Raw genomic sequence first — 72089 nt, 5'->3', positions numbered from 1 at the left:
ACACCTTCCTACTTCTTCCTCTATCTCTAGAACCTCTCTCTAGCCCCCGAAACCCCCCGAAAAGCCTAGGGAACCTCCCTAGCACGAGGCGGAAGCCCCGGAGCCCCCGACGGCTCCGAGAAGAAGAGCCTTTCGGCTCGGGAATGCTGCTCCAGCGGAGCCCGGTTTTGAGAAAAAATCCGCTGTAAGTGAGCTACGCCTAACCTATCTTTAGTATAACTTATGTTTCAATATAGTAACATTATTATGACCTTAAAATAATTATTTGGGCTATTATTATGAGTTATATAAGAGTGTTGCTTAACGCTTATATAATAGTAATAATGGCTAGACTATTAATTAATCTCGGTAAATATTAGACTAAACTCTAGTGGTAATGGTACTAGGTTTTGTCGAAGGAAATTGTTTTAAGAGTAACGAAGTGCTGTCCGAGTGCCGAGTCACCACCATATCAAGTGAGTGCATAGTTACTTTCATCTTACACATAGATATGAAGTATTTAATATAAATTACGTGCTATGTGTGCATATTGTCTGTATACTTGCTGTCTATGCTGGGTGAAAGATTTTTATACATGCTTTAAATGATGTAAACTGTATATATATATTTTATATCTACAAAATATGTTTGGTAAAACATGGGTAGATGAAATATGAGTCGGATGATGAGGTGAGAGGTGAAATAGACCATGAGGTGAGGGTGAGAGGTGGACGATGTAAGAAGCCTTGTACCCAAATGTTGGCCCCGTCATCTAGCAGAGTATAGATGACAACCACGGACCATTCTAGACAGTCCAGTGGAACACTAGCAGGCTCGCAACCTGTGGGTATTGTGAACGATGTGTTCACCGGTGTACTCTAAAAACCCATTGACATGTATTGCGAGTGGATTCTCGGAAACCATACCGTCGATAAACGAGATAACCCTGGCAGCTGCGCCTAAAGGACAATACCGGCAGATGCGCCTCGTAGAGAATGTCACAACTTTGGCAGATGCGCCTAAGTGATAGAACTAGCAGCTGTGCTTGATAGATGTGTCATTGACAACGATGAAATTCGTACCTATTCCTTAGGATAATCCTTAGGAATGAATGAACAAGAAATAGCTGATTCTTAGGGTAGATCCTTAAGAATAAAGAAGATAATGGGGATGGGTAATTGGGTTAACTGTTTGATGATTAAACATAATAATTATATTATTGTGGGTTGAAAACCCTATGTACTCACCAGGTTACCCAACCTGACCCACTCAGTTTATTTGTATCACAGGTGTCGATATGAAGTTACATTACACTGAGAGATTAAGGAGATATAAATCACTAGTGATAATGAATGTAAGTTCTGTTTATGCTTATGTTTCTGTATTGACGATGACATCCCAAATGTTTTAAAATGAATAAAAATACATTTCTTCAGAAATGCTTTGATAACGTATTTATCATGTTTTACTGGGAACAAATTCCGCAACATTTTTATTAAAAGAGGTACTCTGATTTTTATAAAGCATAAACAAAATCGGTCTTTTCTGGCTGTGAAAATGGGGATGTCACATATACAGACTTTCCTTCTTCGTGTTTGCTTGCCAATAGGGCTTGAGTGACCTTGAACTTTTCAAGTCTTCGAACATGTGGGTCAGGGAGAACTATTGGAGGAGGTGGAGGAAGTGAAATATGATTACCATTTCCACGATCCAAACGTGAAACATCATCTTCATGGGAAAAACTTTTTTCAAAAGATTCGGGAAGACCATAGTTGTCAGAACTAGACATCTACAAGGGGAGAAATTCAAGTGAGTTGATTTAATCCTTAATATAACACCCAAATGAAATATTAAGGCTAGGACCCTCCACAATAATTTACAATTAGGAAGAGGGATGCCGTAATCCAGTTGCAAATTATTTGAAGATAGGTAAATGACGATTTACCAATTCCACCATGAAAACGAAATTTTAAACGAATTAGTTTTTTTTAAATGAAACTTCTAGATCTTTTGAGATTCATTGAACTTTTCAATGGCATGTTTAATCTCGATTATGCCCTCTTAAGTTTGTGACTGGGATACCGAGGATCACAAACAATGTGTGAATAACCATGCAAATTAGTTTGGTACTCTCGAAGACATCTATCACCTAATCAATGTGCCGGTTAACCACACACGCTCCATTGATCTATGATAATCTCTGAGCTACCCATTTCCATCCTACATTAGTCCCAGATTAGTGTGTCGGTTAACCACACACGCTCCACTAACGACCAAATAAGGTGCAATGTGCAATTTCATGGGTTAGCATCAATTCACATTTTTCCTAAAGTAACTAAGATTGGGAATTTGTAAGACATTTAGTTACTTAAAATATTCATTATACTTTTAATGAGAATGGCCTATCTTACCCGTTCGGCTAACGACCATCCACTAGTCAAGAGTGTGGTGGGTAAGAATGTATACCCATTGGCGGTCATTTTACAGGTCGCTTCCTTAAACACTCCTTATAGACTAGCTTCGTGAATGATGCCTACTAACGGTAAGACTGACTTTTAACTTATATGTATATAATATATTATACTTTTAATTTTATATAGTATAAGGGTGTATTTTAAATATTTAAAGTACTAGGTGGTTTAATCTATTAATTAAACTAGACTTTTAATTTAATTAAACTCAAACCATATAATTATGGATTTATTAATACTCTTTTAATTAATCTTTTAATTAGTTATCAACAAAGCCATAATTAACACTTTTAAGTCTAAATTTAAGTTATGAAGCCAAAAGGTTTAGAATTTAATATTTCACAATTAAAACTTTTAATCAAATTTTAAATTCCAAAACTTGGGCAAGTTTTGAAACTCTTCAAAACCTTTTAGATTCCAAAACTTGATGGCAAGTTTTGTAACCTTTCAAGACTCTTGAATTCCATAACTTAAGGAGTTAATTTGTTTCATGAATGAGACTTTTCATATTTCATAACTTGAGGACAAGTTATGAAACTATTCAAGAAACATTTAGATCAACTTTAACTAACAAAATTATCATATATTTTATTATTTATCAAATTGATCTAATTTAACTCATAAAGCAAAATTATTTAAATTTTACAAATAACTAGTTTTTCACAAAATCAAGTAATTATCTTAAAATTTGACAATCATCATGTTATTGGATGGGGATAATCATTACCATACTAAGTTATAACCCGTGGACACCACTGATGAGAAAGAAAAAAAATATTTTTAATTAAATTATAACGTAATTATTGAGCAATGATAACTTTTTTTTAATAATTTATAAATATAGATGTTTTGTCAGTAAGTTCATATTATATAATGATTGCTTGAAACTATGAAAGTATAGTAATTTGAACATCCGATGGACAATTTGTATTTGTAGATATGTTAGAAAGTTATGATTTTATACAATGCATTATAAATTTGAATATATATTAAAAGAGAAACATAAACAATCATGTAAATGACGTTGTTATATGACATTTAAAAACTATTATAATATAAGAAAAATAAATAAACACAAAAAATTACGAATTAAAATGGTGAATTAATGGTAATTGAATTCATAAAACAATTGATATAAATAATAAAAGTATGCATTGTTTTTATAAATTTTTAAAAACTTCTTTATACACAATATCAAACTTCAAGATGGATAAAAATCCTTATACCTGTTAATAATTAAAGTGATCCAAATAGGCAATGGTCATCACAAGTTCATTCCTAGTTTTGTTTAACAACACAAGTAATGTGTTGGTTAAAATGAATAACTTGAGCAGTGGATATATGTTGAGAAAATGATGTGTTATAGTTTTTTCTTGGATTTTCGATTATCCAAGTATAACTTTCTATTTTATCTTCTCTCTCTAATGTGTGCCCTCTATGTTCTTGTTTGATAAATAATAAAAAATAATAAAGTAAAGTTAAAAATAAAATTAATAATTTTAGAGACAATTCACTAAAAGAAAAAGAAAATTATGTTTTAATGCAATGTTGGAATGAAAAGTAGGATTATTATATCCGGTGAAAGTGACTTTTTGGTTTAACTTTTTTAAGTTAATTCCCAAACTGCCCTTCAACTATTTTTCCCCTAATAATTCAGATTTAAATTTGGTCATCCTGTTCTCTTTTGTTTATGATAAACGTGATGTTGTTCTGTTGGATCATATGATTATACTTCTAATCTAAAACATCTTCTTCATATTAATTTTTTTCATACGAATTCCGTTAAAATGAAATATATATGTTGTGTTTACTTTCCCATTTAAATATTCATTTTTATCAAATGTTTGTAGGAATTGGTTGGTGTGTTAATACATGAGAGTGTAAATGATCATTCATGTTGATAAAGTACAAAAAGTCAATTGCCCAGAGCCCAGTTGTAGTAATAAATGTAAGTCTCTTTTTGTGAGTTGTAGTAATATAGTTGTAGCATACAACTTACTTACAACTATTTGCGTATTATAGCATCATAGTTTCGTACTTCTATATTACAAAGATTTGTTTTACTGTTTTTTCATTTAAGGCATTGTTTTAGTTAAGAAATCATTTTATAAAGTATAGGGCTATAATAGGAAATAATTTTATAAAGAATATGGCTCTAATAGGAAAAACTGAAAATGAAATAATAAAAAGTACTAAAAATTTATATATGACGTCACTAAGAAATAAGTAGAAATACCAAAACATGAAAACTTAGTAGGGGTAATATGGTCTTTTTTTAATTTAAAAATGTCAAAATTTGTATTAAATGTAATCATAATAACAAAACTACATTACATTTTTGGCCCTTTGAGTAAACAAATGGAAAAAATAAAAAAACAAATAGCATTTTAGTTGTATTGAATGGTGGAGTTTTGGTAACAACCATGAAAGGACCAAATTGCCCTATTTGCCCTTTGTTCTTTTAATTGTACCAAAAAATCCACTATTAGAGTAAAATAATAATTAATACCTAAATGATCCCTTCAAGTTGGGATGAATAACAGTCACATGAAGAAAAATTAAAGAATTAAAAGTAGGTTGCTATAATACGTGCTAAGTAAATTGTTAACAATTGTTGAGTACATATATATAGACACGCAGTAACATATATAAAATTTAACAAAATCAATGTAAATTGACACACGCTAACAGATGAACAGAAAAAAACACACAACTGTAAGCTAAGGGACATAAATGGTATTACTTGTAGAATGTTATTACATGCCAAGTTCATTGTTGTAATGGTTATTAAGTGCAAAAAGTAGCCGAAAAATAACATAAATTTTTTCCTGTAGCATAAATATTGTATTTTTTTTTGCTCTTCTTCATTCCACTATCATTGAATGCTTAGGTAGGACCTGGGTTTGTGACATTCTGATGTCCATACTATTTCTTTACATACAAGTGAAAATATCTAAGAAACGAAGGAATATACATGAAATCGATGATAGTTTTCTCTATTCTTGCTGCATTATCACTTCCGAAGGCAAAACATGAAAATATATCTTTACTTCACGTATTCATTTTTTCCCCATTTTTTCACTTATTATGTAAAAAAATTATTTATTTTAATTTACATCATTTTGTTATTTTCATTGATGGATGTTTTGCTGGTAAGAATTGGGTTGTAGAAGACAACCATAATAAAAAAAAGGTTTAAAAATTATGAGAATCAGTACAAGGACTGATCTATATATATCTATAGGTAGATGCTAATAGACTTGGAAGTGGAACTCAAAGATTAGGTTTCCCAAAAGTGTTAGTAGGTTGTTAACAAATATTAGGTTGTTTAGAAAAGGGACAGAAACATAAGTGTAAATGATCATAAACTGACATTATACCTTTTGTTTACCACATAAATAATCAAAGGAAGGTATCAGAAACACAAGGAGAAGAAGAAAAAAGATTGTACATCACATAAACTAACATCAGTGAACAATTTTTTGTTTTATACTAACCTGATGGATTCAAATGTATGAATGCAAATGGTAGTTTGCAGAGATGCATAAGAAGTATCGATAGCTCTGAAAATGCCAATAAAGAAAACTAATTTAGGGGATTGATTGCATTCCTATTATGTTGGAGTTATTTTTGGTAAAAGATAATGCGATTGAATTATCAATAGCTGATATCATATCTTTATTTTTATTATATGTACAAAATTCAAACGTAAATTAAATGCTTTCAATGATAGAATGTTGGAGTATTAAAACTGATTTGCTGATTAATTAATAGGAGATAAAAATGTCGATGTTTGACTACAAGAAATAGGCGGGAAAAGCAGGCAGAACATAGGTGTGGTAGTGACACGTGGCAAGAAGGTGGAGTAAAATGGTGACACGTGGCGTTTAAGGGAGGTTTTTATTAAGCATGGAGATCAGTAAAATCAAATTTTATGAGCCAAAACAGTTTGTGGTAATGATCCTAATCCAAAACAGGCCAAAATCCGAAAATTCTACCAACACATGATCCAACTCGCCGAATCAGGGCATGGACTCGCCGAGTTCATGACCAAATGACTCAACTCGTCGAGTCCACTCATGGGACTCTTCGAGTCTAGCAGTCTAACATCATTTTTCCAATTTTTTCAACTTTGAACAATAAACAAATGCATCAATACAATAGAAAACACTCATGGCTTTGATACCACTGTTGGGTTTTAAGTACTATAACACTCCTATGGTGCACATACAACCCTAATGCCTTAGATCTAAGTTTTCTCTAATTATACATGCATTTTCATATATATCCAAAGCATAAAGCCTAATAGCATACAATTGATATTTGAAACATAAAAAACTAGTTACAATATTACCTCTTGTTGTAGCTCGTTGAACTTGGCCTTTCAAGAGCTTAGCACCTCAAGTGTGATGCCTCAAAAAAGTCATAAACACCATGAACAAGTGGAGAATAATGAGAGAGAGGTTTAGGAGCTCAAAATCAGCTAGGCATTAACCTTGGAGTACTAGTGGCCGATTTTGCAAGCTTAGGGACCCAATTTATAGTTTGGAATCTTTAGGGTTTCATACATAAAACCCTAAAACCTTTGGTAATCCAATGATCCATATGATAGGCCCTTTGGACTAACTCTTCATGAACTTTCACATAGAATTAGCCCATCACTCATCAACATGCATCATTAGCCCAAACTATAAATATTACTGATTTACTTAATCAGTCCCTGCAAATTGAATTAGTTCTCTTTTGATCACTAAATTAATTCCAAATTAATTCTTGACCAATACTAATTAAATAATATGATTTCTCAATTAATATTTTATTCTTATAATATATTAATAAATCACAAATAACCTCTTTCTCAAATATCTATCCTATCAAATTGTTCTGATGAAGGCAACCCGAAATGGACCATGCTACTATCGGGTCAAGTACATACCAATTATAGTTATGAGCTTAGACACCTAATCCAACAATGTGAAGTTAGAAACTGAATGTCAAGGGTAGAATAGAACCTGGACATATAATGTTTTGATGATGCAATTGGACTGAGGTAATTGATGCATGGTAGAATCCATGAACTATTCAATTGATGCAACTTGTGAGTGTTAGGTTCATGCTAGAAGTGAGGACTTTTGTGTGGTTGTATTGTGATGTTATGAATGCAATATTTTCTATTTTGTCATTCTTTAATGAATCTAGGAAATGCATGATAGATGTTGGGTGATTGAAAGGTGTATCTTATTATATGCCATGATACACTGTTATGTATACCTTGTGTTTGATATTCCTTGTGTTGTGTGTTGGATAGATGTAGTATGCCATGGATTAATATTATTAGTTCACCTGCATGATTACATAATTATATTGGTGAGTTGTGTGTTTTGCCCATGTGAGAGAAAGTTAATTAATTACCAATGAATTAAATTAAAGGGGAAATACACGTAGTGGGATTAAAGGTTAGAAACCTAACTTAGGTACGTGCCCTGACAAGTTGTCGCGACGGAATATTATCAATGAAGGGAAAGAGCTTAAGCGAAATCGATGTCAAATGGTTTTCTAGATGACTGTATCAAGGTATATTGGTACAATTATGTATCGGGACTGGAGTGATGTTGGCTATTGATGAGGCCGGATCAAGCATCACATTTAGGTGTAGGCATGAAAGCAATGTTCTACTTAGGGATGGCAATGGGTACGGGTATACCGGGTTTCGTGTTCCCCATCCCCATACCCGAATCCCCATCCCCATCCCCATACCCGACCCCATCCCCATCGGGGATTAAAAATCTATCCCCATCCCCATCCCCAATAGGTATCGGGGATCCCCAATGGGTAATCGGGGATTTTTCTCCGTTACAAAGTTTTGAACTTTTATGAAAAATAACTCATAATTATATATTAACTAACAAAACAAAAACTAACAGAACTAATATAAAACACTATAATCACTGAATGTCTTCAAACACGAACAATAACATTCAAGGTTACAAATAAAATCATTTTTTGCAAAAAAAGACATAAAAATTCTTCCCAAAACTATACGTTTGATTGTTAAAAAACCTTACTTTGTCTACTGAAAATTTGCTTATGCATTATTAAAAATAAAAACATAAGTAATACTATATATATATATATATATATATATATATATATATATATATATATATATATATATATATATATATATATATATATATATCGGGTACCCATCGGGGCCGGTTTCGGGTACGGGTATGGGTACCCTACAGGTAGAACCATCCCCATCCCCATCCCCGCTTTTTATATTCGGGTAATACCCATCCCCGTCCCCGTCCCCGGTCAACTCGGGTTAGGGTTTCGGGTACCCATCGGGTATGGGTTTTTTTGCCATCTCTAGTTCTACTAAAACACCCTCAAAAGAAAACACATTGTCTTCTATGTGCATGGTCGAAGTAGTGAACAATCGAACCATGGATAGTGTTATGGTGGGAGTCGCACCCCATTTGGTGCACTGGGTCGCCAGTTCACGCTATTAGCGAACAGGGTCTTTATTTGTAGAGTGTTAGCGATGAATAGACCTTACTTAGCAAGGGACATAAATAGTAATGAATTCGAAGCAAATAAATAAATAACTATTGCGAGGAAAGAATGTACAGATTAATGTATATACGTATATGTTAATATTTATCGATGAACAATGTATGGATCGATGTGTTACATGGTTTGACATGATGTATGTGTAAATTTTGTTTCCATGCTTATGTGCTTGAGATTGACTCACTGTTTTGATGCTACCACCACCATGAGAAGTAGAGTTCCAAATTGTTCTCTTTCCTGGCGCAACTCCAATAGCCAAGGCGCCATATCGGCTAGCTCCATCAGAGATGAAGAAGATGTTGACTTAGCTTCAGGAGTTATTAGAGCGAGGGTTCATCAGACCAAGTTCCTCACCCTGGAGAGCATTTGTACTCTTTGTGAAGAAGAAGGACATTTCCATGCGGATGTCTATTGATTATAGGGAACTGCATAAAGTGACTGTGAAGAATAAGTACCCACTCCCGAGGATTGATGATCTCTTTAATCAGTTGCAGGGGGGCTAGTCACTTTTTGAAGATAGATTTGCGATCGGGGTATCATCAGGTGTAAGTATGTGAGCAGGATGTTTCCAAAATCGCTTTCAGGACCCGTAATGGGCATTATGAGTTTCTGGTAATGCCTTTTGGTTTGACGAATGCACCTACGGTATTTACGGACCTGGTGAATCGAGTATGTCGACCGTTCCTAGATAAATTGGTGATAATATTTATTAAGGACATTTTAGTGTACTCTCCCAGTGCTGAGGATCTTCAGAGGCATTTGTGAGAGGTTTTGGAGACGCTTCACAGGGAGAAACTTAACGCAAAGTTCTCCAAATGCGAATTCTGGTTGAGGGAGGTCCAATTTCTTGGACACATTGTTAGGGAGGATGGAATCAAAGTAGAACCAACCAAAATAATGGCAGTCAAAGATTTCTCCAAGGTAGCTGGCTCACTGACTAAAGTGACGAAGACGTTGGAGCCGTTTGTTAGGAAAAATAAGCAGGAAGATGCATTTCAGATGTTGAAGAAGCTTTTTTGTGAATCTCCTGTTCTATCTCTTCCCGAGGGGAATGAGGATTTTGTGGTTTTTAGTGACATGTCATATTCAGGATTTGGTTGTGTACTGATGCAGCAGGGGAAAGTGATTGATTATGCTTCCCGATAGCTGAAGGATGCTAAGCGAAATTACGCAGTACATGATTTAGAGTTGTTGATGGGTTTTGAGCATTATAACATTCCTACGTGCACATGCAAACCCTAATGCTTGGATCTAGTTTTTCTAATTGTGCATGCATGATTTGTCTAAGACTTGCAAACCCTAATCTAGTATAACACAAAAATTGAAATCAAGGGTAAGAATGTTACCTTTCAATTATTGCTTGAAGATCTTGAGCTTTTGAGAATCCTAGCACCCCAAATGTTGTGCCTCTGATGAATCACAAACACCAAAGCAATGGAGAATACTTAGAGAGAGAGGGGAAGGCTATTTTCAGCTCCTAGAACTCTTAGGGTTATGTGTAGGCCGAAAATCAATAGCCAAAGGGTCTTTATATAGGTGAGGAGTTAGGGTTTCAGTCAAACACTTATCCGGTTGCTTAGGCTCTAAGCAGCCCACAAGAGTTATCCATAACCCTACCTTGGACGAATATTATGGGCTATCCATAAGGATTTCGTCCACCTCCCTACTTTAGGGATTCCTCAGCCCACTATGCAATTATCTAATAATTACAATATCAGTCCCTCTAGTTTAATTAATCTTTTTTGACCACAAAATTAATTCTAGATTAATTCTTGACCAATATTAATTAAACAATATGATTTATCCTTTAATATATTATTCACATAATATATTAATAAATCATAATTACCTCTTTCTTTATTATTCATCCAGTCAAGTTGCTCCGGTGAAGGCAACCCAAAAGGACCATGCTACTATTGGGTCAAGTACATACCAATTATAGTTATGGGCTTAGACACATAATCCAACAGTCTCCCACTTGGATAAGTCTAATAACTATAAGTGCAAGTATGCCTTCAAAATCCGATTAGCAATCGTAGCTTTCAAAAGCCTCTGTCAACTCTGACCTAGTCAAATGATACGTCCTATAGATAAGGGATCGTATAGTCTTCCGTTCTCAAGATATCGTGTGGACAATCACATGGAACATAGTCATACTTATTGTCCAGCAGTTTGTTTCTCTATTTTTCGATTTGTTTGACACAGAACTTAGTCGAACACATCAACTTAGTTCTGACCGGGACCGACACATAAGTCAAACCAAATAATCGAGGGGCTCAAGATATCTCTCTTATCCTTGTGGGATAAAAGGAACAGATAAACTTTGACTCATATGCTTGTACTATTTGCTTATTAAATCGTACACAACAATGCGTTTTATAACATCAAGCCACTGATGCGTTTACGCATCATCAATGCACAACCAAATCGCAAACAACAACTCATGTATCTAGGTTTAAAGACTATATTATATTATCGTCTTACAATCACTCGTGATTAATTCCATGAAGTGATTCAAGTAAGCGTAGGTTTAATCCAATACTCAAATCTTATTTCATAAGCACTCATGAATGTTGCAGCAAACTTTTGCTATGTCTAAACGCTTTAGACAATCTACAAGCCAATTCATGACAGTCTTCTTTCATACCTACTTCCAATGTATGATCGACTGTGGATGGTTCGAATAATCTTATTATTCATGAAGTCAAAACATGCAAAGTGAAACAATAGTAAATAATTAACACTGGACAGTAACTTTACTAATAAATAAAACACCTTTATTTAATCATCGAATGTTAATTACAATTTATCTATTACAAGTTTCTAAAATCTATCTAATCATTAAAACTAATATCGTCCTTCAGCCCAATGCTCCTAGCGTGCTGCAAGTGCTTAACCCTACTCAGTCCCTTCGTAAGGGGATCTGTTGGGTTCTCCTATGACGATACCCTCTTCACTATGAGAAGTCCATCTTCCACCCGATGTCTAATAAAGTGATATTTCCTGTCGATATGTCTGGATCTGCCATGATCCCTTGGTTCCTTGGTTAAGGCAACCGCACCTTCGTTATCGCAGAAAATCTCCATAGGCTCCTTTATGGCAGGTACTCCGAGGTCCTTCGTTATCGCAAAAAATCCCTTGGTTCCTTGGTTAAGTCCTATTAGTCTCTTACTCCTATTTCTCAAAATCCTTATACCGAGAATATAAGCAGCTTCTCCGAGGTCCTTCATAGCGAATCACTCCCTAAGCCAGTACTTAACCTCCTGCAATGTTGGGATCTCGTTTCCAATGAGTAGTATGTTATCCACATACAGAATGAGAAAGCTAACTATACTCCCACTAGCTTTGACATATACACAGGACTCATCATCGCTCCTTGCAAAGCCAAACTCTTTGAATTTTTCATCGAAACAAAGATTCCATCTACGAGACGCTTGTTTCAATCCATAAATGGATTCATCAAGCTTACACACTCTATTAGGATGCTAAACATCAACAAAACCCTCTGGCTGACTCATGTAAACATCCTCAGCCAACTTCACATTAAGGAAAGCGGTTTTGACATCCATCTGCCATATTTCATAATCATGAAACGTAGCTATGGCTAGCATCACCCTTATAGACTTTATCTTCACAACTGGTGAGACGGTCTCATCATAGTCAACTCCAGGAGTTTGAGTAAAGCCCTTTGCGACCAATCGCGCCTTATACGTGTGTACTTTCCCATACATGTCGGTCTTCTTCTTGAAGATCCACTTGCACCCGACTGTCTTACGACCTGGTACATTGTCAACCAAGTTCCAAACTTGATTGTCATACATGGACTGAATCTCGTTGTCCATCGCCTCTTTCCATTTAGCAGACTCCGGGCCCGCCATGGCTTCCTTATAGCTGTTAGGGTCATCCAAATTTACTAGTGTACTATCACTAATAAATGTATCACCCTCAGATGTTATATGGAACCCATACAACACAGGTGGAGCACTAACTCTACTGGAACATCTAAGAGGTAGGGACTCGTCAACGGGCTCAACAGGAGTTTCCTCCTCAGGTTGATCGCTAGTGTTGGAGGTTCCTTCATCGCTTGTCTCTTGAAGCTTTTCAAGATCAATTTGCCTCCCACTTTCCTCTTGGCATATGAGCTCTCTCTTTCGCGAAAGACTCCTCTCCTCGCAACGAAGACAACATTCTCACTCGTTCTATAGAAGAGATATCCAAAAGACTTATGTGGATAGTCGATGAAAATACAATGCTCACTACGAGGATCGAGCTTGTCGTGAGTCTCTCGTCTTACGAAAGCCTTGATGGGTTTTATGCATAAGAACAATCCTATGTGCTCATACAAACCCTAATGCTTGGATCTAGGTTTCTCTATTGTACATGCATTGAATCCAAGACTTGCAAACCCTAATCTAGCATACATAATTCGAAAATTAACTTAATACATCAGATCTAGATGTTTACCTCTTCAAAGATTGGCTTAGATCTTCTTTTCTTCTTCTCTTGAGCTTAGAGTCACAATTGTAACTCATCTAATGGATCACAAACACCTCAAGCAAGAAGGCAACTTTGAGAGAGGAGGGAGGATGCTAATTTTCGGCCCTAGGGTTTCTCTTGGAAGCAAGTGGCCGAAAATTGGAGCCTTGGGGTCTTATTTATAGTGCAAGCTGCTAGGGTTTCAGTCTAAACCCTAATGGATACCTTAGCCACCAAGTAGCCCAAGGAACCTTCTGGAATAACGCCCTTGGACGAAAATATGATGATCCTTCATCATAATTTCGTTTCCCCTTAGTCCATTAGGTTTCCCAGCCCAAAACTCAACTATCACACATTTGACATTTTATGCCCCTATATTTAATTAATCTCTTTTAGTCACCAAATTAATTCCTAATTAATTTATGACTAATACTAATTAAATAAATATGATTTCTCCTTTAATATATTATTCTTATAATATATTAATAAACCATAATATCCTCTCTCTCATATCAAATTACCTTGTCAAGTTGCTTTGGTGAAGGCAACCCAAAAGGACCATGCATAACTGGGTCAAGTACATACCAAATATAGTTACGGGCTTAAACACTAATCCAACAGTCTCCCACTTGGATAAGTCTAGTAACTATATCTCACATACGACTTCAGGATCTGGTTAGCAATCGTAGCTCTTATACGCTTCTGTCAACTCTGATCAAAATCCTGTCCTTCAGATAAATGATCGTATAATCCTCTGTTCTAGATATCATGCTGACAATACTTATTATCCAACATTTTGTTTCTCGATCTCTGATTTATTCGACATAGAATTTAGTTGAACACATCAACTTCATTCTGACCGGGCCCGACACATAAGTCAAACTAAATCATCGAGTGGCCAAGATATCGCTTTTATTTTCTTAGAATAAAAGGTACAGAAAAACTTCGAGTTATATGCTTTTATCATTTACTAGCTAAGTCACACACAATAATGCGTTTTATAACATCAAGTTACTGATGCGTTTTCGCATTATCAATGCATAATCAACTAGCAAACAACAACCATATCTCTAGGTTTAAAGATTATATGATATTATCATCTTGCGATCACTTATGATAACTTTTATGAAGTGATACTAGCAAGTGCGGGTTTATTCCAATGCTCAAAACAAATTTCATAAGCACTCATAAACTTCGTAGCAAACCTTTTCTATGTCTAAATCCTTTCAGACAATCTACAAACAAATTTATGACAATCTTCTTTTATATCTACTTCCAACATATGAGCGATTGTGGACTGTTCGAACAATCTTATTATTCAGGAAGTCAAAACATGCAAAATTGGAAATAACAGATAAATAATCAACACAAGATAGTAACTTTCTTACAAATAACACACCTTTATTTAATCATCAAAATGTTGAATACAAATTTATCCATTACAAATTTCCTATCTATCTAATCTAAACTAATATCGTCCTTTAGTCCAACGCTCCTAGCATGCTTCAAATGCTTAACCCTACTCAGTCCCTTCGTAAGGGGATCTGCTGGGTTATCTTCTGACGATACCCTCTTCACAACGAGGAGTCCCTCTTCTACCCGATGGCTAATAAAATGGTATTTCCTGTCGATATGTCGAGATCTGCCATGATCTCTTGGTTCCTTGGTCAAGGCAACCGCTCCTTCATTATCACGGAAAATTTCCATGGGCTCCTTTATGGATGGCACAACTCCAAGGTCTCCAATGAAGTTCTTCAACCATATAGCCTCCTTAGACGCCTCGCTTGCCGCAATGTACTCTGATTCGCACATTAAATCAGCAACGGTCTCTTGCTTGGAACTTTTCCAAGTCACTGCTCCTCCGTTCAGGGTAAAGACTCAGCCTGACTGCGATCGGTAATTATCCCGATCCGTCTGAAAACTAGCGTCACTGTACCCTCGCACCCTTAAGTCATCACTCCCACCGAGGACTTGAAACCATTCCTTGGTCCTTCGTAGGTACTTAAGAATATTCTTGACAGCAATCCAATGCGCCCTACCAGGGTTCCCTTGATATCTGCTGACCATGCTCAAAGCGAAGGCCACATCAGGGCGAGTACAGGTCATAGCGTACATAATCGAGCCAACTGCGGAAGCGTAAGGTACTCGGCTCATATCAGCTATCTCTGCCTCTGTACTTGGGCTCTGAGTCTTACTCAGTTTGGTATTGCATTGGATTGGTAACTCCCCTTTCTTGGAATTTTCCATACTAAAACGTTTTAGTACCTTTTCCAAGTATGTATCCTGACTGAGTCCTATCAGTCTCTTACGTCTGTCTCTCACTATCCTTATTCCCAGTATATATGCAACTTCTCCGAGGTCCTTCATAGAGAAACACTTCCCAAGCCAGGATTTGACCTCCTGCAAGGTTGGAATGTCGTTTCCTATGAGTAGTATGTCATCGACATACAATACGAGGAAGCTCACTATACTCCAACTGGTCTTGACATACACACATGACTCATCTTCGTTTCGCAGAAAACCAAACTCTTTGACCTTCTCGTCAAAACAAAGATTCCATCTGCGAGATGCTTGCTTTAATCCATAAATGGATTTCTCAAGCTTGCACACTCTATTTGGATGCTTCGCATCGACAAAACCCTCTGGCTGATTCATGTAAACATCCTCGGCCAACTTCCCATTTAGGAAAGCGGTTTTTACGTCCATCTGCCAGATTTCATAATCATGAAATGCAGCTATTGCGAGCATTACCCTAATAGACTTTATCTTGGCAACTGGCGAGAAGGTCTCATCATAGTCAACTCCAGGAGTTTGAGTAAAGCCCTTCGCGACCAATCGCGCTTTATAAGTATGCACTTTCCCATCCATGACTGTCTTCTTCTTGAAGATCCACTTGCACCCGACTGTCTTACGACCCGGTACATTGTCAACCAAATTCCAAACTTGGTTGTCATACATGGACTGAATCTCGCTGTCCATTGCCTCTTTCCATTTAGCAGACTCTGGGCCTGCCATGGCTTCCTTGTAGCTATTAGGTTCATCCAGATTTACTAGTGTACTATCACTAATAAACGTATCCCCGTCAGTAGTAATATAGAAACCATAGAACTGGGGTGGAACAATAACTCTACTCTAACGTCTAAGAGGTAAGGACTGGTCAATTGGTTCAACAGGAGTTTCCTCCTCAGTTTGAACGCCAGTGTCAGAGGTTCCTTCATCTCCTGACTCTTGAAGCTCTTCTAGGTCAATCTGACTCCCACTGTCTCCTTGACTTATGAGCTCTCTCTCTCTCTGAAAACTCCTCTCCTAGAAACAAAGACAACATTGTCACTTGGTCTATAGAAGAGATAGCCAAAAGACTTATATGGATAGCCGATGAAATAACACTTCTTACTACGAGGTTCTAGCTTGTCGTGAGTCTCTCGTCTTACTAAAGCTTCACAACCCCAAACCTTGATATGTGCTAACGAGGGAGCTTTCCCTGTCCACATCTCGTGAGGTGTCTTGGCAACCTTCTTGGTGGGAACTAAGTTAAGGATATGGGCGGCAGTCTCTAAGGCACACCCCCAGAATGAGATTGGTAACGAAGCACGACTCATCATAGAACGAACCATGTCCAATAAGGTTCGATTACGTCTCTCAGCCACACCATTCAATTGTGGCGTTCTAGGAGGCGTCAATTGTGAAACTATTCCACATTCTTTTAGATAGTCGTGAAACTCAAGACTTAGGTACTCTCCTCCTCGATCAGATTGAAGCATCTTGATTTTCCTGCCCAGCTGATTCTCCACTTCATTCTTAAACTCTTTGAACTTTTCAAAGGTTTCTGACTTTTGCTTGATCAAGTAGATATATCCATATCTGCTATAATCGTCTGTAAAAGTCACGTAGAAGCGACAAGCGTCCCTTGTGGTGGATCTAAAGGGTCCACATACATCTGTATGTATGAGATCCAATACACCCTCACCCCTTTCACATGTACCAGTAAAGGGTGACTTGGTCATCTTCCCAAGTAAACAAGATTCACACACGTCATCGTCCCTAAGGTCGAATGACTCCAAGACTCCATCCTTTTGGAGTTGGGCTATGCGTTTCTTGTTAACATGGCCAAGGCGACAATGCCACAAGCATGCTTTGTCCAAACTTGTGGACGAATCAATATTCAAAACATCATTTCCTAAATTATCTATAACTAACACAGATTCATAAATCCCATTACAAGGTAATGCATTGAAATAAAAGACACCATTCAAATAAGCATTAATAGAACCATTACTATTATCAAACGAATATCTGAAACCTTGTCTAAACAATCCATGAAAAGAAATGATGTTCCTTGCCATATCTGGCGAATAGCAATAATTATTTAAATCTAGCCCTAACCCATTACTTAACACTAAGGAATAAACTCTGATCTTGGTTACTGGTGAAGACTTCTTGTTTCCCATGATCAAGTTTATCCTTCCATGCTCCACTTCCCTACTTTTTCTTAGCCCCTGCAAATCAGAACAAATGTGGTAACCACATCCAGTATCAAGGACCCATGAAGTAGCAAGTGATGAGTTATTAGATTTAATTAAATACATACCTGCAAAGGTGGGCTTTATCTTCCCATCCTTAATATCCTGCAGATATTTAAGGCAGCTTCGTTTCCAGTGGCTCTTCTGGTGGCAATAGAAGCACTCTGCTTCCTTGGGGTCAGAAGAGGGCTTAACAGAACCTGCTTTGGTCCCACTAGAAGAGGAACCATCTTGGGTCTTACCCTTATGGTGGCTCTTAGAAGGAGCCTTCCTCTTCTTTCCCTTTCCTTGGCCAATTGCCAACACAGGAGCAGCTACAGTAGAGGATGATGCAATAGATTTGTCCTTCAGGTTGCTCTCAGCTGTCCTCAGGAGCCCTTGAAGTTTACTCAGGGTGACCTCTTCTTTGTTCATATGGTAGGTCATTCTGAACTGGTTGTAGCAGGAAGGCAAGGAGTGGAGGATGATGTCGATAGCCAAATCCTCATCAAACTTAACATTAAGTTTGAGAAGACGATCAACATACCTTTGCATTCTTTGCAAATGAGCAGTTAGGGATTCTCCACTCCCCATCCTAGCGATGATCATGTTGGTGATGATCTCATAGCGCTCTTGTCTCGCGCTCTGGTGGTACCTGTCCAGCAAATCTTGGTGCATCTCATATGGATACATGTCCTCATAGGACTTTTGGAGTTCGAGGTTCATGGTGGCCAACATGATGCAATGAACTTTCGTTGCATCACGCTCGTGGGCCTCAAAGGCGGCCATCTCTTCAGGAGTAGCTTCTTCTAGGTTGATCTTTTCTAGCTTCTCGTCGAGGACATATTCTTTGTCCTCGTAGCGAGTTATCATGCGAATGTATCTCATCCACTCGTTGAAGTTCGAGCCATCAAATGTCACCTTTTGACATAGGTTCATCAACGAGAATGACCCAGAAGTGTTGTTGTTTGCGTTTGCGTTAGACGTCTGAAATAGAAAGGAACAAAGTTTGATTAGAAATGAATCCTCAATTAAACACCCAAATGAGAAATTAGGGCTAGGATCCAACAACATTATTTACAACTTAGAAAAGGGATGTCATAATCTAAAAGTAAATAATTTGAAGGTAAGTGAATGACGATTCACTAATTCTCACCATAAAAAACGAAAAGAAATTAAGTTTTAAATGTATTTGAAAATTCCTAGATTTCTTTTGAGATTCATTGAACATTTCAATGGCATGTTTAAATCTCGATATGCACTTCAAATTTGCGACTGGGATGCCGAGGATCGCAAACAAGTTTGTGAATAACCATGCGAATCAACATGGTGCACTCAATGTCTTCATCACCTAATCAATGTGCTGATTAGCCACGCACGCTCCATTGATCTATGATAAAATATCGAGCCACCCTTTGTCACCAATGTCAATCCCAAATTAGTGTGCCGGTTAGCCACGCACGCTCCACTAACGTTTGACAGGGGTACAAAGTGTAATTCCATGGAATAACATCATTTTCACATTTTACCCTAAAGTAACTAAGATTGGGAATTTATAAAACAATGTAGTTACTTTAATATTTCCATTATACTTATAATGAGGAATTAAGTGCCATATCCTATCCGTTCGGCTAACGACCCTCCACCAGTCAAGCAAGCGGTAGGTGTGAGTGTATACCCATTAAGCGTCATTTTATAGGCAGCAACCTTATACCCACCTTATAGACTGACTTCGTGAATGAGGCCTACTAGCGATAAGACTAGCTTATTCTTATACATATATGTATATATATATATATATATATATATATATATATATATATATATATATATATATTAATCTTGTAATAGATAGAGTATAAGATTGAATTTTAAACTTGTAAAATTCTAAGGGTTCAAATTTAAATTTTTTTTAAAATTAAACTTTTAATCAAAAATTAAATTTCAAAACTTGAGGGCAAGTTTTGAACTTTCCAAAACACAAGGGATCAAATAACAAATAATATAAATCAAACAATTAATTTAGTGATTATCTATATTTGACCTAATTCAATTTCATGCAAGATAAGTTACCCAATTAATTCAAATAATCAATTTTAATCATATAAGGAATTTATTATCTAATCAATTGGTAATTATCTTGTGTTTTGGCAAGGATAATCTTTAAATAACAATAAAATTCGAATTTTATCAGTTAAAAACATATAAGGCAATTATTCTTCACCAAAACAGCAAGAAATCCCGAGATATCCTCTGTCTGAGTCCCAAACTCGCCGAGTAGCAATCTGAACTCGCCGAGTAGGGCCAACTCGCCGAGTCCAGATACTGACTCGCCGAGTTGGTTCGGGCAGAGGCAAGAAAATCGTTTTTCAGCAAGAATTCGACAATTACATCACATACAACAGAAACCAATCAAGGTTCTGATACCATTGATGGGTTTTATGCATAAGAACAATCCTATGTGCTCATACAAACCCTAATGCTTGGATCTAGGTTTCTCTATTGTACATGCATTGAATCCAAGACTTGCAAACCCTAATCTAGCATACATAATTCGAAAATTAACTTAATACATCAGATCTAGATGTTTACCTCTTCAAAGATTGGCTTAGATCTTCTTTTCTTCTTCTCTTGAGCTTAGAGTCACAATTGTAACTCCTCTAATGGATCACAAACACCTCAAGCAAGAAGGCAACTTTGAGTGAGGAGGGAGGATGCTAATTTTCGGCCCTAGGGTTTCTCTTGGAAGCAAGTGGCCGAAAATTGGAGCCTTGGGGTCTTATTTATAGTGCAAGATGCTAGGGTTTCAGTCTAAACCCTAATGGATACCTTAGCCACCAAGTAGCCCAAGGAACCTTCTGGAATAACGCCCTTGGACGAATATATGATGATCCTTCATCATAATTTCGTTTCCCCTTAGTCCATTAGGTTTCCCAGCCCAAAACTCAACTATCACACATTTGACAGTTTATGCCCCTTTATTTAATTAATCTCTTTTAGTCACCAAATTAATTCCTAATTAATTTATGACTAATACTAATTAAATAAATATGATTTCTCCTTTAATATATTATTCTTATAATATATTAATAAACCATAATATCCTCTCTCTCATATCAAATTACCTTGTCAAGTTGCTTTGGTAAAGGCAACCCAAAAGGACCATGCATAACCGGGTCAAGTACATACCAAATATAGTTACGGGCTTAGACACTAATCCAACAAGCCTCACAACCCCAAACCTTGATATGTGCCAACGAGGGAGCTTTCCCCGTCCACATATCGTGAGGTGTTTTGGCAACCTTCTTAGTTGTGACTAAATTAAGGATATTGGCGACAGTCTCTAAGGCATACCCCCAAAATGAGATAGGTAGCGAAGAACGACTAATCATGGAACGAACCATGTCCAACAAGGTCCGATTGCGCCTCTCAGCCACACCATTAAGTTGTGGTGTCCTAGGTGGCGTCAATTGTGAAACTATTCCATGTTCCTTTAGATACTCGTGGAACTCGATACTAAGATACTCACCACCTCGATCGGATCGTAGCATCTTTATCTTCCTGCCCAGCTGATTCTTCACTTCTTGTTTAAACTCTTTGAAATTTTCAAAAGTTTCTGACTTATGCTTGATTAAGTAGATATACCTATATCTGCTATAATCATCAGTAAAAGTCACATAGAAGCGGCAAGCATCCCTTGTGGTGGATCTGAAGGGCCCACATACATCAGTATGTATGAGATCCAACAAACCCTCACCCCTTTCACAAGTGCCAGTGAAGGGTGACTTGGTCATCTTTCCAAGCAAACAAGACTAGCAAGTGTCATCTGATTTAAGGTCAAATGACTCCAACACTCCATCCTTTTGGAGTTGGGCTATGCGCTTCTTGTTTACATGTCCAAGACGACAATGCCACAAGCATGCTTTGTCCAAACCATTAGACGAATCGATTTGCAACACATTATTTCCTAAGTTGTCTACAACCAACACAGTTTCATATATTCCATTACAAGGCAATGCTTCAAAGTAAAAAGTACCATTCAAGAAAGCATTAATAGAACCAATTTCATTATTAAACGAAAATCTAAAACCTTGTTTATATAAACCATGAAAAGAAATAATGTTTCTCGCCATATCAGACGAGTAGCAACAATTATCCAAATCTAAACCTAACCCACTACTAAGCACTAAAGAGTAAACTCCGATCTTGGTGACAAGCGACGCTTTCCTATTCCCCATGATCAGGTTTATCTTCCCATGCTCCACATCCCTACTTCTTCTTAGACCCTGCAAATCAGAACAAATGTGAAAACCACATCCTGTATCGAGGACCCAAGAACTAGCATGTGATGAGTTATTAGATTGAATAGTGTAAATACCTGCGAAGGTGGGCTTTATCTTCCCATCCTCGATGTCCTGCAGATACTTCGGGCATCTTCGTTTCCAACGCCCTTTCTCATGGCAGTAGAAGCACTCTGCTTCTTTAGGGCCAGCAGAAGGAGTAGAAGAACCAGTTTTGGTCCCACTAGAAGAGGATCCATCGTGGGGCTTGCCCTTGTGGCTCTTAGAAGGAGCCTTCCTCTTCTTCCCTTTACCTTGCCTAATAGTCAGGACAGGGGCAGCATCAATAGGAGTTGATGCAACAGACTTGCCTTTTAAACTGCTCTCAGCAGTTCGCAAGAGACCTTGAAGCTTGCTAAGTGTGACCTCCTCCTTGTTCATATGGTAGGTCATACGAAACTGGTCGTAGCAAGGAGGTAAGTAGTGAATAATGATATCAATCGCCAGCTCCTCATCGAAGTTAACATTTAACTTCAGCAAGCGGTCCACGAATCTCTGCATCTTTTGCAGGTGGACCGTGATGGACTCTCCATCCTTCATCTTGGTAGTGATCATTGAGACGATGATCTCATACCTCTCTTGCCTGTCACTTTGATGGTACCTTTCCATAAAGTCCTGGTGCATTTCGTAGGGGTAGTAGTCTTCGTAGGACTTTTGGAGTTCATCAGTCATAGTGGCGAGCATGATGCAATGGACTTTCGTTGCATCTCTCTCATGTGCCTCATAGGCAGTAATTTCTTCAAGAGTGGCAGTTTCGACATTAACCTCCTTAAGCTCCCTATCGAGAACATACTCTTTGTCCTCGTATCTGGTCATCATTCGTATGTTACGAATCCAGTCATTGAAGTTGGTGTCATTAAAGATCACTCTCCCATAAAGGTTCATGAGAGAGAAGGAGCCAGAAGAGTTAGAACCTGAAGCGTTGTTGTTGTTTGGAGTAGACATCTGAAAAAAAGACAAAGTTTTTTGATTAGATAAGAATCCCCAATTAAACACCCAAATGAGAAATTAGGGCTAGGACCCAACACAATTATTCACAATTCAGAAGAGGGATGTCGTAATCTAATTGCAAATAATTTGAAGGTAGGTGAATGACCATTCACCAATTTCCACCATGAAAAACGAAAAAATACTTTAGTTTTAAATGAATTGAAATTCCTAGATTCTTTTGAGATTCATTGAACTTTTCAATGGCATGTTTAAATCTCGATTATGCCCTTCAAGTTTGTGACTGGGATACTGAGGATCACAAACAAGGTGTGAATAACCATGCAAATGTACTTGGTGCTCTCGATGTCATTTATCACCTAACCAATGTGTCGGTTAACCACACATGCTCTACTAGTCTATGATAAACATCGAGCCACCCTTTGCCACCCAAGCTAGCCCCAAATTAGTGTGCCTGTTAGCCACACACGCTCCACTAACGACTTGGCAAGGTGCAAAGTGTAATTTCATGGAATAGCATACATTTTCACATTTTTCCTAAAGTAACTAAGATTGAGAATTTTTTTGTAATAACATTTAGTTACTTTATATATTCCTTATACTTATTAATGAGTAATTAATTGTCCTATCCTACCCGTTCGGCTAACGACCCTCCACCTGTCACACCCCCGAACCAGATGGCGGAAACGTCCGGGGGCTTGTGCGTGACTTCATCCTTGTAGTATCATCACATAGTATATAATTGAAACATAACATCATCATCACCATACATGTAATATAACAACATACATTGTTTACATCGAGTATTGTGTTTGAATATTACATGCCAAAATAATTAAAGTAGGATGAAATAAAATATAACAAAACATCCATTAGTTTGTTCAGCCCAACCTGCTTCAACGGTTTCCTGAGAATACAAGTTAATTTAAAATGGTCAACATAAAAATGTTGGTGAGTTCATAAGCATGTTTGAGAAAATCATTAGTATAACTTTGTAATCATAAGAAAATCCTGTATTTTCTTAAAATAGTTTAGTATGTTTGTGTCCGATCTTGTATTAATGCATGTGTGTTATTGTTTAATAGAATGCCAAAAGTGAATGAAGAGAATGTAAAGAGAATTCCCCCAGACAACCCTATGTTGCCTGTAAAAGAGAATGCTGGTATGTCAACCCCCGAGGTCGAGTACCGGCGCGAGTATGTTCCCGAGTAATCCAAAGAGAAAAGAGAATGGTCTCCCGTAAATTTCATAATGTTAATTCCTCTAAGTGAGTCGTTATAACCATACTAGATAATGACAATTTCGCCTGTCTTAGCATTGTTAAACGCTGACGGAAAATAGAATAAGGTTTTCGTCACCCTAGACTGGTTTAGTCTAAATGTAGCGAACAACTCAGGTGTGGGGTTGTTGGATTAGATGTCTAAGCCATAACTATTATTGATATGTACTTGACCCGAGAGTAGCATGGTCCATTTGGGTTGCATATCATCAGGACAATTTGTTAGGATGGACTTTTGAGAGAAGGTTATTTATGGTTTATTAATATATTATAAGTTATAATATATTAATATAAAATCATATGTTTTAATTAGTATCGATCAAGAATTAATTTGGAATTAATTTAGTGATCAAAAGAGACTAATTAAATCTATGGGGACTAATTATGATAATTAGTTATATTTATATGTGTTGGGCTTATGATCCATGTTGGACCAAGTTTATGTATGGATACATAAAGAGTTGGGCCACATGAACCATGGATCATAAAACCCATGGGTATGGATTATGGGTTATACCCATGACCCTTGGAATCCTACATATAAATAGGTTACTCCATAGCCAAAATCACCACTTCTTTTCTTAGATAAATATGGAGGTGTTTTGGTGCATGAAATTCTCTCTCAAGAGCCACCTTTGTCCTAGGTGTGTTGTGATTCCATTTGAGGCATTTCATACTATTGGTGCTAAGCTCTTAAGGCCTAATACATCAAGACTTCAAGCCACATAAAAGGTATGTTTCCCTAACTAGTATATTATATGGTTTATGTCAAATGCATGCTAGTTATAGGTTTAATGCCTTGGAAACCATTTGCATGTATAATAGAGAAAACATAGATCCAAGGTATTTAGGGTTGTATGTGCACCATAGGATGTTGTAGTATACTAAAACCCAACAGTGGTATCAGAGCCATGGGTTGTTTTCTATTATATTTGATGCAAATGTATTTTTTTTTTCAAGTTGAAGGAAAAAAAAAACATGAAGTTTGTCAAATTTTATGATAATTACTTGATTTTATGAAAAACTAATTATTTATAAAATTTGAGTCACTTTACTACAAGAGTTGAATTAGGTCAATTTATTAAAAGATAGAATGATATGATTATTTTATTTGTTTTAAAAGTTTGATCTAAATGTTTTTAAGGAGTTACAAATTTTGTCATAAAATTTTGGAACTCAAAAGTTTTTTTTAAAGTTATGATCTTAAGAGTTTTGAAACTTCCATAAGTTATGGATGTGAAATGTCTCATTTATTAACTCTTTAGGTTATGAATTCCAAGAGTCTTCAAAGGATAATTGTCAAAGTTTCAAGATTTGTATTAGTTTATATGATTATCTAATTTCTTGAAAATTGTTGATGTGAATTATCTTTACTTATGAGTTTAATCTAGATCATAGAAAAATTATTTGATTATTGTGTTAATTGGAATATTTGATCTTAATGGTTTTTATGAACTCCATAACTTGTCCTCAAGTTATGGAAAGTGAAGAGTTTTTCTTTTTAAAGTGTCATTAAGTCTCATAGGTTATGAAAATAGAAGAGTCACTATTTTTAGTGTCATCATTAAATGATTTAATGTCTTCCATAACTTGTCCTCAAGTTATGGAACTTGAATTTTTTTTTTCATTAAACCTTAATTAAACTCATAAGTTATGAAAAATCCAAGAGTTTTGAAAGGTTTCAAACTTGTCCTCAAGTTTTGGAATTTGTAAAGTTACCCCCATGTATACTTTAATTCCAAACTAGACCTTAGAATTTTAAAAGTTTAAAATTCAACCCTTATACTATTATTATAATTTTAATTATATAGATATGTATAAGATAAAGTCGTCTTACCATTAGTAGGCCTCATTCACGAAGCCGGTCTATAAGGGGGGTATAAGGTTACTGCCTATAAAATGGCAGTTTAATGGGTGTCCACTCTCACTCACCGCTTCCTTGACCGGTGGAGGGTCGTTAGCCGAACAGGTAGGACAAGGACTATAATTCTCCCTTCATTATAAGTATAATGATAAATACTAAGTAACTAAACACTTATAAATTCCCAATCTTAGTTACTTAGGAAAATGTGAATAAGGTGCTAATCCATGAAATTACACTTTGCACTTTGTTTAAGCTGTTAGTGGAGCGTGTGTGGTTAACCGGCACACTAACCTGGACTTAACAAGGTAGGCAAAGGGTAACTTAATGTTTATCATAGTATCGTTGGAGCGTGTGTGGTTAACCGGCACATCGATTGAGGGGTAAATATTAAGGGTACCAAGTATATTTGCATGGTTACTTCACACCTTGTTTTGTGATCCTCGGCATCCCAGTCACAAAACCTGAAGGGCACACTCGAGATTGAAACATGTCATTGGAAAGTTCAATGAATCTCAAAAGAATCTAGGAGTTTCAAAACCAATTAAAACCTAATAATACATTTCGTTTATCTTGGTGGAAATTGGTGAATCGTCATTCACCTACCTTCAAATATTTTATAGCTTGGATTACGACATCCCTCTTCCAAGTTATAAAATAGTTTCTTGGGTCCTAGCCTTAATATATCATATTGGGTGTTATATTAAGGACTTAAATCAACTTTACGTGAATTTCTCCCATTGTTGATGTCTGGTTTAGACAACAATGATCTTCCCAAACCAAGCTTTCCTAATGAATATGACTTCCCGAGTTTGGCTCATGGAAGTCATACTTCTCTTCCTCCACCTCCTCCAATTATTCTCCCTAACCCACAAGTTCAAGGTCACTCAAGCCCTAATGGAAAGCAAGGTCTATGTGTGATCACATCTTAGAGATGAAGTCACATATTGACAAGCCGGGAGAGTTGGGTGTCAAAGTCTTGAGAAAGTTGGATGTTCAATCACTTTCTAAGTCACATAGTGAGTTCCTTTGGGACTACTATGAAACAGACTATGACACGAACCTTAATGATCATATCTACGTGCTTGGTGCTGCTGAATCAGCAATGATTTGGAACGATAGTAAAGCAAATTTGATTAGAAGATCAACTTCCCAAAAACTTTATGGACAGTGACAATGGTGACACTGGAAATCCAGAAAAAGCATTCTCTTCCCAATGGAAAGGGATTGTCCATAGTCAACCCGGTTGACCAAATGGTAAAGAGAAAGGCTAAGTCTGAGATAGTCCCATTACCAAAGGGTCCATATGTTTATTTTGCCAAAGGAAGGGGCGTTGATTGCAAAGCTGCCAAATTTACCTAAGGATGTTAAAGTCAATAAGTTTGACTCTACATCAGGTAGAGCCCATTATCTAACTTTGTTAAGTTCTATTCTGAGATCCTCATTACATGATGTGACTGGGTCACATGTTGATGTTTTAAGAATCAAAGAATAGAGAGAAATCTTAAAGGAAGTATATGCTGATTCTGATCGCGAAGGTGGATTTCGATCGCATCAGAATTTTGAGCAGTTGCTTAAGAAGTTATGATATATTGCTAAGGAATAGATAACAACAATTTTCCATGTAGATTGTAAGGATAAGTTTTTCCGCAAAGTTTTAAAATAAAAGAAAATTGTTTAATTTTATTTATTTGAAGTATCCTTACAATGGCATTTGTGGAAAATTGTTGCTTATATGATTCCACTGACAACAATATTGGAAAATGGATTTGATTCTTTCATTTGTGGTAGTGTCTAAATTTACCAAATCAGGAAAGTTCCTCATCACCCAAGTTTCAATTGGACCGAAACTTGGAATCATGCAAGTTGAATAGTATGATGAATGAGAACTTTCAAGCATTGGAAAATCAAGACTAATTACTTGTTCATATGGATGTATGAGTCAAGTGAAGGACTAAAGGGATCAAGTACACATTCTTGTGCACTGGTCATGTCCACCACAAAGCTCGTTAAGACTATTTGATTTACTAAAGTTTAGTAAATATGGTTATACTTACAAGTTTAAGTATAATTCTGAAACATTGGAAAAGTCTCAATGTATGGCAGAACGAATGGGAAGAATCAAATTAGGCAGAAAGATAAAAGTTTCTCAAATCTGAAAAGATGGGAGAGTACTTTAGTATCATGTTTTTGATCATCTTAATGATTTAGAAATCATATCACAATTAGTCCTCTAAAGGTCATCTTAGTGTATTCTTATGACTAAGAAGAGGAGTCATGAATTGTTGAAATGGTTAGATCAGGAAGATGAGTCATACTTCGTTCCAAAACAATTCTTAGAGTTATACTCCAAGATTGTAACTTGAGTGACATATCTTAAAGAAAGGTTTAAAATACTTGTCAAATGTAAGAGTAAAAGTGTCCTACTCTTGTACATTTGAAATTGGTAAGTTGTGATGTTTTGGATAAAACAAAGACCAACTAAGGCCAATTGTGTGAAGTGTTTGTCTTGATAAAGAATCCGCACTATCTCTTGAATATTTGGCAAGATAGTCTTATATGTCAAGAGGATAGTGGGAGTCTTAAAGATCCTAAAAAGAATTTCAAGAACTAATCAAGAATAAAACCTGAGGTTCTTCACTAGCACACGACTTGAGGTTTATAACCTATCGTGTTGACATATTCTGTGCCCATTCCAGTTAAAGTTGGCTTTGCATAGGAGTTCTGAAAGTTCTCAATTGGTTGCATAACAACTTGGAAGCAATGGCAGGCCCTGTACTGCCAGGTGGCAAGAAGTCAAGATTGCATAAGTTCAGTCCATATGAGTTTGGATTTGTCATTATCCTTGTCTTATGACTATGGTTTTGACGATTCACATGGATAAGAACACATACACCATAAAATCTAAGGGTCATAAGGTTTCTCTCCGATTCATGAAAATGATGCTGAGGAAACACTTCCACCAAGTAGATTTGAAGCAGATGGCAAAAGGTCTAAACAATTGAGACTATGATTACGGCATCCCTTTTCATAGTTCTGAAATTGTTTAGACACACATGCATGCTATCTAAGGAAAGGTGTATGATTTTGATAAAGTTTTATCAAAGCATCTCGTATCAGAAATCTGAACTTTGGTAAGAAAGTCAATAAAGTATTGATTTCTAGAAGTCCAGCTGATTTCTGAGTACATGTCAAAGCTAGTGGGAGCATAAGTGTTATGCTAATAATCATCATGTTAGTGGGAGCATGATAATTATTGTTAGTGTTGCAAGTTAGCAATGTTAATTATAGAAAACAAAAGTTTCAATTCGTGAGGCTGCAGGGATTGAAAAAGTTGTTTTGCTATAAATAAAAGTGTTTATTTATATTCATAGGGTTTGATACCATATTTGATTCATTTATTCTTGTGTTTCACTTTGCATGTTTTGACTTCCAGAATAACTAAGTCGCTCTTCCTGAATGATTAAGTTATTCAAACCATCCACAGTCGGTCATATGTTGGAAGTAGATATGAATCAAGACTGTCATGGGTTGGTTTGTAGAGGTCCAAGTTGGTGGACAAAGTGGTGCTACTGTTGGATTAATGTCTAAGTCCATAACTATTTATTGGTAAGACTATAATGATCAAAAGGAGAAATGTCCATTTGGGTTGCATGGCATCATGCATTTGGATAGACTATAATGAGAGAAATAACACTTAAGGTTGGTTAATATATTATAAGTTCTAATATATTAATAAGGTTATTTAATTAGTATTGATCAAGAATTAATTTGGAATTAATTAAGTGATCAAAAGGAGACTAATTAAATATATGGGTTGATTGTGTAAATCATTCATTCTTATATATGTGGGCTTGTGATCCAAGATTCCTTATGTTGGACTAAGTCCATGGGGTGACCCATGGATACTCCATGGAGGTTAAAATCCATGGAGCATAAGGAATGGGTAAAGTTATGAGTTACATGGTGTAACCCTAATAGCCACCATATAAAAGAATCCCATGGCTCAAGAAATCGTGCACTAATGTGTGAGTGTGAGGGCTAGACGATTTCAAGGAGTGTTCAAGTTTCTCTCAAGTTATTCCAAGTGTATTTGGTGTTGTGTGAACCATTTGAGGTGTCACACTTGGGGCACTAGGCACTCAAGCTTCATGAAGACATTCTACATCAAAGAGGTATGTATTCTATCTTGTTATATTTATTATTTTGTATGCTAGATTAGGATAATACCTTGGATGTTCATAATTGTATGTATAATAGAGAAAACATAGATCCAAGGTATTTAGGGTTGCATGTACACTTAGGAGTGTTAGAATGCTCATTAACCCAACAGTGGTATCAGAGCCTAGGCTTGTTTTCTTGTTATACTTGCAAAAGTAGCTGAAAAATCGAGTTGGATGCATATATTCGATTGTTTTGGCTGGAATTGGACTAGAAACATTACCCTAAGATGTTTTTGGACTTATAAACTTGTTTTTGATGTGGTAATGTTCATGCTAATCCAATTTCTAAGATAATTGTCATAATTTCAAGATTTGTATTAGTTTGTATGTTCATGCTAATTTCTTGAAGATTGATGATTTGAATTATCTTGTTCTTATGAGGTTCTTAGATTAATAGAAAAGTTGTGTGAAATAGTTGTTTTCAATCCATTTTAATCTAAGAGTTGATTCCAAAGTGTGTTTTTGTAACTTGTCCTCAAGTTATATGAAAAGTAACATTTAAGAATCATAAAACTCATAAAAGTTGGCAAATGTTACAAAATGAAGAGTCTAGTTCTAATTAAATGGTTTTATGACTCCATAACTTGTCCTCAAGTTATGGAGGTTCAAGAGTCTCTTCATTAAATTAAAAAAAAATGTAACCTTAATTAGTTCCATAAGTTACAATAAAAAAAAGTTATTTTTTTTATTAATTAGTTTAAAGTCTTCCATAACTTGTCCTCAAGTTATGGAACTTGAAGAGTTTTTTTTTTTTTTTTTTTTTTTTAATTAAAACTACTTTAAACTCATAAGTTATGGAATTAATTAGTTTTGAATAGTTTCAAAACTTGCCCTCAAGTTTTGGAATTTGAAAAGTTTTCACTTATGAATACTTTAATTCCAAGTTAGCCCTTAGAATTTTAAAAGTTAAAATTCAACCCTTATACTTTATAATATTATAAGTTAATCATATTTATATATATGTATAAGAGTAAAGTCAGTCTTACCGTTAGTAGGCCTCATTCACGAAGCCGGTCTATAAGGGGGGTATAAGGTTACTGCCTATAAAATGGCAGTTTAATGGGTGTCCACTCTCACCCACCGCTTCCTTGACTGGTGGAGGGTCGTTAGCCGAACGGGTAGGACAAGGACTATAATTCTCCTTTCATTAAAAGTATTAATGATAAATACTAAGTAACTAAACTCTTATTAATACCCAATCTCAATTACTTAGGAAAATGTGAATTTGGTGCTAACCCATGAAATTACACTTTGCACTTTGCTTAAGTCGTTAGTGGAGCGTGTGTGGTTAACCGGCACACTAACCTGGACTTAACAAGGTAGGCAAAGGGTAACTTAATATTTATCATAGTATCGGTGGAGTGTGTGTGGTTAACCGGCACACTGATTAAGGGGTAAATATTAAGGGTACCAAGTATATTTGCATGGTTATTCACACCTTGTTTTGTGATCCTCGGCATCCCAGTCACAAAACCTGAAGGGCACACTCGAGATTGAAACATGCCTTTGAACAGTTCAATGAATCTCAAAGATCTAGGACTTTCAAATCCAATTAAAACCTAATAAATTATTTCGTTTTTCATGGTGGAAATTGGTGAATCGTCATTCACCTACCTTCAAATATTTTATAGCTTGGATTACGGCATCCCTCTTCTAAGTTATAAAATAGTTTGTTGGGTCCTAGCCTTAATATTTCATATTGGGTGTCATATTAAGGACTTTAAATCAACTATCTTGAATATCTCCCAAAAATATGTCTGGTCTAGACATTTATGATCTTCCCAAATCTCTTGAAACAAGCTTTCCTAAATGAAGATGATGTCCCATGGATATCATACTTCTTTCACCTCCTCCAATTATTCACCCTAACCCACAAGTTCCTAAAAAGTTTAAGGTCACTCAAGCCCTATTGGCAAGGCAAGGTGTAGGTGTGATCACATCTTGGAGATGTAGTCACATATTGACAAGCCGGGAGAGTTGGGTGTCAAAGTCTTGAGAAAGTTGGTGGCTCAACTACTTTCTAAGTCACATAGTGAGTTCTTTTGGGAATCCTATGAAACAGACTAAGACAAGACCCTTAATGATCTTATCTATTTGCTAAGATCAACTTCCTAAAACGCTATGGAGATTGACAATGATGACATTGGATATCCAGTAAAGCTCTCTCTTCCCAATGGAAAGGGATCGGCCATAGTCAACTCGGTTGACCTAATGGTAAAGAGAGAGGCGAAGTCTGAGATAGTCCCATTATCAAGGGTCCATAGGTAACTATTGCCAAAGGAAGGGGCATTGGTTACGAAGCTGCCAAATTTACCTAAGGATGTTAAAGTCAATAAGTTTGGCTCTACTTCAGGTAAAGTCCATTGTCTAACTCTATTAAGTACATGCTGATTCTGATCGCGAAGATGGATTTCAATCGCATGGTTCAGTGATCAGAATTTTGGGCTATTACTTAAGAGTTATGATATTTATATTGCTTAGGAATAGATAACAACAAGGTTTTCATATGGATTGTAAGGATAAGTTTTTCCGCAAAGTTTTAAAATAAAAGAAAAAGGTTTTGATTTTATTTATTTTAAGTATCCTTACAATGGCATTTGTGAAAAGTTGTTGCTTATAAGATTCCATTGATAGCAATATTGGAAAAATGGATTTGATTCTTTCGGTTGTGGTAGTGTCTAATATTACCAAATAAGGAAAGATTCTCATCACCCAAGGTTCAATTGGACCGAAACTTGGAATCATGCAAGTTGTATAGTATGATGAATGAGAACTTTCAGCTTGGAAAATTAAGACTAATTCCTTATGTGAATAAGGAAAGGACTAAGGGATCGAGTACACATTCTTGTGCACTGGTCAAGTCCACCACAAAAAATCAAGAAGACTATTCGTCATGATTTACTTAAGTTCAGTAAATATGGTTATACTTATAAGTTTAAGTATAAGTCTGTAGCATTGGAGAAGTTTCAATGTGAGACAAAACGAATAAGAAGAATCAAAGTATGGCAGAAAGATAAAAGTTTCTCAAATCTGAAAAGATGGGAGAGTACTTTAGTATCATGTTTATGATCATCTTAATGATTAATATACCATATCACAATTGGTCCTCTAAAGTCATCTTAGTGCATTCTTATGACTAAGAAGAGGAGTCATGAATTGTTGAAATGGTTAAATCAAAAAGATGAGTCATACTTCGTTCCAAAACAATTCTTAGAGTCATACTCCAAGATTGTAACTTGAGTGACATATCTTAAAGAGGGTTTGTTAACACTAGTCAAATGTAAGAGTAAAAGGTTATCTACTCTTGTACATTTGAAATTGGTAAGTTGTGATGTTTTGGATAAAATAGAGACCAACTTAGGCCAATTGTGTAAAGTGTTAGTCTTGATAAAGAATCTGCACTATCTCTTGAATATTTGACAAGGGAGTCTTATATGTCAAGAGGACAGTGGGAGTCTTAAAGCTCTTGAAAGTTTCAAGACTTAATCAAGAATAAAACCTAAAGTCCTTCACTAGCACACGACTTGAGGTTTATAACCTATCGTGTTGAAATTTTTGTGCCTATTCAAGTTGGCTTTGCATAGGAGTTCTGAGAGTTCTCAATTGGTTGCACAACTACTTGGAAGCAATGGCAGGCACCTGAGCTGCCAAATGGCAAGAATTTAAGATTGCACAAGTTTAATCAATATGAGTTTGGATTTGTCACTAACCTTGTCTTGTGATTATGGTTTTGACAAATTCACATGGATAAGAACACATACACTATTAAATCTAAGTGTCATAAGGTTTCTCTCCGATTCATGAAAATGATGGTGAGGAAACACTTTCACTAAGTAGATTTTAGGTAGATAGCAATTGTGATATTTGCATTCTCAAAGTCGTTAGTGGAGCGTGTGTGGTTTACCGGCACACTAACATGGACTTGTGAGAAGTGGCAAAGGTCTAAACAATTGAGACTATGATTACGGCATCCCTTTTCATAGTTCTAAAATTGTTTAGACACACATGTGAGCTATCTAAGAGAGGTGTATGATTTTGATAAAGTTTTATCAAAACAATCTAGTATCAGAAATCTGAACTTTGGTAAGAAAGTCAGCTGATTTCTGAGTACATGTCAAAGCTAGTGGGAGCATAAGTGTTATGCTAATAATCATCATGTTAGTGGGAGCATGATAATTATGACAAAGGTTGCAAGTTAGCAATGTTAATTATAGAAAACAAAAGTTTCAATTCGTGAGGTTGCAGGGGTTGAAAAAGTTGTTTTGCTATAATTAAGGGAGAGGAAATTATACTTCATTTCAATTCTAAAAGCTTAGATTGAGATTTTAATCGTATTTAATCAAGGATATATATATGAATTTCATGTTGGAATGGCTCAACATAAGGAAATTCTATATATGGGTCCATTATTTGCGTTCTAAAATTCGATTATGATTACGGCATCCCTTTTCATAATCTGAATTTTGAGAACTTGGCAAATTGAAATGGAAATATTATAGCAAAAGACTGGTTTAGTCTTTATGTGAGACATCATGAATCGTGTCCCATATGCTTCGGATATAGGATCGATTACATGTGCTATATTCATCCTTTCTAAAATTTTCCAAATGCCTGGGGCATTATGAAGGGAAAAGATCTAGAATTGGATATGACTAAAATGATTAAGCAATTGTCGAGGACAATCTAAGGTTTACCAAAGACTGGTTGCTCAAGGACAGTTGGAAGTATAATGTTAATTCTGGAAGGACCATATTGACATAATCTGTAAGGAGGCAACTCTTGTTCAGAAGTGATAGTCAAAATGGAATATAGAAATGTTTCAAAGTTAGAAATTATTTAATCTGTGTAAGATTAGGAAACTTAATGAAAGAAGGATGTTTCCAAGGAGCTGATCTCCTTTGGAATGCTCTGTAATGATTGTTGTCAAGTCTTTCTGACTTCGTGCATAATCATTAAGAGGATCAATGCATATAAGTTTAGAATCTAACAGATTTCAGTAAATGGCATGAATTTGGAATTCTTGCATTTGCAGTAAGGATTTGGGACTGTGAAAAGAGGATCATTGGAGTGATGTTCAATTGATCTATTTTACAAAGTAAAGATCATAGACAAACATAGTATGCATACTTGGTGTATGGCATGACTAGTGTTTAGAAAACATAGTGTACATGCTTGGAGCATGGGACAACTATTGTTTTAAATTCAAGTATAAAGTTGATAAAACCGAAACAATGAATAATGAGTAATCAGTATGGTGATAAATAAAAGTGTTTATTTATATTCATAGGGTTTGATACCATATTTGATTCATTTATTCTTGTGTTTCACTTTGCATGTTTTGACTTCCAGAATAACTAAGTCGCTCTTCCTGAATGATTAAGTTATTCAAACCATCCACAGTCGGTCATATGTTAGAAGTAGATATGAATCAAGACTGTCATGGGTTGGTTTGTAGAGGTCCAAGTTGGTGGACAAAGTGGTGCTACAACACTCATGAGTGCTCATAAGTTCTGAGTATTGGATTCAACCCGCGCTCATTTGAATCACTTCATGGATTTTATCACGAGTGATCATGAGACGATAATATCTTATATTCTTCAAATCTAGAGATATGAGTTGTTACTATGAGTTGGTTATACATTGATTGCACGAAAACGCATTGGTAACTCGATGTTATAAAACGTGCCTTTGTGTATGATTCAACAAGTAGTAGAACAAGCCATATGAGTCGAAGTTTATCCATTCCTTTTACCTTCGGGATAAAAGCGATATCTGTGGGCCCCTCGATGATTTAAAGATGATACATGTGAGTGCTTGGCCAAGCCAGGACTGATTTGATTTGTTCAATCAGTCAGTCATCATGAATCGGAAATCGGGAAACAACAAATGAACAGAGAGAATGATTGATAATCCATGTCTCAGTCCATATGATATCTAGAATGGAGGAATATATGATCCCTTATCTAATGGACAAGTCATTGACAAAGGTCAGAGTTCATCGACAAGGTCAGAGTTCGACAGAAGCTTTTGAGAGCTACGATTGTTGATCGGTTCCTGAAGTCATACGCAATAATAGTTTTAGACTTATCCAAGTGGGAGACTGTTGGATTAATGTCTAAGTCCATAACTATAATTGGTAAGAGTTGACCCGACCCGGCATGGTCCATTTAGGTTGCATGGCATCATGCATTTGGATAGACTATAATGAGAGAAATAACACTTAAGGTTGGTTAATATATTATAAGTTCTAATATATTAATAAGGTTATTTAATTAGTATTGATCAAGAATTAATTTGGAATTAATTAAGTGATCAAAAGGAGACTAATTAAATATATGGGTTGATTGTGTAAATCATTCATTCTTATATATGTGGGCTTGTGATCCAAGATTCCTTATGTTGGACTAAGTCCATGGGGTGACCCATGGATACTCCATGGAGGTTAAAATCCATGGAGCATAAGGAATGGGTAAAGTTATGAGTTACATGGTGTAACCCTAATAGCCACCATATAAAAGAATCCCATGGCTCAAGAAATCGTGCACTAATGTGTGAGTGTGAGGGCTAGACGATTTCAAGGAGTGTTCAAGTTTCTCTCAAGTTATTCCAAGTGTATTTGGTGTTGTGTGAACCATTTGAGGTGTCACACTTGGGGCACTAGGCACTCAAGCTTCATGAAGACATTCTACATCAAAGAGGTATGTATTCTATCTTGTTATATTTATTATTTTGTATGCTAGATTAAGATAATACCTTGGATGTTCATAATTGTATGTATAATAGAGAAAACATAGATCCAAGGTATTTAGGGTTGCATGTACACTTAGGAGTGTTAGAATGCTCATAACCCAACAGCTACAACACTCATGAGTGCTCATAAGTTCTGAGTATTGGATTCAACCCGCGCTCATTTGAATCACTTCATGGATTTTATCACGAGTGATCATGAGACGATAATATCTTATATTCTTCAAACCTAGAGATATGAGTTGTTACTATGAGTTGGTTATACATTGATTGCACGAAAACGCATTTGGTAACTCGATGTTATAAAACGTGCCTTTGTGTATGATTCAACAAGTAGTAGAACAAGCCAGATGAGTCAAAGTTTATCCATTCCTTTTACCTTCGGGATAAAAGCGATATCTGTGGGGCCCTCGATGATTTAGCGATGACACATGTGAGTGCTTGGCCAAGCCAGGACTGATTTGATTTGTTCAATCAGTCAGTCATCATAAATCGAAAATCGGGAAACAACAAATGGACAGAGAGAATGATTATAATCCATGTCTCAGTCCATATGATATCTAGAATGGAGGAATATATGATCCCTTATCTAATGGACGCATCATTGATTTGTTCAGAGTTCGACAGCTGCTTTAAGAGCTACGATTGCTAGTCGGGTTATGAAGTCGTACTTGCAATAATAGTTTTAGACTTATCCAAGTGGGAGACTGTTGGATTAGATGTCTAAGCCCATAACTATTATTGGTATGTACTTGACCCGAGAGTAGCATGGTCCATTTGGGTTGCATATCATCAGGACAATTTGTTAGGATATACTTTTGAGAGAAGGTTATTTATGGTTTATTAATATATTATAAGTTATAATATATTAATATGAAATCATATGTTTTAATTAGTATCGATCAAGAATTAATTTGGAATTAATTTAGTGATCAAAAGAGACTAATTAAATCTATGGGGACTAATTATGATAATTAGTTATATTTATATGTGTTGGGCTTATGATCCATGTTGGACCAAGTTTATGTATGGATACATAAAGAGTTGGGCCACATGAACCATAGATCATAAAACCCATGGGTATGGATTATGGGTTATACCCATGACCCTTGGAATCCTACATATAAATAGGTTACTCCATAGCCAAAATCACCACTTCTTTTCTTAGAGAAATATGGAGGTGTTTTGGTGCATGAAATTCTCTCTCAAGAGCCACCTTTGTCCTAGGTGTGTTGTGATTCCATTTGAGGCATTTCATACTATTGGTGCTAAGCTCTTAAGGCCTAATACATCAAGACTTCAAGCCCCATAAAAGGTATGTTTCCCTAACTAGTATATTATATGGTTTATGTCAAATGCATGCTAGTTATAGGTTTAATGCCTTGGAAACCATTTGCATGTATAATAGAGAAAACATAGATCCAAGGTATTTAGGGTTGTATGTGCACCATAGGATGTTGTAGTATACTAAAACCCAACAGGGGTGTCATCCACGTATAGATCTATACACAAACCCCCACTCTCCCTCCAAGAGACTCTGGTTATAACTACAGGCTATGATCATACACTCAATCGGTGTCAACCGACACGTCTCACTAGATCCTTAATCGAATTTACGCGAAGAGAAACATATAAAACACATTCCAGGCCCAATGAACCATGTAAGTGAACAACTAAGGCTCACTAAACATGTAAGTCATTTCCAGGCCCGAAAGGAATGAGATTATATAACATGGGCCAAAATATATGTAAAATGACAACTAAGGCCCATTTCACATGTAAGGTATTTACATGCCAAAATAGCACGCAAAGAGTATCCAAGGTCCGTCGAGCATGTTAATGGGTCAATGAGGCCCAATAAACATATAAAGAGTATTCAGGACCTATCAAGCATATAAATGGGTCACCAAGGCCCAATAACCATGAGAATTACATAATTAGCCCGTTTGTTATTATATTGCTAGTTTTAACTCAATTATTTACCAGAATGACATAAAAGGCCCACCTTTTGTAAAAAAAATGACATTCTTGGCCCATTAAGCCAATAAATTACAATTAAAGTCCAATTTTGGTAAAAATAACATTCTAGGCCCCTTTTTGGACAAAACTTGCATTTAAGGCTAGTTTTTGTAAAAATAACATTTTTAACTCACTTTTGTCAAAAACATCATTTTTGGCTTGATTTTTATAAAAAGTATATATTTTCGGCCCATTTTAGATAATTTCATCTTTTTGGCCCAAATTTTTATAATTTCACATCTTTAACCCTTCTTATTAAAAATTTACATTTTTGGCACAATTTTCTTGAAAATGACATTTAATCCCACAAAAGATCAAATACAAATTTTGGGCCCAAAACCGTGAGAAGCCCAAATAAGGCCCATTTATGAAAATGTTTACATTTTTAGTCCTTGTAAGGCCTGAAACGTCGAAATTTGCCATGTTTAGCAAAAAAATCCTTTTGAACTCCTTACTAGCCGTGAGTTACACAAATAACCCATTCTTTTGTCATTTTGTCACTTTTAGCCCTTTTATGAAGTTTTTCTTAGCTTTAAGTAACTTATATGTGTTTTAAACCTTTTTCTTGTAAGATAAGTTGAAATAAGTGTTATGTTATACCAATATCATCATCTTTTAGTAGCTCTTTAAGCTCATGAAGTTTACAACACATAAACACATATATAACTAGAAAAACACACAGAATCATGCATACACAAATAGATCTACACAAAAAAACTTGTATTCTCCCCCAAAACAAGGTAAAAATCAAAAATAGGGAGGGTATGAACTCACTTTGCTTTGAAGTTTTTGGTTTTTGGTGAGGAAATGAGAAGATCTCGGCCCCAGTAAGCTTCTTGAGAAGGTTTTCAAGATCTATGAAGTTCTAAGAGCATAGATCATGAAATGATGTGGGTTAAGAAGAGATTTTTGGTGTAAACTTGAAGTTAAACTATAGAGTCAAACAAAAACTTACCAAGAGTGATGAGCTTTGATGAAGAGTTCTTGATGTACCCTTAAAACTCTCAAAAATTAGGAGGATGGAGGGGGAAAGTTCTTTGTGCTAGAAAGGAAAAATGATGAGAGAATCTTGAGTTTGAAAATGAAGAGTGATGGTGGTGATGGAGGCTCTTATGGCCGAGAGTGAGAAGAGATAAGAGAGAGGGGAGTGTTGACTTATGAAGAGAGTGATTTGAGGGTTGCATGGATACATGAAATCTTGCATGGATATCCACTAGGTAATGTTGAGGTGTCAAACTCTACTTCCCTCCCATTTGTTTTTTTTTTGTTTTGTTTTTTTTGTTGGGTCGAGAATGAGGGAAAGGAAGAGAGAATGAAAGAAATTGTGCCTTTTCTTGGTTTAGTTCGAAATTATGAGGCCCAAGATGAAGGTTTTCGGCCCATTGGGCCCTCATCAGGTTTCACGACCCAATAGTGATAAGGAAAAGGGTTTACGGCCCAATGAAGCCCAAGAAAATAGTTTACGACCCATTAGGGCTTATGAAACCATTTACGACCCATGAGGGATAAGATGAGTCATTCTAGGCCCACATGACCCAAAATACTTTAGTTTCATGAGTGTGGGTCCAATTAGAGCCCAAATAGGGTTCCTTGGCCCAAAATAGCCAAATTGAAAGTTTACTGGTCCATTAGGCCCAATAAGAGGATCCTAGTCCATAATAAATTTGAACCAGGATTTTTAGGGTTTTCAACCCATAGTTGAATATATGTGATGTATTGTATTAGGTGTTGAACTTCACTCAGGAGTTTTGATTCAAATGGATGATTTCATTTTAGCATATAATATGATTTTCGCTTAGAGTACAAGTCTTACAATAGTTGATGTTTACATGAAAATAGAATTTCCTAGCTAAAAATGCTAGTTGTGACACCACCAATCAAGGAAGCGGTGGGTGAAAGTGGACACCCATTAAACCACCATTTTATAAGCAGTAACCTTATACCCCCCTTATAGATCGGCTTTGTGAATGAGGCATACTAACGGTAAGACTGACTCGTCTTATATATATATATATATATATATATATATATATATATAATTATTAGTCTTATAATATTATAATAGTATAATGGTTGAATTTTAAATTTTTTTAAAACTCTAGGGTTTTGAATTTAAATATTTTCAAAATTAAAACTTTTAATCAAAATATAAATTTCAAAACTTGAGGGCAAATTTTGAACCTTTTCAAAAAAAATCTTTTAGATCAAATCTTATCGTATTCTAAAGAAGTTGGACCGTGTGATGGGGACTATGATCAGAACTACGATAAGATTTGATCTAAAAGATTTTTTTTGAAAAGGTTCAAAATTTGCCCTCAAGTTTTGAAATTTATATTTTGATTAAAAGTTTTAATTTTGAAAATATTTAAATTCAAAACCCTAGAGTTTTAAAAAGTTTAAAATTCAACCCTTATACTATTATAATATTATAAGACTAAGGGTGTTTTATTTCAATCTCTTCATCCCACATCGATGGTGAGAGTAAATAAGAGAACATTTCCTCTTCTATAAATAGGAAATGTTGTGAAATGTTTCAAAGGAACCAAACCATGAGAACTACCTTATGCCTACCTTTTTAGGATGTTGAGAGTATTCTTTGGTGAGATTGTCTTTAGTGACAACTGTCCAGTTAAGTTTTAGAATTCCAAAAATGGTTTTGAACAAGATTTTTTCAGGTTCAAGCCGAGTTTTAGATGAAAAACCATTATGTAGTTGGGTATATTGAGTTAAATCGGTCCGAGTTTGATCAATTTGGACCGATAAAGGAAACATTTTTCTTTCAGCACATACATTTGAAACTCCGATGATTTTTCAAATTGTTTCTAATAATATTGTAAATAAGTTACCTAAACATAAAATTATAATTGTTTGAAAAATGAATTTGATTCAAAAACATGAAATATATACAAATCGATCTGAGTTTGATAAATTTGGACCGATAAGTGAAACATTTTCCTTTCACCACATACATTTGAAACACCCATGATTATTCAAATTGTTTTTAATAATATTATAAATAAGTTACATAATGTTATATAAATATAAAAAAATCTACCAAAACATAAAATTATAACTGTTTGAAAAATCACTTTGATTCAAAAACACGAAATATATACTCGATTATATTTTATAAAGGAATTCATTTTATAATGACCTTTTGAATTATGAAAATACATATAAACAAACTTTCTATATTAGGTACCTAACTGAATTTATGATTTTAAGATTTAACAAAAAGTTATTCAATAAAAACTTACTTTTTTGGATAGCAATTTACGAGATTACTGAAAAATGGAACTATTGAACAATAAATTTTTTGGATAATGTTTTATTTTTATTATTTAATATTTTATTTAACAAAATAAAATTATTGGCAAATAAAGAAATGAGTTTAATTTAAATGTCTTCATCCCACATCGATGGCGAGAGTAAACAAGAGTATGTCTCCTCAACTATAAATACGAAAGGTTGTGAAATATTTCAAAGAGACTAAACCATGAGATCTTCCTTGCGTCTACCTTTGTAGGACGTTGAGGGTATTCTTTGGTGAGATTGTCTTTGTTGACAAGTGACCAATTAAGTTTTAGAATTTCAAAAATGATTTTGGACTGAACTTCTTAGATTTGGATTGAGTTTGATTAATATCCGAGTGTCTTTTTCCTAAGTTAGGCAAACTCGCTTCCATTGGAGGCCTAGTTCAAGTAACATGCCGAGTATTGGGTTGTGTTAGCCACGTTTTACAACCCCGCATGTAATACAATTTTAAGTTCTAACCTTATGAAAGATGTTGCTATTATCATATGTTCTACATAATTATAGTAATATTTATGATGCAATTTTTTTTTAATTTACTATTTAAAATAGAAAGATGTCTCTATTATCATATGTTGTATGTAATGGTAATATTTAAGATAAGATAGATAAAAAGATGTCTCTATTATCGTATGTTCTATATAATGATAATATTTAATATAAACATTTTAATTTAATATGAAATTATTATTTAATAGATAACAATAATGATTTATTTATTTTTAAAAAATTGTTAATTTTTTCTCTTTTAATCATATAACTTTGTATATGCACAACTTCAAGTTCAAAACTTATCTCTTATGATATAGTTTCACATAATGATAATATTAAAAATTATTTTTTTATATTTGTTATGAAATTATTATTTAATTGTTAATAACAATGAGTTAGTTAAATAAATAAAAATCCAATTTGTGCTCCTTTTGTTGTTGTTGTTCAGCCCAATGAGCTGCTAAATGGGCTTGGAAAAGGAATTATCCACACTCTCCTACTCCCAATGCCTCCCGGACCTCCACATCCATTTCACTCGCCTCTAATGCTGCCCTAGCCTCCAATTAAAGAAACATATAGGTATTATGAGGGTGTTTGGCAAAGCTTAAAATTTTAGTTTTTTGACTTATCACCGGTTCCTCACCGGGATAAATCAAAAAATCTTGGCACCTGAAATAAGTCATTTTCCATAAGTCACTTCTCCTTACTTATCAAAATCACCTTATTTCACCCTTTAAAGAAATTGACCAATATAGTCCTTACTTATCAAAATCTCCTTATTTCACCCTTTAAAGAAATTGACCAATATAGCCCTTGCCCTAACGTTAAACATCGTCTCCATCTACACACAACGCCTCCGAATCGGGTTCTGTTGCTTGCGTTCTCTTCCATCGCTGCTGCTTCTGTTGTCGAGCCATCTCTTCCCTGCTCGCCGCCGGTATCCCTCTCGTCTCCACCGGCCGGAGATCGTTGCAGCCCAAAGGTTTGTGCTTTTTCCGTTCTCTTTCTGTTTTCTTTCGTGTTTGTGTTGCTGTCTCCAATTGTCGATTTCTCTTGCTGCTGCTGTCAATTTTCTCCTTTCTCTTGCTGCTGTCAATTTCACTCCAGTGCTGTCGATTTTTTTTGTTGTCTGAATTTGTGTTGTGTTGATTTTTTGATTAGAATGGGTGCTGTCAATTTTTCCTTCTTTTGCATCTGATATGAATCTGTATTGTTTTCAATTTTTTGGTTATCTGGATTTGTGTTGTGTTGATTTTTTTGATTCGAATTTGAGCTGTCGATTATCAATAAAATTCTGAATTTTAATCTGTTATGAATCTGTGAAATCAGATTTGTGATTCTGTGTATTTGTTTGTGTGTATGTTTGTGCTTCAATTATCAATAAAATTCTTTAGAATCTTAATTTTATGGACACCAACAATGTTAATCTTGGTTATATTAGTTATAATAAGAAAAATAAGTCATAATATAAAAGGAAGTCCTTTTTGGTAATTTTACACATAAGCAGTTTTTTTTGCCAAACACTTAAAATGACTTATCAGCTTATAGCGCACCGGATAAGTTTAACCAAACACTTTTTTAAAAACTCCGTTTTGACACAACTATAAGTTAATAAGCTACAAGTTAAAAAGTTAAAAGCTATTTTAAATAAGCTTTGCCAAACACCCTCTATGTCGATCATGTGTTGAAATTTCATGAATTCATGCTCAATATATTAGATTTAGAGTCGGAGCAAATCATCTTCACTATGAGAAATCTATGTTGAGAAACAATTAGCACCTCAGGTGATTACTGATTTAACAACCTGCATATTTTCTTGAATTTGCATATTTTCTGAGTTTGTCATGATAGATCGAATGTACATACTAGATAGTTTAGATCTGCATATTAATTGATCATACTGAGACATGCTTCAATCTTACGTTTAACATCTAGGCATGTCATGTTATCAGTTCTTGCATTCTTTTCAATCTTAAAAATGGCTGCAAAATGTGCTTTTTCTTCTTCTTTTCAACAAATCCATTCAGTTTTAGTTATATTTGAATATTTCCTTGCAGGAAATGGATGAAACACTAATAATTATTGTGAATCTGGTGATTCTTTATTAAAATCAAAAGCTGAAGCTGCTTCAATTTCTTCTCTGCAGGAGAGCTTAGAGAAAAAGAAAAATGAACCGGTTGGTTAGAAATCTCTAATTTGAATCTCTTTTTTTTCTGCTTACACTTCATTATTGATCTTTTATTCATATTGTTCATTTTTTCTTTGTATCTTGTGGGCTTCTATGAAAGAAATTGTTCACAATCTAGAGAGACAATGGTCAAAGGTTCAAAAAGGAGTCACTAAAGCACCTTCTCTAGGTGTCTTCTTTATTTCATACACTAGTTTATAACCCGTGAGAACCACGGTTATAAAATTAATTAACCTTTCATATTAAAAAATCAAAATTATTAATCAACTATTTTGAAAAATTATTACTTAAGAGATATTTTTTTTAGTTATATAAAGTTATATCCGTTGATTTAAATAAACTAGGTTAAAACCCGTGGAACCCACGGGTGTTAATTTTAAATAGACTTAAAAGAATTGATTGTGTAATAAAATAATATATCATTAATTTAGAAAAACTTATGAATTGTAATATTGTATTTTTTCCATGGCATATTTATAATTTATTGTTAGTTTTCAAATTCTTATTGCTATTGGATTTTATTATGTATTTTAATTTTTAATCATTAGATATTTTAATATTTTCTAGTATTATTATCTCTATGTTAATATTATATATAGTATATACGCTGATAAGTTTGAATATATTTATTTGTGCCGGTAAAAAAATAATATTCAAATTATTGATGCTTTTTTATTGTATGAGAAATTTTTTATACAAATAACTTAATATTTAATCATCACCTTTTCATAGTCATTTTTAATTTTTGTTTTATATCAAGAAGATTTTTTGACTAATATATTTGCAACCAACTTTCTCCAACTTTCTCCTCTTGTTCTTGGTAGATTTGCTTCAAACCAAATAAATTAAATTAAAATTTATAAACCATATCAAACATCACTGTGAAACATAATATCAAACCCCACATAGTAGAAACACCTTGCATAAATTTCAACCAAATTCGTAGTCAAGTGATTATGCAAGAAAAAAAAATGCATGTTAAAAAAAATTGCACACAAAGCATCAGAACCTACAAATAACACATTCCAACATAATCAGGCAGTCCATTTTTAATCAAGAATACTGCACAATCATTAATACTATAAATAAATATCAAATATTTAGGAACCTGTACAAAAAGAAAGAATATATGAAATCTTAAATATGATCCCTTATTTCTATTATCAATAAATTTTGTGCATAATAATATAAAGAAAAAAAGTAGGATGCTATAGAGCACAAATCAACTAAAGTACATTGCTATTTCGTGCATTTAACCTTGAACTAAAACCCAGAAAGCAGGAAAGTTTATTTCAAATATCTTAATTTATACTAAAACTAATCGAGATCCCTTGATACTCTATATTGGTAAACCTCCAACCGACCTTAAAGTCCTTGAAAAGACTAATAAATATCCAGTGGTTGAGAATCGAGATGGTGGAAACCTGCAATAGAAAAATTCACAACCCTATTTAAATCGTACATACATGATGCTAAAGACCCCTTAAGATTCATATTCAATAGATATACATCAAAGTAACACAAAAATTTTTGTTTATTTTTTAATAACTTAATAACTTAAGTAATGTAAATTACATAGCTATTTCCTGATATCATTAGTGTATTGTACCAATTAAACCAAATATTAACAAACCTTTATAAGGACTATTTATGTTTTTTTTTTTCTCTGTACATGTTAGGAAGTTTTTATTTAAATATATAGGATAAATGAAAAGGTTGACGAAAAATGTTTGAAGATAACATCATAATAAAATCCAAAAAAAGAAGATTTGCCTCAATCTTTTAGAAAAATACTAAACCACTATCTTTTAGATATATTAAAGTTAATGAAGTTTTTATTTAAATATGTTAGATTTTAACGTAAATTTGATGTTTATCTAACTTGTATTTGGCTATCTTAGAAGGTGGTGGTATCTCCACTGGGTTACCCATTGTGTCTGCAATAATTGTTGCCTTGTGCTCCTTTCCAATTCCATTGGTCCTAATCTCCCTGTGTGTTTTGACCCATTAGCTGAGGAATAAAAATATTATAAATTGGTTACCTTTTTTCCTTTGAATCAAAGCAAATCAAAGCATAAATTTCCTACAAGATTAGCATCAAACAAACATTAAATTGATTATTACATTTATGCAAAAACGTTTAAAAAAATAAAAGACAAATACCTTTTTCTCGTCTAGAATCTTTTTTCTCTCAACATAATTTTCTGCATAGATCTGTGAATATTAAAAAAGACACAAAAACGATACACCAATCTTTATCCTACTTCATCACACTTGGAAATCTTTACATCACAAACATTCACTAAGAACTATATTAACCATTATATACAAAATAAACGATAGTGTATCAATCTCTCTTATTGTTGCTTTACTGATATCACCATTTTTTTTTTAACATCACAATATTATAAAAATAAAATACAGCAAAGACGATGTGAGTGTACATATAGGGAAAAGAAAGAAAAAACAAACAGAGTAAACATTGTAGATGAGTTACACCTATAAGAATTTTCCATGTTGGGACACTCCACAAGAGTCAGCAGCAGGAATGCAACTACAAGTTTGAGAAATGGGTAGATATAATGGGAATGACCCAACAAATCGCAGATGGGCTTAATCCATCTGCGATTTTGATGGCTAAAAATGTAATTTCGTTTTTTTTTTTTATTATTTTCTACAAAGTAATTAAAATATTTTGCTATATTTGTAATTTTCTCGGAGGACGGCGGCAACGCAAGTCCGTCCATCACTCCTCTGTTTCTCCCATCAACTCTTTAGTTCGTCCTTTTGATTTCTTTTTCAAAATCAAGATATCAAACTAAATATAAAAAATTACACTAGTGATTTTCTGCTCATGAACACTGTAGATCCGGTTTTGCTTTAGGTTTGAGTTGTTATTTATTATATAATTTTTTTTTTCTGATTGTAGGGATTTTTGGAGAAGACATAAAAGAAAGGTCTATGTTTCTCTTGGGCTTTGTGGAGGTGGGTACCTATTATACAAGTTTTATGATGCTTATTCAAAGAGGATTTCTGAACTCGAGAGACAACTTGCTGATGAGCAAGAGAATGATGAGCTTCTTAAGGCCCAGTAAGATAGTAGTGGTACTCATCATTTTTAGTTTATCAAGCCAATCAGATATTTTCTTATCATTTTTTTTGGGAAATGACCGATGTACAGGATGCAAATGCACTTTGAGAACATCCAAAGAATAGCTAATACGATGACATTGCCACATGCCATGCTTTATTTGAGTAGCCGGGTCTCAGAAGAGTTGGATCTTTTGCATCTTACAGAGAGGTTGATAAAAGGAAAGGGTCAGCCCAACAGTTTGACACCTTCAGAAAAACTTGAGCTTTGGGATAGGCTTAAAATATTAAGTATGAATACATTCTTTTTCTTATGATCACATCTTAGTAGATAATTAAATTAATATGGATTAGCAGCAGGCTAACCTCTCATTCTAAATCTTGTCTGATATGCAAAGGTTTCACTAGGATGGTGTTGTCTATCTGGGCGATGACTGCAATTAGCTTATACATTAGAATTCAGGTCAACATCTTAGGGAGACATCTATACATAGATACTGCACAAGACCTTGGTGGATTTCAACCTGTAAGTGTAACGACCTCTCTTTCTTTTTTGTCTTTTAGGTTGTGTTTGTTATATTTCATGATGGTGATGAGGACGAAAAAAAGTGCAACTATTGTCTCATTGACATTGATCGTAGTCCGTGTCCAATGCACACCAACCACAGTACAACCTGTTGTTTCTCTTGTATTCTGTCATGCTTAACAAATGCCCTTTACTGACTTCAACATTTATACACAAATTCTCTAAACTTGGAATTAGTGATGTGCCATCTATTTCATATAACAAATTAGTTAGGAAAACTTAGAAATTCCGCTTCACATTTGAGAGAAGTAGGTTACTACTTGATTTTAACTTTTAGTAATACCTTATACTTGCTTTTTTCATTTAGGGAACATCCTTTTTAAAGATACTTGTTATATATCGAGGAGTTTAAACCATCACTTCTCTACTTCGAAATAAAAGCCTAAAAATCAAGAAGCTCATATCTGAAACTATTAACTATATTTAGTGTTGCTATGTAGTTAATCTACACAAACATATTGTAGGAGAGGCTGTTTTCACTATTGTTGTACTTTTGAATATAAACGGAACAAAGCTGCTCCCAAAATTTGTTATTCAGATGAGAAGTCAACGTGTTGAAGAGTTTAATTTATAATTGTATTCTTTGGACATGACAACCATGCTGTTGTAAATCTAATCCTTGTCTTCTGTCTTAGTCTCATTTGTAGACTAGATTATGCCTTGGTTATGGTTATGGCATTTTTCTTGCTGTTTTGCAAGTTGATTTTTTTTGTTACTATTAGTTTTGGGGCAAGCATGAACCATTAAACAAAAGTTGACAAAAATTTAAACTTCCAATATAACTTTAGGTTTAAAGAAGTATAGTTATGCTTCTTTTCTTTATATTTAAATTGTGTTTTTTACCAAATTTTGTATATATATTCTCTCCATTGTTTGGAAGACATGAAATATAATAGGCCTTTAGTATAAGCGAGATGCACGGTGCTATTGTATACGGAAGTGATCATATAGTTTGTTAAGAATAGACTAGATATCGTACTCAAAGGCGAAGTGTTTCAAGTGATAGATAACCTAATATTTATATACTCTAATAAGAAATAAGTCGATGACTGGTTTGATAAAACTAAGGATGAGAAGTAACTACAAATAATTGAAAATCAACAAGTCTTTTCTCAAGACACAAATTCTAAAGATAAATCATATTCGGAAGAAAGTGATTTGGTTAGAAGAGGGAGGGCAAAAGATAACTACCTCCCAAAACTATTATTCAATGTAGCATTTAACTTGAACACAAAACCCTCAAACCTTAATGTAGACATAGTTTATCAATTCAGTCCATGAAGCCCATAACCTTGGATTGGATTAGTGATTCAACTCAACTCAACTCAAAAACTAAACCCTCTTAATAGGAAATCTAGGCCATTGTTTAAGCGGGAGGCCAAGTTATGCGTATGATAACAAAACCAAACACATCGATTCTCTTATACAATAGTTGAATGAACCACACACCAATCTTTTTCTTGTGGGTGTCAAACTAGAAGTAGTTGTACGTATCATCCAAGCTCACATTGACTAATGTTACAAGGGGGCTATTAAATATTTAATACAGAAGGAGAACATAGGGAATGGGAATTATTTGATCATAATTGTCTCATGATCTATTTCTTCGTCCGAATTCTTTCCATTTTCATGAAACTAGAATTTTGTTTTTTTACAGAAGGATGGCGAACCGATGGATAGAAGCGACGAACAACTGTTTTTGGCGAGTGCTGATTTTCTTTCAAGTCAGAGAATTCCCACACTCATATCTAATATGCAAGCTGCCACAACTGAAGTTCTCAGAGGGTAAGGATTATGTATTTGGAATAATATTTATTATTTATGAGTTTTAACCATATAATACCCAAACAATACAAAATCCAGAGTCCCAGACTTCCTGAAATGGAAACTATACTATACTGATTGATTTGCTTCTTAAGTATATCCTATCCTTTGTACTTCATACATCATTCATTCCCGAAAATGCCCAACATGGAACTAACATAGAATAGATACATCCCGGACATGAGATCGATAAAATTACATCCCTAATTCTTACTATGGGACCAGACTAGTAAGGGTGCATCCCAATATTTTTCTGACTATTACAATCACATTCCCTATAGAAGTTATGGGGCTAATACGAATACATCTCAAATCACACATTCAAATGTGATAGTAACATGTTGACTGTTGGACAACTTACACAATTACTCGCCTTAATTGTAATATGCTTCAGTTTTCTCGCCATTGCAAGTTCACCATTGCTTAATCTAGGTAGGGTTTCAACTTCTATAAGGCTTAACATGGATTTGGTACATCCTTTACAATCATTTTTTTTATTGAAGCTCAATCTATCATTTGAAATCAACTATAAGCAAAGCACAAATGTTAAAGCTCTTCCAACCATCTTAAACATCATTACTTTCTTGGATAAATAGTGAGATTTGTTCAAAGTCATGACTTTCATTAGGCTTCATGAAAACACCAACTCTTATTAAGTTGGTTATTACAATACTCTTCCCCTCCACAATTAGCATTTAAGAAGCTCTCTATCAACCTAAATCTTTGTTTTCATTAACACATCATGGATAAGAGCATGAATACAAAATAAGTCAAAAGATGACATCATCCATGTTATCAATAGTTTGCCAACAACTTGGTCTCTGATAAGTTTTTAGAGTTGACTTCAGGAAAAGTGGTCAAGGTCTTGGAAGTTATAAGTGCATTTGACCCCTTTTCAAGAATAATCTATTTCTTGGGTTTTGTGCATATACAACCACAATTGATTTCAGGAATTTGTAGTCTGATTCAATTGAGCCTGTGTTTTTTTTTTTTTTTTTTCAATTCTTTCTTTGGGTTTAGTTTCTAGCTGATTACTTGATTACCAGTCATAGTCGGTCAATTAGTTTCACTTGTCTGATTCTTAGATTCTTGGGTTATTGGAGAATAGGTTATTTTCAGCATCCCATATAATGCCATTGATCATCCAATCTAGTTCTCAATCAGGCAATATATAGTTAGTTTCTTGGCATGACTTGAGGTTTCTATCAGCCGTGGCTTTTCTTTTCTGTTAGGTTTTCAACCGAGTCAGGAAATACTAGTGGCTTGTGTTGGGTTTCTTTTGTTAAAATAATTCTGGTATGTTTGGTTTGTGCTCTTTAGTTTGATATGGGATAGTTGCTATCAGTTTATGAGATATCTCCCCTTCAGATTTGTTGGTTCAGACCCTTTTTTTGATCAATAAATTTACGACCAAACAGGGTAAAAACACAGAGATGGAGGGAAAAGATTCCCAGTTTTCTTTTTTCTTACTTCTGATACTAAAACAAAGAGACTTACAATGCTTTAAATAACATGCAAAGGAAAAACAGAAAAGCTAAAACAGTAAAATCGTGTGTTCCTAACAAGGTGGCAACTAAGCCACTTGTTCCTTTAGACTAGGTCAACTAAGAGACCAAGTCAGAATAACTTTTCCCACATACTTCCCCTTAATTTTGAACTTTGTCCTCAAGCCTTATAATTCCTAAAAGATTCCTCATCTCTATAAACTTGAGTATGGGCAAAGCTTTTGTTAAGGGATTTGCTCTTTGTTCTTCGCCACTGATATGCTTCACCTCAATCTGTTTCCTTTCAATACAACCTCATATGAAATGGAATTTGGTGTCAATGTGCTTGCTTCTCCCATGAAAGACTGGATTTTGCATAAGGGCTATGGCTGATTTTGTTGTCTACATACATCCTGACACATTCTTCTTTCCAACCGGTCAACTCTTTTAGTAGGCTCCTTAGCCAAAGTGCTTGGCATGCTTCTTCACGGTTGCTGCCATAAACTCCGCCTCGCAAGAAGATAGAGTCACAATGTGTTGTTTCTGGGACGACCATGTGATTGGATTTCCAGATAGATAGAAAATCATTCTTGTTGTACCCTTTCTACCATCAATATCCATTCCATAGCTACTGTCACTGAATCCAGTAAGCTTTCTATCACCACCTTTCTTGTACACTAAAACAAAGTTGGTTGTCCCCTTTATGTACTTTAAAATATGTTTGGCTGCTTTGAGATGACTCCTTTGGTGACTCCATGTATCTGCTTACTACTCCAACTGAGTAGCTGGTCTCGAGTGAATAAGCGACGACTTCCAGTAAGACGTCGGTACTCGGTAGCATTAACTGGCACTCCATCTTCGTCTTTAGTCAAACTCAGTCGTGGTTCCATTGGGTAATGTGATGGGTTGCATTCTCCCATTCTTGCTATTTGTAGAATCTTCTTAGCATACCCTGTTTGAACGATTGTGATGTCATCCTTGTCTTGGTGAACTTCTATCCCTAGGTAGTAGGATAAGGTTCCTAAGTCACTCATATCAAAGGTCTTTAGCATCCGCCTCTTAAACTCAGCCACTAGTTCTTCACTTGAACCTGTCACAATCAGATCGTCCACATAGACCCCGAAAATCAAAGACTTGTTTGACTTCTGGAGTTTATACACATCATACTCCTGTGGACATCTTTGGAATTCCATCTCTTTCAATGTTTTATCAAGTCTATCATTCCAAGCTCTTGGAGCCTGACATAGACCATAGAGAGCGGAGAGCCTTGTTCAACTTGTATACCATGCTCTTTTTTACTGCAATAACAAAACTGGTTGGTTGCGTTACATACACTTCTTCCTATAGAATCCCATTTAAGAAGGCAAATTTTACGTCCTAGTGATGGACTGGTGCGAAAGCCAACGACGTTTGTATACCATCCTTCACTCGCAGCCAAAGCCAACGACGTTTGTATTGTTTCCAAACGTGCCACTGGTGCGAAAGCTTCATCAAAATCGACACCCTTTTGTTGTACATAACCATTTGCCACAATTCTTGCCTTGTATTTGGTCATTTTCCCTTCTGCATCCTTCTTCAATTTAAACACCCACCTCAGCCCTATTGCCTTATGCCCTTTGGGAAGATGTGTTAGTTTCCATGTATCATTCTTCTCGACCGATTCCAGCTCCTGTTTCATTGCAGTTCTCCACTCTTCATCACTTGAAGCTTCTTCATAAGTGGTAGGTTCTTCACCTGCATACATTAGAACTTCCGAATCATCTTGCAAGGCTTGCGTTTGTTCGTATATATCGGTCAGGGATCGTGAAACCACGGACCGGTGTGTCGTCATATGTTGCCTTGTCTACACTAGGGATGTAGATAAGGTTGGTGATTCACCCTACTCGTTGCCAGCTTGCGATTGACCGCGTGATGTCGGTTTGTAAATGACTTTCACTAGACTGCGAGTTAGGGCTTCCTATATCCCCTTATACCGGATCGTTCCCCACCACAGTTTTTTGGGTCTTCACATTGCATCTTAGCCTAACCCCATTTCTTTTCTTAGAATATAATATCCCTTGATACACATTTTTTTTCCGATTAGGGCAGTACAGACGATTCCCTTTTGTTTCTTCCTCGTTTCCTAGATAAACCATCTTCTCACTTCTACCGCTCAGCGTTGGGTTGATGGCAGCTTCACGTGAGCAACACAACCAAACACTCTGTAGTGTTCGAGTGTTGGTTTCTTCCCATGTATACCTTCATATGGGGTCATATCCTTGACTCCTTTTATTGGAACTCTGTTGAGTATTTGAACTGCATGGCGTACGGCTTACCCCCATAGTTTTTCTGGCACTTCCATGGCCTTCAACAAAGATCTTGTGACTTCAAGAATCGTTCGATTTCGACGCTCTACTACTCCCTTCTGCTGTGAGGAATGTGGGGTCGTCAATTGCCTTTTTAATCCCTCTTGATTACAATGCTTAGTGAACTCACTAGACATGAATTCACCTCCTCGATCTGTACGCAACAGTTTTAGTTTGAACTTCCCCTCATTTTCTACTTGATTTTTGAACTTCTTAAAGGCAATGAGTGCTTCACTCTTGATTTTCATCATTTGACACCCACATGTATCTGTTGTAGTCATCTACTATGAGAAGGAAATATCGATTACCTCCTAGAGTTTGGGGTGTTATTGGATCACAAAGATCTGCATGTACCAACTCCAGAGGGTTTCTTGCTTGCCATTGTGCTTCTTTCGGGAACGGTTGTCGGGTTTGTTTGGCGACTAGACATCCCTCACAAACCTGTGTGGGATGGTGGATTCTTGGCACTCATATCACCGATTCTTTCTCCACCATGGACTCGATCAAACGAAAGTTTACATGCCCCGGCTTTGCATGCCAAACCCATGCAACATCGTCTAAACTTGCATCGAGACATATTGGTTGTGAGGTGTGAAGTACAATCTTGTACAACCTATTTTTTGAGCGTTGTACCTTCATGATCAACTGATTTCTTACATCATGAACTCTCAAAAGTTCATGAAGCATTTCAATCTTGTACCCCACCTCTGTCATTTGACCAAGGCTGAGTATATTACTCTTTAAAGCTGGGATGTAATATACTTCAGATGCTCCCCGCTTTTACACTCTAACAAAACTGTTCCTCTTCCTTTGATTTGCACTTTGGATCCGTCCCCGAATCTCACTTGCCCTGTTATTCTTTCATCAAGTTCTGCAAAGTACTCTGGCATCTCTGTCATGTGATTGATGGCCCCATTATCCAAGTACCATGTATCATTCTCATTCCTTTTTTGTTGCGGGGAAAACTGTCTTCATTGAGCAATACCTAGTCATCTGTATCTTCACCCCATACAGTTAACAGAAGAGCCTGTACGTGTGTGAGATTAACACCAACTTCCTTCCTCTTGGGATTTGGGCACTTTGATGCAAAATGCCCAAACAAGTCACAGTTGAGGCACTTTATGTGACTTTTGTCTCTTCCTTTTCCTCGACTGTTGTTGGTATGTCGTGATTGTTGGGGATTGCCTCGACCTCCTCTTCCACGATAACCTCCTCGACCTCCCCTCACTGTGAGAGGAGCCACGGCCTCTTCCAGCTGTACTAGGAGAGCCTTTATTTGATTTTTGACCTACAAGATTCAGATTCAGATTACTATTACTTTTTTGTTTGTGTGTGTGATTCCACTATTGACATCTTGAGCTTTGGTCTGGATATTGGATCTTTAGTTCTTTTAAGAAAAATAATGTTTTGTCTGTTGATCAAATTTGATTTTGATTATCTGCAAAGTTGTTGATAATTGATTTCAAAACGAGGTTTGATTTTGATTGGGTATTATTGTAGACAACAGTTTTAGTTAGAGTTTGTTGCTATGGTTGGTTAAAAGGGTAGTTTTGTAGGTAACACTCTCCAGTCAGTGCTGCTGGTTTGGTTATAATAAATAGAATTAAGTGGCTGATACAAGATCATCAACTCGAATGCATGATGATCTTAAAGTGCAAAAATACAACATCATTGAAACTAATGTTGTATATATTCTATTGATTGTTATTTGCAGAAAGCAGTTGAGGGATATCTTCAATTCTAGTGTACTTGATGAAACAATTATGCATATATTGAACACGTTCATGAGCAATGAGAGACATCATCACTGGGTGGATTATTTGATGCCCGAGGCAGGCAGTCGCGTCACTAAACTAGATCAACTCATGGGGGAGACACGAGCAGTTTTATCAAGGTACTTCTTTCTAGTACAGTTACAACTTACAGTAGTTTACTAAGTGTAATTTGGTTTTTTTTGTTTTGTAGTTCTGAATTTGGAAATATTCTAGAGATGTCGCTGAAAAAAGTGGTGGAGGGATTGATGGAGGACATGACGTTACAGTTTGGTGTTGGTGTTGGTGGTGATGGGAGTTTGGGTGTACCACTTGCCAAACTTATTCCACGCGTTGCACAGATTAGTCCGCTGCTGCTGGAGGAACCCAGCCGAAATAAGTTTACTCATATCATTCAAAACATTCCCCAAGTTGAACTTTTCTTCACTCTGCTCTACACAAACATGTAAATCTTCTCTACTTGTACCACCAAATATTATATAGAGACTTACTTGTATGTTGTTGCTTGTCCTTTTCTTTTTCCCTTTCCCTTCACTAAGTTTGAAGCTTTAGCTTTTCATGTTTTAGTTCCTGTCAAAAATAGATGATAATATATAAAACCTTTTATTTAGCTAGTGATTATATAAGGTATTGTATTGTGTGGTCTTAGAATTTTTTCGATATCTACAAGCTTCCCACTTGCTTCTTGCAATAAGACGATGATTAAGAGATTTCTCTAATTATTTAGGCGTTGTATGTTTTTATAAGGTAAGTCTGCGAACCATATCTTAAGAAAAAGATGCAGGCTAAATGTTTGCAGTCAAGTAAAAAGTTGTTTATTATTTAAAGTCTGTAGCCTGATTGAAAAAACCAAAATGTGAAAAAACTCATGTTATTAAACTTAAAATATTTTTGCAACTTTAACCCAAAGGTCAGTAATATTTTAGTCTTTAGTTGTTTGAAATATATTCTTTATGTTGCATGTCAAATCACATATCATATTTATCTTAAGATGAGAGGAATCATAACTTTATGCTTATCAAATTTAAACATGTAGTCAGTTCATGTCGGAGGAGGCAATTATCGATCACCTATCATCTTAGAATACTTCTGAATTTAATTTTGTTAGATGCTATAACTATTTACTGTTTAGGATGAATATTTTATGAAGGAAAAGATGTATTTTATTAACTTACTAGATTAGATTAATACCTGTGGAAACCACGATTGAAAAAGAAAAATACTATTGATAATTTCAATCATAACTAGATAAGAAGCCCCGCTTCGCGGGGGTTGGATTCGACACTAATGTCAAAGAAAACATTACGTTAAAGATGGTGTCATCGTTTATCAGTCGTTTGTCATGGAAGTAGGATGCTATAATTGGTTGACTATGAAAGTATGATGCTTAAAAAATGAAGTAAAGTAGAAGCAAATTGAGATATATTCTCTTTTTAAAACAGATATGTTGGGTACAAAATTATTTTAACCATATTTAGTCAAAGGCAGCACCAGTCCAACTGCCTCTCGTGGGTACTGCTCCAATTCCTCCTTGACCTTTATCAGGTCTCTCTTGTAGCTTCAAACCCAATGGAATCTATAAATGAAGGAGAATGAGAAAACATATAAGAAAATGACCAATATACCCTTCAAAAAGTTGGACTGCATAAAAATGCATTTCGTGGACCTCATTCTTTGTTATTACCTTCCATGCAGTCGGGCAGACCGGTTGATTGCTAGACATGCTATGATGACTAAACTGACTGCAACAGTCGAGAGCCAGAAGCCTAATTGTTCATTGCCCAGGAGTGTGAGGACTGCAAATTACTTGGCAGTTTTATCTATATCTTGATAAGCTCTTGCAGCTTTGAGATCCCTTAAGTGCTGATTTTGTAAAAATTTCCAAATAGAAAAATTATAAATGGGTTTCAAATACCTATTATTTTCTAGGACCGACCAAAATGCCCTTTGATGGCACGTCAACAGCAGTAATTGGTGGTGAATTGGAACAACAACCAAAGCAATCACTGGTCTGTTACAATCTGTTATGGCTACGTTTCCACATTTCCAACTAAATTCTTTATGGAAAAAGTTGTAATTCCATTCAATCAATAAACAAAAAGTAAAATTTTACTATAAACAATGCTTACTTTTCAAATAAAAAATACATCTTGATTGCCAAATAGGGAATCTGAAACAACCACCCTCCTAACAGAATCCAAATCACAACTTAGATCAATGGATTTACCTTCGCATCCCTGCAAGTGCCGGTACAACTTAAGTAGCAGTTAATGAGCCAAAACTTAATAAAACCTCTTGCTTAGAAATAAGGGAATTAGCCTAATATGTAAAAAACATAAAAAAAATTAAATTTGAATTTGACGGGTACCTGAACCATTATTGTTCTTGATGTACATTCTAATCTTCTCCAATCTAAGAATCCATGTAGTTGATTCTAAAGATCGAGTCAGGTTGTCCCCTTTATGGTCATACAAATGGAAGAGTTGGTAAGTAAAACTACAATAAATGAACAAATAAACATTGGAATCCTCTTTTATTAAAAAATTAACATACTCACTTGAAATTCCACCACCAGCTGAGATGCGTCTAATCACACATTCAACTGCATTAATTGTGAGGTCCACCTTCCTGAAATCTATAAAAATTGCATCATCTTTAATTTATAAAGAAGACTATTCTTAACAGACAACCTATTTTTGAATGTTCCTAAAAATAAAAAATGCATATAACAAAACAGAATTTCATTGGGGCATTTCATCAAATGGTTATTATGCATGTAAAATATAAAGGTATTGAGAAAATAACTGTTATACTGATAAACTAAAAATGGATTTCAATACTACAGGGATTCAATATATGGTTTTCCAGCAAAAAAAAAAAATTATGACAAAATTTAAGAAAAGACTCAAATGCCCTTAAAGACTAAGGTGTCTAACATGTGAGTAGCAAAGAAACAACGAACCACACATGCATCTGGAACTTACTTTCTTTGCAAAAGATTTTGCTTTGGATTTTTTCCTACTTCTTACATGAGACCAGATTTGGAGGTTGAGCAAAAAGAACCATATCAGCAAGTACCTACCTGTACATGGAACCATTTTACTATAAATAGATTATTTCTTTCCAATCGTATTGGAAGGGGATATGGCCAAGAAAAATTAGAGGGTGTTTGGCTTAGCTTTTCACAGCCAAAAGTCCTTTTTGAAAAATAAAAAAAGCAAAAGATGTTTGGCAAAACTAGTTTTAAAAACTACTTTTGGAGTTTTGATACAAGGAAAATGAACTTTTTGGAAAAGTTAGGAAAACCTGACTTTTTGTAACTTTTCCAAAAAGGACTTTTGGGCTGTGAAAAGCTAAGCCAAACGCCCCTTAATCTTCAAAGGAAAAGTAAAACCGTAGACAATTGATTCCTTAAAAACGACAACCGTCTCTCTTCTAGTTCCCAAAGTGTTGAACAAACGAAACAGAGCTTCGGGAAATTAAACAACAAAAGATGGTAATTTAAGTTTTAATTTAGAAAAAATTAAACCCAGAAAAAACACAAACCTTTTTATTCTTCGTTTGGTATTACTCTGCCTTGTGCTAGGAAGACGTTCATCTCTTTGAGATATATTTTTTCAGACGCCTTTGATCCCTAATTGTCGAACATAAGCAAGGTATCAATTCATGGAAACAAAAACAAAATAGATTGTATGATATGCCGATGTAGATGCTTAAAAACGGAGTGAGGTGTGGCCAAACCATAGAACTTACCTTCTATGACGCGATTTAAAACCGTAGTTTTCAAAGGGAACAAAGAACCGAAGAAGATGATGGTCAATGGTATGTTTTCTTTAGTGGTGCGGTGGTGTTAACGGGGGGTGGCCAAGGCCGGTAGTGATCAGGTGACAGGAGGTGATGGTGAGACGTGTTGGTCACCATTGCTGAAGCTGCTTAGTTCGTTCCTCTTCTCCAGTTGAAGAAAACACCGTCAGGAAACAAAAGAAGTGGAGGAAAAAAACCAAAGCAGCTGGTGGATTGCAGCTTCGTGCGTAAAGAAGATTGGAAGAAGGGGGCGGCGACCCCAAATCGACATCGGCAAACGAAAACAGAAAAAAGTTGAAGAAAACGAACCTGTAATTGTAGGGTGCGAAGGTAACCGGTTGAAGGCTTCACACGGGACTCGACGGCATACGGCGGAGAGCGGGGGAGGATTCGCTTACCCGGGTTCCTCTTGAAAAGCCCTAAAATATAAAACGTATCAACCGGACACGATTGAGGGGTCACCTGGCTTATGGTGGTGGGCGTGTGACGGTGAGTAACGGAAGAGACATGGTAGGCTGATGGTGGTGGTGAAGACGCTAAGGCTAAGGGTATGGTCACACACTCACACCCAACCTGATGCCACCTCATCGCTCGCTACCAACGTACTACAACACACTGACTCTTAGAAATAGTCAATACTCCACATCATTTTTTCTTTTAATTTTTTTTTTACATTAGAATAATTAAAAAAATAATATTAAACAAAAATAAAAACATAAATATTAATTAAAAACATTTTACATTAATTTAAAAACCAGAAATTTAAAATCTACAATACTTAAAAAAACATAATCATTTAAAACCTAAATTACTAAAAAAAACATAGAAAATATTACTCGTCGTCATCCTCGTCGTCATCCCCGTCGTCGTCAATGCCACCGTGTTGCTGGAATTGCCTTTGTCATATATGCTCAGTCAAATCATAACGTAAATTGTGATGTGTTTCACTGTTTTGTATTTCCAAAAGTCGTGTGAAGTATGCAAGGTTGCCGACTTGTATTACTGCAGGTAGGTTAAGAATATCTTCCAGATTATACATAAAAATAGTCCCGCCCTCTTCTTCAATTATCATGTTATGTAAAATAACACAAGCAGTCAACACCTTCGTCAATTTCGCCCTATCCCATGACCGTGCCGGATGTTTGATAATGTGCCACTTTTGTTTGAGGACCCCAAACGCCCGTTCCACATCCTTCCTTGCCGATTCTTGTGCTAACTTGAACAATTTTCGTTTTTCATCGGCCGAAAATGAGTACGACTTGACAAACGTAGCGTACTCTGGATATATCCCATCACCAAGGTAATACTTATAATTATATTGATGTTCATTCACAACGATCAACATGTTTGGGGCTTTACCCTGCAAAATATTATTAAATATCAGAGAGGCTCCAAGCACATTCAGGTCATTGTTTGACCCGGCCATACCAAAGAATGCATGCCAAAACCATAGGTCATGTGAAGCAACGACCTCTAGTATAATAATCGGCACGCCATGATCACCTCGTGTGAATTGACCTCGCCATGCATTGGGACAATTTTCCCACTCCCAATGTGTACAATCAATGCTGCCAAGCGTTCCTGGTAAGCCATGCTTAGCTTCATGTGCGGCATACAACTGTTCGATATCATTTCTAGTTGGATGTCGCAAGTATATGTCACCATAAAGCTCTATGACATACTCACAAAAAAGATAAGTACATTCTCGCCCAGTCCTCTGAGACATTTTCAGATACTCATCTGATGCGTCTGCGGCTATGCTCCACCAATCACGTCTAGCGTCTTCACCCGTAGCCAGCCTCACGCCACAAGGCACCTACGCACACCTGGGGCGGTGCTCACGCGTAGGTGGCCTTGCCACGTAGGCACTACGTGTAGGTTGACCCAATCCATACCGCATGGCCTAAGCACATATGTGGAGAAGGTCGTCTGGTGGTCTGGTACCAACAGATGTCTTTGTGAGTATTTCGATGAGAAGAAAGGGGAGCAGAACACTGCCACTAATTGGAATCTGATTGGATCAGAAAGCGGTGAAGAAATGCAAAAAGCGGTGAAGAAATGCAGAAGAAAACGTTTCCACCAATATTATAGAAAATGACATAAAATGCCCCACTATAAAGATCAACCATAAAAGAGACAAAATTAAACAAACAAAAATAAACAGGGGACCATTTATGTCAAATCCTTAGGAACTTTACTGTTAATTGAGACATTTTTAATATATATATATATATATATATATATATATATATATATATATATATATATATATATATATATATATACGGGAAAATACAAATCTAGCCAAAATCCTTAATTACTTATCAAAAAATAGCAAAAAAAAACCACTTAGCCAAAAATAGCCCACAAAAGAGTAGTCAACGTAGGTTGACTACTCTTTTCCGGAGTTGACTACTCTTTTCCCCTAATGGGCTACTGTTTCACGGGCCCGTTTACTTTTTCGTGGCCCATTAGCCAAAAGTATATAATGTAAAATTTTTCAGATTAGGTCATTTTTTCCTAATTTTTTGTTGGTTTGGCTACTTTATTTCTCTCAATAGAGCACCCGAAGAACAACCAGGTTTGTCTACTTTTCATCAAAATTTTACTGTGTTTGTGATTAGGAGTATGTTTTGTATATGGGATTAAGTTTTTTTTTGAAAAAAATCGAAAAAAAAATATATAACCGTAGGTTTCATACGAAACCTACGGTGTACAAGTGCCCAATGCACAAATTGTGCAGTGTCGACTTGTACACCTACAGTTTTGTATGAACCGTACGAATTTTTTTTTTGACAAAACAGTAGATTAATCCCAAAAACAATAGATTAAACCCCAAAACTGTAGATTAAACCCCAAAACCGTAGCTTTTTTGACAAAACAGTAGATTAAACCCCAAAAAGTAGACTTAAAAAAAACGTATTTTTTTCCCAAAACCGTAGGCTACGGTTTGGGAAACCGTAGCTAAACCGAGAGGAAACCGTAGGTTTTAAAAAACCTACGGTTTTGTTTCTTAGAAATGTAACTTTTTTATACAAAACGTGAAACAGTAGACGAATGGACGAAACAGTAGACGAATATAGAAGCCTACGGTTTCGTGGGCTATATTTGGACATTTACTAATTTTTGGCTAAAAATTGCTAATCACTTCCTTAATTTGGCTAGATTACTAATTACCATATATATATATATATATATATATATATATATATATATATATATATATATATATATATATATATTAATGACTAATCAAAGATTTGCAAAAAATTTACTAATTTACAAGATGAAAGTTTTGTCTATAATTATATAATGGTTAGTGGAAATCAGTATATAAATTGTTATGAATATTCGATCTGTGTATGTGTAGATATTTGATAAATCATTATTTTGTACAATGCAATATAAATTTGAATAGAGTGAAAATATAAAATAAATTATATGATAAAAAACCATAATCTTTAATTATAGATATGCAAACCATCATTGTATATTATTATGGATGTATGTCGGTAAGTGTATGATTGTTAAGTATAATTAATATCTGAAATGGTTTAAAAAATAAACAAAATACTAGGTCTAGGTGGTTAGTTTTTCCTCCGATCAAAAGTTATTGTTTTGGTAGAAAATCATGAATACATTTATATTATGGTAAATATTAAAGTATAAGGCTCATAACACTACAAATGACAAAATATGTTGCTTTACTTGTTCGAGTCTTAATCAAGTAATACTTTTAATAAGTAGTGAAAATGTATAAATCACGATATGATTTAAAATGTTGTTTTCGAAAACAAAACTTGAAACTTATTATTTCTATATATTCAACGCAAAGCATAAACACGTTTTGTTTTTGTTTGTTTTTTTGTTTTTTTTGGTATGATAGGGCTAAATAATAGAATATTCTAGAAGTTTTTTTATAACTTATTATTATAGACGTTTTTTTAATTGACCCCTTAATACTATTTAGACTACATGAATTTTTTATTTTGAGAATTCAATATATATTATTAGTTAATTAATTAATTAATTAATTTTTCTTTTTTAGAACAGTGGGCTAGTATATGTTTGAGATAGAACCCAAGACCTCTTTGTTAGACACCTTGTTAGCTAAGTATGCTAGACACAACTTGTCAATATATATTATTAAGTGGTCAATACAATTTCATAACATGTACATCTCACCCCTATATAAATAAAGAATGAATATAGTTTTTTTTGTACGATCGTATTAAAATATGATTTATGTTTAAAAATTGACTAATTAAATGAGATTGTTTTTTTAAAACATTTTAGATAGATGATGATATGTTAGTTAATTTATAAAAAAACTATTTAAATAAGCTAAACCACTGAAAGTGTTTTATTTGGAGGTGAATATTGATGAAATGACATTTATTTTAAGTCATAAGTTAGTGTAGAAAAATTAAAAATATATTGACCATTCTACATATTAAGTGGTAAAAAAAACTATGTAGTCGAATGGTATTAAGTGCTCGATAAATAAAAATCACTAATAAGAAGTTATAAAAAAGACTACTAACTAATATTCTTTGAAAAATAATACGTTTTATTTAATATTAAAATATGATCATATTATCAATATAAATATGAATATATACTTTATATAAATATGTAAAATAAGGATCAAACATGTAATAATTCAAGTTACATAATATAAATGATTAAAATAAAAATCATATATACAATAAAGGTAATTATATTCCCAAACTCCCATCACCACCAACACCAACAACAGCAGCAACAGACTAATCTGTGCAACGCGTGGAATAAATTTGGCAAGCGGTACACCCAAACTCCCATCACCACCAACACCAACACCAAAATGTAACTTCATGTCCTCCATCAATCCCTCCACCACTTTTTTCAACGACATCTCTATGAGTTGATCTAGTTTAGTGACGCGACTGCCTGCTTCGGGCATCAAATAATCCACCCAGTGATGAGGTCTCCCATTGCTCATGAACGTGTTCAATATATGCATAATTGTTTCATCAAGTACACTAAAATTGAAGATATCCCTCAACTGCTTTCTGCAAATAACAATCAATAGAATATATACAACATCAGTTTCACTGATGTTGTATTTTTCACTTTAAGATCATCATGCATTCGAGTTGATGATCTTGTATCAGCCACTTAATTCTATTTATTATAACCAAACCAGCAGCACAGACTGGAGTGTGTTAGCTTCAAAACTACCCTTCTAACCAACCATATCATATCTCATTCCAACCACATGAAGGCAAGCTATAGTTAATTATTATTATTGTCCATCAAGATGATCCCTGCAACAAACTCTAACTAAAACTGTCGTCTACAATAATACCCAACCAAAATCAAACCTCTTTTTGAAATCAATTATCAACAACTTTGCAGATAATCAAAATCAAATTTGATCAACAGACAAAACATTATTTTTCTTAAAAGAACTAAAGATCCAATATCCAGACCAAAGCTCAAGATGTCAATAGTGGAATCACACACACAAACAAAAAAGTAATAGTAATCTGAATCTGAATCTTGTAGGTCAAAAATCAAATAAAGGCTCTCCTGGTACAGTTGGAAGAGGCCGTGGCTCCTCTCACAGTGAGAGGGGAGGTCGAGGAGGTTATCGTGGAAGAGGAGGTCGAGGCAATCCCCAACAATCACGACATACCAACAACAGTCGAGGAAAAGGAAGAGACAAAAGTCACATAAAGTGCCTCAACTGTGACTTGTTTGGGCATTTTGCATCAAAGTGCCCAAATCCCAAGAGGAAGGAAGTTGGTGTTAATCTCACACACGTACATGCTCTTCTGTACGTGATGCCACCTCATCGTCATGTCGGCTCCACTACCAACCCACTAACTCTTAGAAATAGTCAATACTCCACATCATTTTTTCTTTTTATTTTTTTATTTTTTATTTTTTTTACATTAGAATAATTTAAAAAATAATTATTAAACAAAAATAAAAACATAAATATTAATTAAAAACATTTTACATTAATTTAAAAACCAGAAATTTAAAATCTACAATACTTAAAAAAACATAATCATTTAAAACCTAAATTACTAAAAAAACATAGAAAATATTACTCGTCGTCCTCCTCGTCGTCATCCCCGTCGTCGTCAATGCCACCGTGTTGCTGGAATTGCCTTTGTCATATATGCTCAGTCAAATCATAACGTAAATTGTGATGTGTTTCACTGTTTTGTATTTCCAAAATTCGTGTGAAGTATGCAGGGTTGCCGACTTGTATTACTGCAGGTAGGTTAAGAATATCTTCCAGATTATACATAAAAATAGCACTGCCCTCTTCTTCAATTATCATGTTATGTAAAATAACACAAGCAGTTAACACCTTCGTCAATTTCGCCCGATCCCATGACCGTGTCGGATGTTTGATAATGTGCCATTTTTGTTTGAGGACCCCAAACGCCCGTTCCACATCCTTCCTTGCTGATTCTTGTGCTAACTTGAACAATTTTCGTTTTTCATCGGCCGAAAATGAGTACGACTTGACAAACGTAGCGTACTCTGGATATATCCCATCACCAAGGTAATACCTATAATTATATTGATGTTCATTCACAACGAACGACATGTTTGGGGCTTTACCCTGCAAAATATTATTAAATATCAGAGAGGCTCCAAGCACATTCAGGTCATTGTTTGACCCGGCCATACCAAAGAATGCATGCCAAAACCATAGGTCATGTGAAGCAACGACCTCTAGTATAATAATCGGCACGCCATGATCACCTCGTGTGAATTGACCTCGCCATGCATTGGGACAATTTTCCCACTCCCAATGTGTACAATCAATGCTGCCAAGCATTCCTGGTAAGCCATGCTTAGCTTCATGTGCGACATACAACTGTTCAATATCATTTCTAGTTGGATGTCGCAAGTATATGTTACCATAAAGCTCTATGACATACTCACAAAAAAGATAAGTACATTCTCGCCCAGTCCTCTCAGACATTTTCAGATACTCATCTGATGCGTCTGCGGCTATGCCGTAAGCCAATTGTCTAAGGGCTGTTGTGCATTTTTGTATTGTACTAAAACCACGTTTATCTCTTGCATCCCATCTCAATTGGAAAAACTCATAATTGTTTTCCAAATCTCTAGCTATACGTAAAAATAAATTTCTACTAATACAGAATCGATCTTCAAATTTTGATAGGTCGTACAAACTGTCAGGGGCAAAGTAATCACGTACCAAAAGCTCATGTGCCGCCATACGATCCCGAACTATGGAAATTCTATGCCTCTTCTCGATATTTGAACTTTCGCCTCTTTGTTGCACCCTATTGCGTGCCGCAGACAACAACGTGTGCAACACCAAGTCATCTTCATCAGAGCTACCATCATCATCGGATGAAGAAGAATAAATCGAATCCGCAAAGTTATTCATAGCTATGTTTGAAAGTGTGTTTGAAAGATGAAATAGAAATATCTTTGTGATGTAAATGGAAGTGTGTTTGTTTATATGTTGTGTATGTATTTATATATGTGTTAAGTTTTATTTGAATTTATTTATTATTTATTCTTTAATGTTTGTAACGGTCAAAGAAAGGAAAAAGGAACGGTAAAAAATGCTCCACCAATCACGTCTAGTGTCTTCACCCGTAGCCAGCCTCACGCCACAAGGCACCTACGCACACCTGGGGCGGTGTTCACGCGTAGGTGGCCTTGCCACGTAGGCACTACGCGTAGGTTGACCCAATCCATACCGCATGGCCTAAGCACAGATGTGGAGAAGGTCGTCTGGTGGTCTGGTACCAATAGATGTCTTTGTGAGTATTTCAATGAGAAGAAAGGGGAGCAAAACACTACCACTAGAAAGGAAAAAGAAATATGTTTGAAAGTGTGTTTGAAAGATGAAATAGAAATATGTTTGTGATGTAAATGGAAGTGTGTTTGTTTATATGTTGTGTATGTATTTATATATGTGTTAAGTTTTATTTGAAATTTTTTTATTTTAATGTTTGTAACGGTCAAAGAAAGGAAAAAGGAACGGTCAAAAATGCTCCACCAATCACGTCTAGCGTCTTCACCCGTAGCCAGCCTCACGCCACAAGGCACCTACGCACACCTGGGGCGGTGTTCACGCGTAGGTGGCCTTGCCACGTAGGCACTACGCGTAGGTTGACCCAATCCATACCGCATGGCCTAAGCATAGATGTGGAGAAGGTCGTTTGGTGGTCTGGTACCAACATATGTCTTTGGGAGTATTTCGATGAGAAGGTCGTCTGGTGGTCTGGAGCAGAACACTACCACTAATTGGAATCTGATTGGATCAGAAAGCGGTGAAGAAATGCAGAAGAACACGTGTCCACCAATATTATAGAAAATGACATAAAATGCCCCACTATAAAGATCAACCATAAAAGAGACAAAATTAAACAAACCAAAATAAATAGGGGACCATTTATGTCAAATCCTTAGGAACTTTACTGTTAATTGAGACATTTTTAATATATATATATATATATATATATATATATATATATATATATGGGAAAATAATACAAATTTAGCCAAAATCCTTAATTACTTATCAAAAAATAGCAAAAAAAAAAAAAAACCACTTAGCCAAAAATAGTCCACAAAAGAGTAGTCAACATAGGTTGACTACTCTTTTCCGCAGTTGACTACTCTTTTCCCCTAATGGGCTACTGTTTCACGAACCCGTTTACTTTTTCGTGGCCCATTAGCCAAAAGTATATAATGTAAAATTTTTCAGATTAGGTCATTTTTTCCTATTTTTTTGTTGGTTTGGCTACTTTATTTCTCTCAATAGAGCACCCGAAGAACAACCATGTTTGTCTACTTTTCATCAAAATTTTACTGTGTTTATGATTAGAAGTATGTTTTGTATATGAGATTAAGTTTTTTTTTCGAAAAAAATCGAAAAGTACAAGTGCCCAATGCACATATTGTGCATTGTCGACTTGTACACCTACAGTTTCGTATGAACCGTACGGATTTTTTTTTGACAAAACAGTAGATTAATCCCCAAAACAGTAGATTAAACCCCAAAACAGTAGATTAAACCCAAAATCGTAGCTTTTTTGACAAAACAGTAGATTAAACCCCAAAACAGTAGAGTTAAAAAAAAACGTATTTTTTTCCCAAAACTGTAGGCTACTCCCAAACCGTAGGCTACGATTTGGGAAACCGTAGCTAAACCGAAAGGAAACCGTAGGTTTTAAAAAACCTACGGTTTTGTTTCTTAGAAATGATTTTTTTTATACAAAACACGAAACAGTAGACGAATTGGCGAAAGAGTAGACGAATATAGAAGCCTACGGTTTCGTGGGCTATATTTGGACATTTACTAATTTTTGGCTAAAAATAGCTAATCACTTCCTTAATTTGGCTAGATTACTAATTACCATATATATATATATATATATATATATATATATATATATATATATATATATATATATATTAATGACTAATCAAAGATTTGCAATAAATTTACTAATTTACAAGATGGAAGTTTTGTCTATAATTATATAATGGTTAGTGGAAATCACTATATAAATTGTTATGAATATTCAATCTGTGTATGTGTAGATATTTGATAAATCATTATTTTGTACAATGCAATATAAATTTGAATAGAGTGAAAATATAAAATAAATTATATGATAAAAAACCATAATCTTTAATTATATATATGCAAACCATCATTGTATATTATTATGGATGTATGTCGGTAAGTGTATGATTGTTAAGTATAATTAATATTTGAAATGGTTTAAAAAATAAACAAAATACTAGGTGGTTAGTTTTTCTTCCGATCAAAAGTTATTGTTTTGGTAGAAAATCACGAATACATTTATATTATGGTAAATATTAAAGTATAAGGCTCATAACACTACAAATGACAAAATATGTTGTTTTACTTGTTCGAGTCTTAATCAAGTAATACTTTTAATAAGTAGTGAAAATGTATAAATCACGATATGATTTAAAATGTTGTTTTCGAAAACAAAACTTGAAACTTATTATTTCAATATATTCAAAAGAAAGCATAAAAACGTTTGTTTTGTTTTTGTTTGTTTTTTTTTGTTTTTTTTGTTTTTTTATGGTATGATGGGCTAAATAACATAATATTCTAGAAGTTTTTTAATAACTTATTATTATAGACGTTTTTTTTAATTGACCCCTTAATACTATTAGACTACATGAATTTTTATTTTGAGAATTCAATATATATTATTAGTTAATTAATTAATTAATTAATTTTTCTTTTTTAGAACAGTGGGTTACTATATGTTTGAGATAGAATCCAAGATCTCTTTGTTAGACACCTTGTTAACTAAGTATGCTAGACCCAACTTGTCAATATATATTATTAAGTGGTCAATACAATTTCATATCATGTACATCTCACCCCTATATAAATAAAGAATGAATATAGTTTTTTTTGTACGATCGTATTAAAATATGATTTATGTTTAAAAATTGACTAATTAAATGAGATTGTTTTTTAAAACATTTTAGATAGATGATGATATGTTAGTTAATTTATAAAAAAACTATTTAAATAAGCTAAACCACTGAAAGTCTTTTATTTGGAGGTGAATATTGATGAAATGACATTTATTTTAAGTCATAAGTTAGTGTAGAAAAATTAAAAATATATTGACCATTCTATATATTAAGTGGTAAAAAAAACTATGTAGTCGAATGATATTAAGTGCTCGATAAATAAAAATCACTAATAAGAAGTTATAAAAAAGACTACTAACTAATATTCTTTGAAAAATAATAAGTTTTATTTCATATTAAAAAATATCATATTATCGTTATAAATATGAATATATACTTTATATAAATATGTAAAATAAGGATCAAACATGTAATAATTCAAGTTACATAATATAAATGATTAAAATAAAAATCATATATACAATAAAGGACATTATATTCCCAAACTCCCATCACCACCAACACCAACACCAGCAGCAGCAGACTAATCTGTGCAACGCGTGAAATAAGTTTGGCAAGCGGTACACCCAAACTCCCATCACCACCAACACCAACACCAAAATGTAACTTCATGTCCTCCATCAATCCCTCCACCACTTTTTTGAACAACATCTCTATGAGTTGATCTAGGTTAGTGACGCGACTGCCTGCCTCGGACATCAAATAATCCACCCAGTGATGAGGTCTCCCATTGCTCATGAATGTGTTCAATATATGCATAATTGTTTCATCAAGTACACTAGAATTGAAGATATCCCTCAACTGCTTTCTGTAAATAACAATCAATAGAATATATAAATTTCTAGTAATACGGAATCGGTCTTCAAATTTTGATGTGTATTTTTGTCTAAGGGCTGATGTGTATTTTTGTATTGTACTAAAATCATGTTTACCTCTTGCATCCCATCTCAATTGGAAAAACTCATAATTGTTTTCCAAATCTCTAGCTATACGTAAAAATAAATTTCTAGTAATACGAAATCGGTCTTCAAATTTTGATAGGTCGTACAAACTGTCAGGGGCAAAGTAATCACGTACAAAAAGCTCATGTGCCGCCATACGATCCCGAACTATGGAAATTCTATGCCCCTTCTCGATATTTGAACTTTCGCCTCTTTGTTGCACCCTATTGCGTGCCGCAGACAACAATTTTTGGCGAAACAGTAGACGAATTGGCGAAACAGTAGACGAATATAGAAGCCTACGGTTTCGTGGGCTATATTTGGACATTTACTAATTTTTGGCTAAAAATTGCT

The 72089-nt window shown here is 35.0% G+C and overlaps 1 protein-coding gene and 1 long non-coding RNA gene across 7 annotated transcripts; one reads left to right on the top strand and one right to left on the bottom strand.

Moving 5' to 3' along the window:
- Positions 1-44054: 44054 nt before the first annotated feature.
- On the top strand, positions 44055-57125 carry LOC145165103 (peroxisome biogenesis protein 3-2-like). Of its 3 annotated transcripts, none has more exons than XM_079083732.1 (8): positions 44055-44204; positions 45280-45398; positions 48340-48501; positions 48592-48791; positions 48899-49026; positions 50744-50871; positions 56454-56633; positions 56705-57125. In XM_079083732.1, exons 2-8 carry the CDS (start codon positions 45391-45393, stop codon positions 56958-56960), a joined length of 1062 nt encoding a protein of 353 aa, XP_078939858.1. In that variant the 5' UTR covers positions 44055-44204; positions 45280-45390; the 3' UTR covers positions 56961-57125. The 3 variants fall into 3 exon arrangements, with proteins under 3 accessions (XP_078939858.1, XP_078939860.1, XP_078939859.1); XM_079083734.1 differs by having other exon boundaries at positions 45280-45402; XM_079083733.1 differs by having other exon boundaries at positions 44057-44204; positions 45369-45398.
- Positions 57126-57906: 781 nt separating this feature from the next.
- LOC145165102 (uncharacterized) lies at positions 57907-60928 on the bottom strand. Of its 4 annotated transcripts, none has more exons than XR_013739892.1 (9): positions 60625-60927; positions 60265-60457; positions 60058-60145; positions 59496-59593; positions 59069-59146; positions 58880-58969; positions 58641-58748; positions 58196-58568; positions 57907-58087 (listed from the first exon to the last, which is right to left on the bottom strand). It is a non-coding gene; the product is annotated as an uncharacterized LOC145165102 (long non-coding RNA). The 4 variants fall into 4 exon arrangements; XR_013739891.1 differs by having other exon boundaries at positions 58196-58374; positions 60625-60925; XR_013739890.1 differs by having other exon boundaries at positions 58196-58748.
- Positions 60929-72089: the final 11161 nt, after the last annotated feature.

The sequence above is a fragment of the Lactuca virosa genome, chromosome 3 (assembly GCF_052849685.1).
Source record: "Lactuca virosa cultivar CGN04683 chromosome 3, Lactuca_virosa_CGN04683_v6, whole genome shotgun sequence".
NCBI lineage: Eukaryota > Viridiplantae > Streptophyta > Magnoliopsida > Asterales > Asteraceae > Lactuca > Lactuca virosa.
The sequence above is the reverse complement of the archived record's forward strand: the minus strand, read 5'-3'. Positions and strand labels throughout refer to the sequence as shown.

Bases quoted from the DNA above. Each gene is read 5' to 3' on its own strand.
- LOC145165103 (XM_079083732.1), top strand. The intron at 48,502-48,591 runs GTAAGATAGTAG...ACCGATGTACAG, and splicing joins GATGAGCTTCTTAAGGCCCA to GATGCAAATGCACTTTGAGA. The intron at 50,872-56,453 runs GTAAGGATTATG...TGTTATTTGCAG, and splicing joins ACAACTGAAGTTCTCAGAGG to AAAGCAGTTGAGGGATATCT.